The 72,089-nt window shown below is 33.3% G+C and overlaps 4 protein-coding genes and 2 long non-coding RNA genes across 11 annotated transcripts in view; 5 read left to right on the forward strand and 1 right to left on the reverse strand.

The window, feature by feature from the left end:
• The first annotated feature begins 4,234 nt into the window (after positions 1-4,234).
• On the forward strand, positions 4,235-8,805 carry LOC108476737 (protein SET DOMAIN GROUP 40). 2 transcript variants are annotated; one of them, XM_017779031.2, is made up of 5 exons: positions 4,235-4,708; positions 4,812-4,943; positions 5,061-5,201; positions 5,524-5,772; positions 8,055-8,805. In XM_017779031.2, exons 1-5 carry the CDS (start codon positions 4,394-4,396, stop codon positions 8,685-8,687), a joined length of 1,470 nt encoding a protein of 489 aa, XP_017634520.2. In that variant the 5' UTR covers positions 4,235-4,393; the 3' UTR covers positions 8,688-8,805. The 2 variants fall into 2 exon arrangements, with proteins under 2 accessions (XP_017634520.2, XP_017634521.2); XM_017779032.2 differs by having other exon boundaries at positions 4,516-4,708; positions 4,808-4,943.
• Positions 8,806-10,590: 1,785 nt separating this feature from the next.
• LOC128285622 (uncharacterized) lies at positions 10,591-11,469 on the forward strand. Its single transcript, XR_008276134.1, has 2 exons — positions 10,591-10,796; positions 10,867-11,469. It is a non-coding gene; the product is annotated as an uncharacterized LOC128285622 (long non-coding RNA).
• A 5,704-nt stretch (positions 11,470-17,173) lies between these two features.
• Positions 17,174-18,063, forward strand: LOC128285606 (uncharacterized). Its single transcript, XR_008276104.1, has 2 exons — positions 17,174-17,643; positions 17,791-18,063. It is a non-coding gene; the product is annotated as an uncharacterized LOC128285606 (long non-coding RNA).
• Positions 18,064-18,498: 435 nt separating this feature from the next.
• On the reverse strand, positions 18,499-30,142 carry LOC108479190 (SUPPRESSOR OF ABI3-5-like). Of its 4 annotated transcripts, none has more exons than XM_053023395.1 (16): positions 29,768-30,142; positions 29,432-29,533; positions 29,218-29,258; positions 28,204-28,948; positions 28,042-28,113; positions 27,857-27,949; positions 27,697-27,776; positions 26,712-26,862; positions 26,199-26,286; positions 26,025-26,116; positions 25,874-25,942; positions 24,805-24,984; positions 22,286-22,478; positions 20,314-21,261; positions 19,935-20,119; positions 18,499-18,825 (listed from the first exon to the last, which is right to left on the reverse strand). In XM_053023395.1, the coding sequence occupies exons 2-16, from the start codon at positions 29,483-29,485 to the stop codon at positions 18,646-18,648; spliced, it is 3,171 nt and encodes a 1,056-aa protein (XP_052879355.1). In that variant the 5' UTR covers positions 29,486-29,533; positions 29,768-30,142; the 3' UTR covers positions 18,499-18,645. The 4 variants fall into 4 exon arrangements, with proteins under 4 accessions (XP_052879355.1, XP_052879354.1, XP_017637136.1 ...); XM_053023394.1 differs by having other exon boundaries at positions 19,935-20,134; XM_017781647.2 differs by having other exon boundaries at positions 26,712-26,865.
• An 11,572-nt stretch (positions 30,143-41,714) lies between these two features.
• On the forward strand, positions 41,715-49,889 carry LOC108479486 (uncharacterized). The gene is made up of 8 exons (XM_017782125.2): positions 41,715-42,976; positions 43,079-43,163; positions 43,405-43,501; positions 43,772-43,835; positions 43,915-43,971; positions 46,673-46,710; positions 46,799-46,880; positions 49,566-49,889. The coding sequence occupies exons 1-8, from the start codon at positions 41,927-41,929 to the stop codon at positions 49,653-49,655; spliced, it is 1,563 nt and encodes a 520-aa protein (XP_017637614.1). The 5' UTR covers positions 41,715-41,926; the 3' UTR covers positions 49,656-49,889.
• Positions 49,890-71,576: 21,687 nt separating this feature from the next.
• The window catches only part of LOC108477231 (syntaxin-61-like), a 2,510-nt gene continuing 1,997 nt past the window's right edge, over positions 71,577-72,089 (forward strand). The window contains exon 1 of one of the 2 annotated variants that reach the window (XM_053022713.1): positions 71,577-72,078. The gene's annotated coding sequence lies outside the window, so the exon portion shown is untranslated. The remainder of the gene's footprint in view (positions 72,079-72,089) is intronic. The other variant, XM_053022712.1, reaches the window with a different exon arrangement.

Below are 72,089 nucleotides of genomic sequence, written 5' to 3' on the forward strand. Positions count from 1 at the left end.
GGCACCAGCAACAAGGTAGTAGCCAGGGCTTAGGTGACTACCTCTCAACCTCCCAAACAACAACCAAATAAGCATGTTGCAATTAAACTAAGAGAGAGAACACTCATGCAAGGCTTGGGAATGTACAAAAAAAAAAGGTTTGCAAATCTTTAATGTAAGGAACTTGAAATGTTATATTGTCTATTCTAATGTGTTTAATTTGTTAACAAGCTAATTTATTCATTTTACAAGTTAGAAAACAAGGATAAATATCAGTTTCAAGGCCTCTCACCAAGCAAAAAAGTTATAAAAAGAGCTCAGCATACTTCAACAACTTCTGCCCATCCTACAAAAATAATTAATACCTCACACTAAGAACCAACTAGTGTGCCTCTTCAGCAACCACCTCAAACTAGGCACCAACAATTAAGGCTCCTATAACTAATATGCCTCTTACAATGACCAATGAAGCCTCAACCCAGCTACTAACCATTAAGCCTCCTACTCAAATAAGTCTCCTATAGCAACCAATAAAGAAAACCCAACATCATCTCAGCTAATAGTTAAATTAAGCAAAGTCCTAAATCTAACTCCAAGAAAGACAATCCTAAAACCAACCATCTAGAGATTGTAATTATATGAACAAATTATATGGTTGTCATAGATGTTTTAGTTGAATTGATTTTTGTTGTGCATCAAAATTGTTTTGGCCTCTATTTAGAAAGCTTTTTTGTGATTATGTTTTGTGAATTGTTTAAGAAGCATTTTAAGAAACATGTGATAATGTAACACCCAATGTCAGACAACTGGCTCTTCATGAATTCAACTTTTAAAGTAAGTGATGGTAATTTAATATTTAATTAACAAATCCATAGGGTTTTACTGTTAAAAACATAATATATGAAATGACCTTCTGATAAAAGAATATGTCCAACTAATTTCATGAATCTAATTAAAATTTTAAACTAGCTTTGATAAGTTCCTAATCAAGTACAAGATAGAAATTTAAACCACACGATGCCCCGATTTCTACACATGTTACAAAATAAAGGATGTCATGCTCATACAAGGCTTTTGAGGTTCTGGCTTAGTTCCTTAATTCCTCACAAACAACAGTTTGGAATCACCTGAAATGAGGAAAAGAAACATGGTAAGTTTAAGAGGAACTTAGTGCGTTCTAAAATAAGTTACTTCAATTTTTAGGATTCGCCACAGATCTTTCTTAGCTAAAACTTGTGAGACCATGTTCCACAACTTATTTTTGAGTATGAAGCACATAGTGGCACAGTACATTATGCATTAGAATTTCCCCCGGTGCAAGATCGTGAAGCATATAGTTTCTTCATACAGACTTGTTGCGTAAAATCTTAATATAAATCCACCAAACGGAGAGAGAGTCATTTCAAATTAACTTGGTAGACAATCTTGCGGATTTATACACACGAACTCATAAAAGAATATTTGTGAATACAACGGCTTATTCATAAAAATTCAGAGAAGAAAATTCTCAAATATGGCAAACTCAAACATGTGTACTTGTATAGAAAAATTCATGAATATAGTAGTCCATTCATGCGAATTCATAGAAGAAACTTCATAGATAAAGCAGATTTAAACATGCGGATTCATAGAAAAACTTCACAATCATAGCGGATTCGTACAAGCGGATTTTGTCAAGAACTTCGTATGGAAAAATCTTACATATAACTTTAACACATAAAACTTATTGATTAAATCCGGTAGACTTTCATTTCTTTCATAACTTTCATATGTCATGGCCATGGACTTGCTTACACATTTGAGGCTTAAAGCCTTAGACTCCGCAAAGTCTTATACGTACATAGAACCCACATTGGGTTATCATATTCATTTGCACATATATCTCCGTACAATTCAATCGAAACTCCACAAAGCCAGATAACATATGGCACAGAGTGCACAACATGATATTTCTTCATCTTTCATCCATCAAAACAACCATCCATACTCTACTTACCATTCATAATTAAGACAAGTATATAACAAGCATTCAATTGATCATTTTATTGATGACACAACATATCATACTAAACATAACATCTAGTGGACTATGGTAATGATAACTTCATCAATAATTATTTTTCCCAGTGAAAGTTTATCAAACAATGAAGTGGAAAGTTTAATCAAACATGCAACTGTATAACAATACTTTATTTAAACCATCCACGATAATTCAAATCATCATCAGCAGAACATGAAGTCAACCACAACATGATAACATAGTACTGATATATATAAAACAACCATAGAGAGTTTGAGTTTAGAAACTCACCAACAAAGTACATGGGTTAACATAGCTTACACCCACTTAGTCTTCCCTTTATCATTTGGGCCTTCTCTTTCTTGGTTGTTTAAATATAACAGTCATATAAAGATCAAAATAAAGATATACATATGTAAGAAACCTTAATCCATATGTATGCAGAAAAGTTATATATGATATTTACGACTTAAACATCACATTTCAAAACAAATTATACTGAAATCCCCTAACTTTCCTTCCTTTTTCTTAAATCGAAAGGTACATAAGAGTTAGAAAGATTACCATATTACTAAGTTCATGCAACTCATTTATTAGTTTTCCTATCTCACAGAATGAACCAGACAAGAAGAATATAGAAAAAAGAGAAAAAAAATTAATATCGAAATGAATACTCCTTCCTATATATAATCTTTCCACCACCGCTTCACTTAATCTCAAACCAATCAGTATTATTATTACCATTAAACATAATGTTTCCTACTAACAAAAGCCCTTAGTTATAATATGACGAAACTAAATTTAATATCTAACTATTTACTCAAACAGCCCACAAGGTTCATATAATTACACTACAACCCGCTTAAACAGAAAATTTTCTAATTAAATACTCAGAATTTCCATATATCGAACCTTTAATATTTTCGAATGTGACAAATAAGATGGAAACTTATTTGCGATTATGTTTTGTGAACTATTTTCGTCTCAATTTAGGAAGTTGCATAGAAATTTTTTGTGTTTGCATCAACTTATAACATTCTATGTAATATGGAGCAAGTTAATGAGCATATTTCTTAGTGCTTCATTTTCATGTACTACTTGATTGTCACATTTGCACAAACTAGGGAATGGAACATAAAACCTTATGTTCATTTAAAGTTTTGTTTGACACTTGTGTAATATTAAATTTATGATCATTCAATTTTTGGAACTTTGTAAGAAATTTGAACATCTCAATAGAATTCAAAACATGACTACCAAATATCAAAAGTTCTCAGCTAATTTATTACAATTCATAAAATCCTCCAATCATAACATTCCATGTAATTTCATTACAAATCATGACAATCAAAAAGATAGATTACAACATCCAAATAAATTGACACTAACCTTAAGAATTAAAGTACAAATTTTATTACAAAGAAAATAATCCATAACATAAAGAAAGGCACCTTATAAAACAATAATTATTTCCTAATCTTTGGCGCAATAAGTTTATATGCTCTTAACTTGTCTTTTGTCAACCTTCTTCAACAAAATTTGGAGTTCATCCACGTTTAAATTCTTCTTCAGCTTAATATTTTTAATATGAATTTAATAATTTTATTCAATATTATTTGAAGTTTAACTCGCAAATTATCAATTACAACATTTCGATGCTCTCTATCCTTTTCTAGCCATTAAAAAATTCACAACAATTCCCCTACATAAAATAGAAATCAAACACGAAAAACTATTTTACAATACTATCATATCAACCCAACTAACATTTCTTCTAAAATTCATGTCAAGTTTAACAATTTCAAACAAATTAACAATTATAATGATTCTGAGATTTGCAATAAAATTATAAATAAAATATTCAACTCAATTAGAAACTCGTATAGTCAATTTAAAAATCAAATAAACACTAAAGACCTCTTTCTACTTTGAACAACCAAAAATTTTCTTTCTTTTCCTTAAGGCATTTTGAAGCTACAAATTGGTGCCCTCAATTGATAGTAACAATAAACATTGCTTAAACCAATATGAGATTTTGAGCTACTAAATGTCGATATTCGTGTTTTGTTGTAGGAAATTGCAGATTTTAGGAAATTTGTAATAGAAGTTCGAGGAAGAAAGGCTTTTTTTTTTTTTAAGCAAGAAGAAAGGTTATTACATTTTTTAGTCAAATTAAGTAAAAATTAAAATTTAATTACATGACAAATCTTTTTAGTTTTTTTTTTTTTTTTTGGGGGGTGGGGGCGCGAATTAACCCAAAGAGAGGGTGTAGTTCAATTAAGCCGTTCCTTTACATTATTTTCGTTGGTGCAAGGCCTGAATCGATCTCAGACGGAGGCCAAATCTAGCGTTTAGACAAGTGTAGGACCGGGCAAGTTAAATCAAATCCAATACATGGTTGGGAATGGTAAGATGAATCCCTCATCGGAGGCAGAGGAAAGAGGTATGAAAAGCTTGCTAAAATGGGCGGCAAAGTATGGGATTGAGGTTTCAGAGTCATGTTCCAGCCTGGGGTTGGGCCATTGTCTGGGAGTCTCTTGGTTCCCCGGCGCCGGAGGAAGAGGTGTGGCTGCTCTCCGACCGATTAGCAAAGGAGAGTTGCTTCTTAAAGTTCCAAAATCTGCCTTAATCACAACTGACTCTCTTCTTTCAAGAGATGAAACTTTGTCTCTTGCACTCAAAGCCCATCCTTCTCACTCTTCTATCCAGGTTTGCTTTTGTGTTTCAGTATTCGATATATGTTTTAATCTGCGTTTCAACCAAACACAACGACTGGACTAAAGCAATTTTCCTATTTTCATTTGCAAGGCAGGTATTCACTGTTTGTTTGTTATATGAAATCAATAAAGGAAAGGCTTCACCATGGCACCCTTATTTTCTGCACTTGCCTCGTAGTTATTCCATACTCGCCGCTTTCGGTGAACTTGAAACGCAAGCCTTGCAAGTTCTGTCTCTTATTTTACCTCTTTTGCTTTTGCTTTTGGTTTCTCACATTTGCTTCACTTGTTTTTCTTTTTCTCTTTTTTTTTCTTTCTAACCTTGCTATTTATCTCGTTCTTAGGTGGATTATGCCATCTGGGCTGCTCAGAAAGCTGTCACAAAAGCTAAATACGAGTGGGAACAAGCATTCACTCTCATGAAGGAACTTAAGCTTAAGCCTCCACTTCTCACTTTCAGGGCTTGGATTTGGGCTACTGGGACTGTAAGTTCACAGTGTTTATGCTTCTCTGGGTTTTTCTTTTTCGGTTTTTATTTGTGTTGGACAACTTCAACTTAGACTGTTATACACATTTCACACGCATGCGTATGGATAAATATCTGGATATACAAGCATACATGGGTTCCTAATTTATCTTCTCGTGTCTATACATAACATATTCCTACATATAATACATGCAATTTGTGTTGTCTCATGCTATCTACTTTTTACAATCTCAAATTTCTCCCAGATTTGTTTCTCTTTGGCTTTTTTTCTTTCTCATATCTTTATGTACTTGAATCATAAACATTTGTTCATGTTGAAGATCTCCTCTAGGACATTACATATACCTTGGGATGAAGCTGGCTGCTTATGTCCTGTGGGAGACTTGTTTAATTATGCTGCACCTACTGAAGATCCAGACAGCTTTGAAAATGTAGAGAATTGGCAAAATGAACATGCAAAAGATGATTTAGATATTCATCACTCGCAGAGATTAACTGATGGTGGATACGAGGAAGATGTTGCTGCATATTGCTTCTATGCTAAAAAAAACTATAACGTGGGGGAGCAGGTACCAGAAATTCTTTCATTTTGCTCATAGCAATTAAAATATATCTTGTTCAATAAATTGCTTTATGTTTTACATATCGTTACTTTTTTTTCCTTGCATGAAATTCTGAGCACCTTTTTATAGTTTATTTTTAGTAAATCAATGTCCCAATGCCTTACAAAATGTGACAGGTAGAATGAGCATACACTGATATGAGAAATTTACTTTGTTTTGTCTGCAAATCATATGCTGCTTGCTAAAATTGTCACTAGCGTGTCCCAATTGTCAAAAAAGCTTTTATCTGCTGTCCTCAATCCTTAGCTTCCCTAGTAGGCTGCAATTCACACTTATAATAATTTGCCATAAAGCACTTTCTTATTTGTTCGAGGATGGTGGGAAAACTCTTTGACATTTCTCAATAGATTATATCTTTTACACTTGCTGTAGCCAAAGCTAATCATCTCCACTTTCTGTGCCGCTCTTATTACTGCAAAATGTGGTTGTCTGTTGAATATAATCATTTGTAGAATTTAAAATTAAACCATGCCTTCTGTTTGAATCTCACACCAAGTACGATGTCAGTCTTTGAAAATTGTCAAAGACTTTAAATAGCTTAATTTGTTTAATTACTTGTCTAATAAGCTGCAAATGCAAGTCATTCACCATGGGTAATCTTCTTATTCTTTGTATTAGTCCTCTGCTTCAATGATTTACCAAGTCTAACTTAAATCGTTTAGGGATGTAAACTCGAGGTCTGTTTTTGAAGATCCGTATTCTTTTTTCTTGTATTAGGCTTCATGTTAAGTCTCTATTGCACCGTAAGTTTTGCGTTGATGTAATATATTTTTTACATGATAACCTTATTTTATATGCATAAAGGAAAAAGCTCCACAAAAGGGCCTCTGACTTATTAGTGAGAATCCAAAACCCTGAGGAGAAAGTACAAGCCTTGGTATCTGTAAACAAACTAGATTTCTTTTCCTTTTTTTTCTTCAGTTTCATTGATAGCAAAAGACCCTTAGACCTTTACTCTTAATCCACAAGTCATCCTAATTTAGTTGTCTAAGAAAATTGGTAATGGTAGTTTTTCTTAGGAATCAAGTACACTCTCCTATTTTATTCCAGTTCTGTTAAGTATGGTGTTTGTGTATTAATATTGGGTCCTGCAGTTGTTGTCACTTGATTTTTGGTCTGCTTCTTAACTAAGTATTTATAGAATGTTTTTGCTTTTGTCTTACACTACCAGAACAAAATGTTCAGAATCAGGAATCAAATCAGTGTTACTGGTCTATTTATTATGTCAATTTATCAGTTATTTGATGATTGTATCCTTTATCAAACGGATGGCTGTTGAATTTAATCTGCTTAAATTTTGAATATACTTTATCCACTAGACAGCTATTATACTTCTAGATTGATTAGGAGGTGATTTACACTCTGATGTCCTCAGGATTAAGCATGTCCTCAAACCAAGCTATTGCAGAGATTTTACGTGGGTTTGATTTTCAGAGTTTTGAGGCTTCCTTAAAATTATCTTTTTGATGGTTTGTGGTAACAGTAGTTTAACCTTCATATAGGACACCTTCGTTCGAATTGATTTTCATTTTAAAATGTACTGACATTTAAGCAAATAAAATTTTGTTTCTTAATATATGCCTTTTCTATTAGCAATGCTTGTGATTTGACAAAAGACTAAGGTTTTGCAGTAAAGAATGCTAGTATTTAGAAGTCTTAATAATTATTTAAAAATGAGTATATAACAATGTCTTCAGTGCCCTGTTTTGGGGAAAATAAACTAGTTTTGCCATCCTACTCTCTCTTTGGGTAAAGCTTCAACAATTCTTTCTGTCACCTAACTAGCTTCCATTAATGGCATAACTTATTGGATTGGTTGGGATTTTGCCATCCTTGTCTAGGCAGAATTTGTTGGTTTTCTGGGTTTTGCCATGCCTCTTAGGTGCCCAGTTTAGCATTCAATCCAATTGAAGCTTTAAGCTTGCTGAGCTCCTCGGTTGTGGTGACCTGCGCTTACGGCGCTTGCAATAGTGCAGTATCTTGCTTCAACAATGAAATACTTTCAAGTGAAACGTTTCATATTGTTTGTTATGGTGCATCCCTTAAGCTGTAACATACTGACATGAGAATATAAGGTTGCTAGATGTCAAAACTAATTGTTTTTTTAACTAAAATAATAAAATATAATCTAATAAAAGCCAGAATTTCGTTATCATCTTGATTATGTGTACCCTTTGAACAGTGCTTGAAGTTTTTATAGGTTGATATGCTAATTATCTTTTATGTAGGTTCTCTTGAGTTATGGAACTTACACAAATTTAGAGCTTCTTGAATACTATGGGTTTCTTTTAGAGGATAATCCAAATGAGAAGGTGTTCATTCCACTAGACCTTGACATGCATAGCTTAAGTTGTTGGCCGAAAGAGTCGCTATATATCCATCAAAATGGGAGGCCGTCTTTTGCTTTGATGTGTGCTTTGCGCTTGTGGGCAACTCCACTGCAACAGCGGAAATCTATTGGACACCTAGCTTATTCGGGATGTCCGATCTCAAAAGGCAATGAAATATATGTGATGAAATGGATAGGTAAGAAATGTGATGCTTTATTGAAGGAAATGCCGACATCAGTCGAAGAAGACAAGTCGTTGGTTCATTTGATGGACAAAATGGAGGAGTATGAGAACCTGGGGGAGTGGGTAAAGAAAGCGAGTGCAGTATTTGGAGGCGAGTTTGGCGATAATAATATATTGAAAGCAGCATATGGTGTGGAAGGAGATGATGAGTTAACTTCATTGGTGAGGACTAAAATGTTGATAGATAGGTGGAAATTAGCAGTCCAATGGAGGCTTATGTATAAAACAGTTGTTGCTCGTTGCATTTCCTACTGTACTGACATAATCAATTCTTTATCTACTCAATGATTTAGTTGTGCATAACAGTTAGTAACACATAGTGAGCTTAGATTTGATCTTACTAATATGATAAATTTACTGTAAAGGATAGTTTTCGCTGAACTGAAAGAAGTTTACAAACCTCAAACACAGTTTCCATTTTCTCTCGTTCCTTCTCCTTACTATTTGATTTTCTTGGTTTCCAACCATCATTTTATATCAATTTCTTTCGCATTGAAGAATCTTGATAAAGTACTAGAGCCTACTTGTCTCACAACTGAGGCGTTTTTGAAGGGATTACAAGCTTGACAGATTTTCGAGTGAAGTTCCTTGGTCACTATGGAGGATTCTAAGAATAAGATTCATTTCTTGTTTCTAAGGTTTGAAAGAACTTTACTAACAAGAAAGTGAACATTCAACTAGATGAAAGTAACTTTCCATTGTGGAAGCATCAGGTTCTACCTTACAATTCGAAGCTATGGAGTTGAAGCATATTCCGAAGGTATGCAGTCTGTCGTCTATACCTACCTAATTTGTTGTAAATGAGCAAGGTCAAAGGGTTAAATTTTTTGAAAGAATTTTGTTAAATGAGCAAGGTGACAGAGTTAAAATTTTTTAAAGAATTTTGTATGATCAACAAGATAGTGCTCTAGCTTTTTGGCTATCATCCGTTTATACAGTCTTTTTTAATAATCTTAAAGAAATTAAACTATCATGATTAAATAAGTTAATTTTGACTTTTAACTCAATTATTTAATTTATTTATTCAATTAAATAATAATCTAAAGAAATTAAATTAATTCTAAATTATTTCGTCTCTCGAGACATTGTATTTACGAGATATAGTAATTCATATAATCTATTTCTCATTTATTATTTTGTACATTCATTTAAAAAATTTACAATCCACTAAAACTACCATGAATGAATGGTTCATTATATCATTATGAAAGCCACTTTAATTAAGCCTTTGTCAATGACTTTGTCATATGTGTTACCCTTATAAGATATTTGTGCTCTCTTTGGTTAAATCCATTAACCTAATTCGATCTATTTTTATCTTATGATCATCATTGCATCTTGCAAAATAAAAATTATCATTACTTGTAATAGTGATGATAAAATGTCCTAGGCAAATGATTCATGGTCATATTCCATTTTCATAACCCTTGTAATGTCAATGAAAAGCTACCTTTTTACTCTTTTTATTGAGCTATGATTTAATTATTGTGAGTGAAGCCAGGTATACATCATGTACTAAATTTACCAAGTTTAGATTTCCTACTTCAAACAATTTACTCAATTTAACTTAATGAATTAAGAGAAATTTAGATTTTTTACTACCCCTCTCGCCACAAGTGTTCCCCAAAGAGATAAACAACGGGTCATGAAATATGCTCTATTTCTATGGACAATGATCAAACCCTTAACCTCATGGTTAAAGGATGAGGTGAGCAATCATCACGACACACCTCATGATTAATTTAAATACCTTCTAATATTATGACTTATGTATTACAATTCGATCATGCAATACAATTTAATATTGGTTAAACCTTAGGTAATTAGTAAGAAAATTTTTGCTTATTCTTTTTGCTTTACATGCAAAAATTATTGAGGAAAAAATTCAAAAAATATTAAATAAACATGTGGTCATTTTTATTTATTCAATTAGTTCAAAAAAAATTACGATTATGACAAAATCACTACGCTGAAGCACAAATCTTAACACATTTATGACTCCCTTAATCGGCTACTTACCATTGAGCCCTCTTTTCCTCCATCACTAAGAGACCCAGGGGGGCCATCGCCCTCCCAAATATAAAAATAGACCTCTCCAAAATTTTTATAGTATTAAAAAATTATTTTGATAAAAATAAAGAGATATTATTATTGGATAAGTCAAATTTAAGGAATAAAAATTGAAATATGAAAAGAGACAATTGAAATATGAAAAGAGACATTCTCACTGTTGGCACTCAAAATACTTTCCTCATCTCTTCTTCTTGTAGCTGTCCCCACTTGCAAGTTGTGGAGATTACGTTCCCACCTTGGCCCTCCCAATGTTAACATCGTGGCTCCGCCGGTACTCTTTTCTCTTGACTCACGCAAGGCACCAGTCTGCCTAAAGTCTCTATGGTATGGGGTCTATAATAATATTGCTTTAGTTGACCTCTACACAACCAACTCAACTGCATTTTTGTTGTAGACGTAGTCTTCCATTTGTGGCCAGAAGCACTATGAAATTGGCATCGATGAGCTAAGACTCTCGTGTACTAGCGAGGTCTCATGGGAGGTAGGGGCTCTAAGATTCTTTGATTTTCAATATGGCTAAGGATATAAGCATATGAAGCAGCAAGAGTCTAAGTCTCAAATCTGTTGTAAGGTGCTCTCTCCACTTGTCCTTTATGTTGTTGGCGTTGACTATTATCTCTACCAGTCATTTGATGCAGGGGGAATTGTTAGAAGCGGAGAAACGTTACCCCCACCACCCCCCCCCCCCCCAAAGTTTATGTTAGAGTGAAGGTTTCTCCTTTGATGTTCATGTAGAGAGGGCAACCCTTGCGCGGGCTATTAAATCTATAGGGGGAGGAGGGTTGGAAAAAGCTCTAGATGGCTATACATTTACCCCTTGAAGCCTTTTTTTGTAAAGGGTGAAAAGTCTGTCTGGTTGATCATTTATCAATGTATACTTGAGGTGTTCATGATCTACACCTACAATGAACGCCTAAATGGCCCATTCATCTGCTAGACCTTTAACCCTCATTGTTGTTGCGCTAAATCTACGAATAAATCCCTTAGATGTTTACCATCTTTGTGCTTGATGAAAAGTAGATATGTTGGGCCTTGTTTTAATGTCTTGTTTGTGAATAATCTGGCCATAAACAGGATCTCCAACTCATGAACGGTATGAATTGGTCCCTTCGGTAAGGATAAATACCATGCCCTTATGTAATCCCTTAAAAGTCATAGAAAAGGCTCGGCATTTTAAGGTCAGCTGTTGGGCCTCTCTGTCGGTGAGAAAATGATTGAATGGTTTCTTCCTATTAACCCTCTTACTAAGGGGCTCGGGTTGGAGGTTTTGGTTGGTTTGTAAATCTTAAATTTTTTTTGTTAATAGTATCAATCTCCTGTTGTTATCAGTAAAGCCATTAAAGTAAGGTGGGTTGTTTTTCTAAAACCTTCATTCTTTTTCTTGCATTTCACAACTTGTGTTGGGATTTTGCAAGGTTTGTTTTCTTAGGGTAGAGTAAGGGTTGTTTTGATGAGGTGGTGGATAGTTAGTATCTCGGTGGTGGGTGTTGGGCATAGCGCGCGTAGTATGGGTAGCGTGGGTCATAAGGATTATATGAACATAATAAGTATGGTCTTGTGATTGCCAGGGAAAGCATGTTGAGAAAAAAAAAAAGGGCTTTTTTACTAAATTGACTCAAAAAAATTTTATATTTATAAAAATGATTCAGGTTCAAAAACAATCACCAAAATTACCTGAAATAAATAGTAGAATAGGGTTTTGGCTTGTCAATGACCGGCACCAATTCGTATTTTGGACCCCTGATTGTCTAATAATTGTGTCAGACTTTAAAAATTTTTTTTTTGGGCTGTCAATGGCCGACACCAGGGTATTTTTTTGGCTATTTTACTAAATTGACCCAAAAAATTTTGATATTTACAAAAATTACCCAGGTTTAAAAACAATCACCAGAATGACCTGAAATGAACAGTAGAATGGGGTTTTGGCCTGTAAGTGGCCAGCACCAACTCGTATTTTGGACCCATGATTACCTGATAACTATGTCAGGCTTTAAAAAATTGATTTTTTTGGTTCTGGCCTGTCAATGGCCAGCACCAAGATATTTTTTTGTTAAAATCATATCATACTGGTATACAAAAATACCAGTATTTAAAAAAAATTGGTTCTACCCTGTCAATGGCCGGCACCAGAGTACGTGTTTTTAAAAAAAAAATTGGTACTGGCCTGTCAATGGCCGGCACCAAAGTACAAGTTTTAAAAAAAATTGGTTCTGGCCTATCAATTGCTGGAACCAGAGTACGAGTTTTTAAAAAAAAAAATTTGTGTTGGCCTATCAATGGCCGGCACCAAGTAAAAAAAAATCAATTTTTTTGGTGCCGGCATGCACTAGAGTACCAGTATTTTAAAAAAAAATTAGAGCTGGCTTATCAATTGTCAGCACCAAACTGTGCTTAGGTGATTCTCAAGCCATTCTCAAGCCTATGCTTAGGTGATGCAGGCAAGCCTCCAGATTAATCTTGTCAAAATTTTCTTTTTTCATTTCTTTTCATTTTCATTTCATTTTAATTTTATTTCATTCCAATTTCATTTCATTTTAATTTCATTTCCATTCCTATTTCCATTTCATTTCATTTAAATTATACTTTTTCAATTAAATTTATTTTTTCTCAATTCATTTATATTATTTTTAATTTTAATTTTAATTTTTTCCTCATTTCATTTAAATTTTCTATTTTTCAATGCAAATTTAATTTTTTTAAATACTGATGCCGGCCATTGACAGACTAGCACCAAAAAAAAAATTTAAAACTCATACTCTTTTGTCGGCCATTGACAGGCCAATACCAAAAAATTTGATTTTTTTTTTTTTGCACTTGGTGCCGGCCATTGACAGGCCAACACCAAAAAAATTTGATTTTTTTCAGATTTGGTGCCGCCATTAACAGCCGTAACCAAATTTTTTTAAACTCATCGGTATTTCAGATACCCAGATGATACGATTTTAAAAAAAATACCCTGATACCGGCTATTGACAGGCCAAAACAGAAAAAAATAATTTTTTAAAGCCGACACAATTATTAGACAATCATGGATCCAAAATACGAGTTAGTGCCGGCCATTGACACGCCAAAATCCCCATTCTACTGTTTATTTCAGGTCATTTTGGTAATTGTTTTTGAACTTGTGTCATTTTTGTAAATATCAAAAAAAAATTGGTCAATTTAGTAAAAAAACTTTTTTTAAATCGTATCATACTGGTATACAAAAATATTAATATTTTAAAAAAATTGTGCTGGCCTGTTAATGGTCAGCACCAAGTACAAAAAAAAAATCAATTTTTTTTGTGCTAGCCTGTCAATGACCGACACTAAAGTACCAATATTTAATTTTGTTTTTTAGAGTTGGTTTGTCAATGGCCAGCATCAGACTGTGCTTAGGTGATTCTCATGTTATTCTCAAGCTTATGCTTAGGTGATGCAGGCTAGCTTGCAGATTAGTCTTGTCAAGGTTTTTTTTTTTTCATTTATTTTCATTTTCATTTTATTTCATTCTAATTTCATTTCCATTTCATTTCATTTCATTTAAATTATATTTTTTCAATTTAAATTTATTTTTTCTCAATTCATTTATATTATTTTTAAATTTAAATTTAATTTTTTCCTCATTTCATTTAAATTTTCTATTTTTCAATGCAAATTTAATTTTTTTAAATACCGGTACTCTAGTGCCAGCCATTAACAGCCAAATAATAATTTTTTTTTTAAAACTCAGACTGGGTGTCGGCCATTGATGAAAGCTAGCAAAAAAAAATTTTGATTTTTTTTTTGTACTTGGTGCCGGCCATTTACAGGCCAGCACAATTTTTTTTAAAAAATACTGATATTTTTGTATACCAGTATGATACGATTTAAAAAAAAATTTACTAAATTAACCCAAAAAATTTTGATATTTACAAAAATGACCCAAATTCAAAAATAATCACCAAAATGACCTGAAATGAATAGTAGAATAGGGGTTTTGGCCGGTCAATGACCGGCACCAACTCGTATTTTGGACCCATGATTGCTTGATAATTGTGTCAGGCTTTAAAAAATTAATTTTTTTGGTTCTGGCCTGTCAATGGCCGGCACAGCGTATTTTTTTTAAAATCGTATCATACTAGTGTACAAAAATATCAGTATTTAAAAAAAATTAGTTCTGACCTGTCAATGGCTGGCACCAGAGTATGAGTTTTAAAAAAAAAAAGGTGCTGGCTTGTCAATAGCTGGCACCAAAGTACATGTTTTAAAAAAAAAAATGGTACTGGCCTGTCAATGGCCGGCACCAAAGTACAAGTTTTAAAAAAAATTTTGATGTTGGCCTATCAATTGTCGGCACCAGAGTACGAGTTTTAAAAAAAATTTGTGCTGGCCTGTCAATGGCCGGCACCAAGTAAAAAAAATCAAATTTTTTGGTGCCAACCAGCACCAGAGGACCAGTATTTAAAAAAAAAATTTAGAGCTGATTTATCAATGGTCGGCACCAGACTTTGCTTAGGTGATTCTCATGCCATTCTCAGGCCTATGCTTAGGTAACACAGGCTAGGCCTGCATATTAGTCTTGTCAAGATTTTTTTTTTCATTTCATTTTAATTTTATTTCATTCCAATTTCATTTCATTCTAATTTCATTTCCATTCCTATTTCCATTTCATTTCATTTAAATTATATTTTTTTCAATTAAATTTATTTTTTTCTCAATTCATTTATATTATTTTTAAATTTAAATTTAATTTTTTCCTCATTTCATTTAAATTTTCTATTTTTCAACGCAAATTTAATTTTTTAAATACTGGTGCCGGCCATTAACAGGCCAGCACCAAAAAAATTTATTTTTTTTTTGTACTTGGTGCCGGCCATTGGCACGCCAGCACCAAATTTTTTTAAAAAAAAACTCATACTCTGGTGGTGCCAGCCATTAACAGGTCAGAACCAATATTTTTTTTAAAACTACTGGTATTTTTGTATACCAGTATAACACGATTTTTAAAAAAATACCCTGGTACCGGCCATTGACAAGCCAAAACCAAAAAAATTAATTTTTGAAAGCTCGACACAATTATTAAGCAATCATGGGTCCAAAATACGAGTTGGTGCTGGCCATTGACAGGCCAAAACCCCCATTCTACTATTTATTTCAGGTCATTTTGGTGATTGTTTTTTAACCTGGGTCATTTTTGTAAATATCAAAATTTTTTGGTTCAATTTAGTAAAAAACCTTTTTTTTTAAATCGTATCATACTGGTATACAAAATATCAGTATTTTAAAAAAATTTTGTGCTGGCCTGTCAATCACTGACACCGAGTACAAAAAAAAAATCAATTTTTTTTGGTGCTAGCCTGTTAATGGTCGATACCAGAGTACGAGTTTTAAAAAAAAATTGTTGCTGGCCTATCAATGGCCAATACCAGAGTACCAGTATTTAAAAAAATTAAATTTGCATTGAAAAATAGAAAATTTAAATGAATTGAGGAAAAAATTAAAATTAAATTTAAAAATAATATAAATGAATTGAGAAAAAATAAATTTAAATTGAAAAAAAAATATAATTTAAATGAAATGAAATGGAAATGGGAATGGAAATGAAATTAGAATGAAATAAAATTAAAATGAAATGAAAATGAAAAAAATGAAAAAAGAAAAAGAAACCTTGACAAGACTAATCTGCAAGCTGGCCTGCATCACCTAAATATAGGCCTGAGAATGGCATGGGAATCACCTAAGCACAGTTTGGTGCTGATCATTGACAAGCAAACTTCAAAAAAAAAAATTAAATATTGGTACTCTGGTATCTGCCATTGTCAGGCCTGCACCAAATTTTTTTTAAAAAAACTCGTACTTTGGTGCTAGCCATTGACAGGTTAGCACCAAAAAAAAAAAATTAAAACTCGTACTTTGGTGCTAGCCATTGACAGGCCAGCACCAAAAAAATTTGATTTTTTTTTATACTTAGTGCCAGCCATTGACAGGCCAGAAAAAAAAAATTAAAACTCGTACTCTGGTGCCGACCATTGATAGGTTAGCACAAATTTTTTTTTTAAAAAAACACGTACTCTGGTGCTGACAATTGACAGGCTAGCACCAAAAAAAAATTTTTAAAAACTCATACTCTGGTACTGACAATTGACAGGCCAAAACCAATATTTTTTTTAAATACTTGTATTTTTGTATATCAGTATAATACGATTTAAAAAAAATATCCTGGTACCGGCCATTGACAGGCCAGAACCAAAAAAATCTATTTTTTAAAGTCTGACACAATTATCAGGCAATCATGGGTCCAAAATACGAGTTGATGTCGGCTATTAACAGGCCAAAACCTCTTTTACTGTTCATTTCAGGGCATTCTGGTAATTTTTTTAACCTAGGTCATTTTTATAAATATCAATATTTTTTAGTTCAATTTAGTAAAATAGCTAGGAAAAAAATATTATGATTGATCCTAAGTTGTTTGTTGATAAGAAAGAAGATAGGGACGGTAGAATTCGAAAAAGAATTAGCTAACACGATATAAAAATATTTTAAGAATATGAAATTGATAGACAAGAAAGAAAGAGCTAATTGGTTAAGGATCTAAATCAGGTGTGAAGCCTTAATTCCAAATTTGGATAGTAGCACAAAGAAATATTGGCAGAAATTACTAGATAAATGTGTTCAAAGATAAGGAAGAATTCGACTAAGATAGTAAATGCAAAGCACCAAATCTGGACATGATTGAATTAGAATTAGACAAATGATAGAATAATCAGCAAAATGGGTAGAATAGAGATGAAAAGTTGATCCTCTTGGAACAAGATGTTCCACTAAAATCAATCAAGTCTAAAAGATTGGAAAACAATCCTTCAAAGCTGGTCCTTGACAAATCTAGAGTTGAAGAACTTTCACCAAACATTCCAAAAGAGAAATAGTGTTCAAATTTCTTCTAAAATGCAAAAGGAAAAACTCTAGAGTGTTTTCAAAGTATATTTAAACTAGCTCAAAGAGAAAGTGGCCAGCCCTATTTATAAATTCTCTCAGCCACAAAGTACAAGTTGCTTTAAACTCTTAAGGATAAATGTAACATTTATCCACAAAAGTTTAAACTAAAGACGTGGCTTGGAGGTTGGGGGCAATTCACCCAGAGGATCGAGAACTGCAAGAAAGAGAGAGAGAGATGGATTTGACGATGGATTCATGTCCCCCTTATTACGAGGTATGGGAGAATATATAGTAGAGACCCTTGTAGGCCACACACGTCATCTTTGAATTTGTAGGCTTGTCATTTGACATAGATTGTTTATTAGTTGGATTACGTGAGTTGAAGTGACAGATTAATGATGCATAACTATAATTTTATCAGGGTGATTAGATTTGGAACGGCCATGACCTCAACGAGCTGTCATATTTGGTGGTACTTATCATTTGACAGGGCTTTATCTATGCATTGAAGCTTCAGTTGAGCGAAACAACCCAATTAGATGAAGCATGCGTAGCCAATGTAATTATAGATGACGACTGTACAGCCTATAACCTAAGTGTATTTATAATTCATTAGAGAAGGTTCTGAAAAATAACTATTGAAAAAGAAAATCTATATCTCGTCCGTCATTAATAGCAAATAATATTTGAAGTACTCTATTATTCCGCCCCCCCTTTTTTTTTTATATGAATCACAAGTGTTAATAAGAGTTTCCAACAAAAGCGAAAATTGCCGTACCGCACATGATGTAGAAGCATTTAAGAATCAGAAAAATTAGAGAACATCTTTCATTTGGATGTTATACTTAATTATTTAATATTTATTTTTAAATTTATAGGATAATAATTGTATTTTGAAGGAAATTATAATGTTATTTGTTACAGTTCAATCTTGATAATGTTAAAAGTCTCAATCACTGTGAAAATTACAATATCATTGGCTATATATTGAATCACAAGTCCATACGTATCAAATATTTATGCATCAATAGCCCGTCAAGTTGAATCAGTAAACACTACCTGCAAGCCATTTAGCCACTCAAATAATAATGAAGTAAAAGATATCCTAGGCAGGCTCCAAAAAACTCGATTCACACCGAAATTAAAATGGCCATAAATATTAACTTTCCAAAATGGTGTGGACTGGAAGTTTCAAACCACGCCAACATTCTCTAAATGATACATATATATAAACAGAAACAATAATGATTTCCACATCTTTTCTACCTAGGGGCTGCTAAGACATTTCACGAAACCTAGCAAGTGCTTTCTTATGAATCACAGTTTTGTAACTATCCCCGGCTTGCACCTCAAGGCTAGGGTCCAACTTCTTCGTCTGACTTCCGAGTCCTGCTCTACCATCCATCGCCTGCGTTTGTACTGGTTCTTTCATTCCACTTCCATCCTTCCCCAATCCCTATATATTTTTTCATTTCATTTCCACAAAAACAACAAAAGAAAATAAAGCAATCCCCCATTGTTAGAACTTTCTGCTTCAAGCATGCAAAATGCAACCTACAATTGAGGATAAGTCAAAGACACAGAAGAAAGCACTCAATTTATATGAAGAACGAGCAGTGATGCTAAATTTTTTTTCAAGTATTTATTAGAGGTCAAATACCATACAACGCCTCTGTACTATACAGCCTTTTGCAAAATTAGTCACTCTACTATAATTTAATCAAATATTTTAAAATTGACCAAAAAAAAAAAGAAAAGAATGTATAATATTTGTTCAATTGTATAAAAAATGCCTATGCCATATCACCGCATGTAAAAAAAACATGTCACATTATTTGATGGAATTATTGATCAAAAATATTGGCTTCAGCACTTGAAATGCACATTTTGAAAAATAAAGGGACCAGAAATTATCAAATTATAGTAGACACTATATCCGCAAACAAAAAGAGCATAGTACAGGGGCTTTTCATATAATTTAACCTTTATGAGGCAGTCACAGTGCAACTATTACTAAAACATCTGGCATTCTTTTTGTACGCTTATCATCTTTAGACATTCTAGTTGCTTGGCCTTAGGAACAAGTCTTGGAATAGATCAAATGCAAAGAGTTTGAGTATGTGTTGCTAGGACTTGTGAACAAGTGTTAGAAAAAAATGAGTGCAAAGAGTTTGAGCCTGTGTTGCTTGGACTAGGGAACAAGTGTTAGAATAGAATGAATGCATAGGATTTGAGTACGAGTTGCTTGGACTTGGGAACAAGTGCTATATAGGGGTCCCATGTCTTCGAAGAAAATTTTTCATATAGTTAGAGGGTCAAAAGGACATAGGTATCAATCTAATGTCTTGGAAAGGGGTACTTTTGGGGGGGGGGGGGGGGGAATGAATAATTAAGAGTCATGGTAATGAGTTTGACGACACCATGTAAATGGGGCATGAGAGTGTTGGAAATATACAGTTCTTTTTTTTTTTGAGAGAGAGGACATAGGCATCTCATCTTCAAGCGGAAACATCAATTAAATGCCACTTGGCAAACAAAAATCAACAGCTAAGGAGAGAATGGTACCAATCCTTCATGCCAACCCATATTGCGGAGCATTTGGTTGCCCACATTTTTCTCATCAATTGCTTTCTCTGCTGTGATCACCTCAAAGCTTTGAACATCATCTGACACAACCCCCCGTCCACCACCAACACCAGGTGGGAAAGGCATTGGATCTGAGGAGAATTTTTTGAATGCCATATCTCGATCTTGAAACAGAATTCCTCACAGATTAATAGAAAATTTTATAAATAAAACAAAACCATTAATTTGCACAACCAAGGCCTTTAAACAAGCAATATTTAGAAGAAATATTAGGACTATTTTGCAGACAAGTGTCAGTACGAAACACTAACAGGACAACAATGAACAAATAACATTTGATACTGATAAACGAGCTTACTCGAATTCCTGAGCTCAGGGTCAGGCAGATCATCTCCTGTGGAAGATGATGAACCATACAAGTTCCTCCTCTCGGCCGCACGGTCTCTGTAAGCAGTTTGAGATTGCTCCTTGCTGGTAGTAGAAGTCACTGGTGTTTCAGAAAATCTTCTCTTACCACTTGCAGATACAGTTGAAGGTGTATAAGAACCCAATGCAGAAGCATCAGTCCTAAAGGGAGTCATAACTGTGGGCATATCTGAATTGGTTGATGAAACTTCAGCACCTCCGACAGCTGAAGTGGAAATTCCAGCAGATGTTCCGGAGTATGGAGTATCAGACTTTACCACGCCTCTTGCCGAGCCTCTTATTACTCCCATTAAAGTCCCCCCTGAGCTGTTGCTTACAGGCCTTGCCTTGACTGGAGACTCCAAACCCCCAGTCAATGCAGCTTGGGCAGTTGTATTGACTCCAGAACTTGATATACTACTCTCCTTCAGGCCCATCACATCAAATTTAACTTTGGTCTTTGCATGTTGTCCAGATTGCAGAGGTCTATCCTCAGATAAAGTAGACAAGTGATTTTCATCAAGAGTTAAACGCGTGGCCTGCCCTTCATGACTCCTCTGTTTCCACATTGTCAACACATTATTCATTTTCTTCTTATTAGCCAGGATACTGCTTTTCGAAGCAAGTTTTATCTCTTTTGCTTTCTCCTTTTCTTTCTTCTCCGCAGCTAGTGCTGCTGTTGCAGCTGCTTGAACTGCATCAGGTAAAGAGGCTGCCTTCTCAACTGAAGTGACAGTAGCAGCCGGCGCAGATATTACTACCTTCCTACCATCAGTTCCTTTGGAAGGCTCAGACTGCTTACCAGGTGTTTTGTTGTCATTCTGATCACCGCAAGGTATGTACTGCTGAGACTGGCTATCATATGAATACCAGATCCCACTGTTACCATCATAGTAAAGACCTGCATGTTGAAATAACAAAGGAAATTAAGTCTAAACTTGCAGCTCTAGAGCATTATTATATTTTGAATCCCAAAAAATAAAAAACCAAAAATTAGCTGTTTGCATTGAAACAATTATTTCACCTTTTTCCACCATACAAGAATAAAAGTTATTCTGTTACCACTAGATAATATTAATGTGACACATCAATAGCTTGGTTACATAAATGTGCTTTAGAAGCTGAATTAGTTCCAAGTGTCTTCAGTAACTATTAGGTTATTGTCTAATTATAATTAGTAATTTCTGTTATTGTTCACATCACTTTGAACTGCCATGAAGTATCATCCTTTATGGTTTAATCAATCTATGGCATGGCTTTTTGTAATCTCAAAAACTGCGTGTCATCCAACTTTCTCCTTAAATCTCACCCGAAATGAATTCCAAACCCTTAAAAAACTGCTCACTGAAATATGCACCCTCCACCACATCGTCTAGCCACTCTGCTGTGGATGTATGCCAATTAAGTCAAACCATAATTCACTCCAAAATCTTATCCCACTTTCCACCAAATATAAAATTTGCCAACTTAAACAATGAGCCACAAAGCAAAATTAATCTGTGCTACATAACTACTACAAAATCCCTACAGCTCACTTTTGATCAATATTTGTTATGCATAAACATATAACTGGATGTCTGTCTCTGAGAGAGACATCACGAAAATATATCATTTTACCAACACAAGAATCTCAAGTTTTATTTTGAATCTACCATACCCCACCATTGACAACTTGAGCCAGGGATCATGCGCCATGACAATTTCCTGAGCAAAATAGCAGTTGCAAGCAATAGATCCCCAGTTACCACAACTCCTAATGATATAATAGTTCCATTCTACTATTAGGAAATTTATATTTCTTTAGGAATAAATTATGCCAAAATCACAATATAACTAAAAAATTCCAAAAATCCATATCCTAATTTTGACTTCTAACCAGCCAAAAAAAACTGTCATAGAAAGTTAAAAGAAAATGCAAAATAAACCTGTATTTCCATCATAGTAAAACCCAGAAGCAGCATCAAAGTAGTAACCAGAAGCTTCATCCCACACAAAACCAGAATGCAACCCCGAACCATCCTGTTGAACTGGAACTGAACCAACAACTTGCTCCTGCCAGCTAGTAGACTGTTTGTCATCTGGATTATATTCCTTTGGTGTCCATCCAACAGCATCGTACTGAAAGGATAAACAACAAAATTAAGCCCCAGAAACATTTGGAACTAAGATGACAAGTAGGATGCAGGAAATAAACTTTGTATACTGTGTAATTACATAATTTATAAAAGCTTAAAAAAGAGAGCCTGCAAGGATTCATCACAAGGCACATTACATATCTATATAAGCTAAAACAAAGGAAAGAACTATGCACATCATTGAACAAAGTAGGAAAATCAGAGGGTTGGCTTTCCAGCTCAAAGAGCTTATAGTAGGTTTTGTTCTAGCAATTCCCCGTCATTAGCCACACAACACTAGACTCGATATATCTCCTATATTTCTAAATAGAAGAGGGAAAAAGTTGATACAAACATGAAAAGAGATAACTCAAACTTTGCTCGGTTTTCCTGCAATAGAGAAGATGAAACACTACAAAAGCAATCTTATTCTCATCAAAGTAAGGGTTCTAAATCCATGTAACTACATCAGGATTGCTTCTTTTAAGTTTCAAGACTACACCAAATAGTACTAATATGCCACAAATGAAAAGATTATCCAGCAAAGAACCTAACCCAGCAAACTGAGGTTCAGTAATAACCTTTTTTTTCTCTCCAAAAAAAGAAAAGGCTTTGAGTTTTGAAGATATTGGCACACAATAGACTCTCTTGCTTTAAATGACACCTTATAATGACACATTTTACTAGTAATAGCTTCATCCATTTTCTCCTTTGTTTTGTTCTTCTCACTCTTTTATGGCTTTTATCAGACATAGAGCCTTCTCTCTCATCTTCAATTCCACATACTCTTTGAGCTTCTTTCTTTCCTTTTTCTTTTTGGGTTCTTATCACCTACTTTTTTGTTTGTAGAAATCTTCCTAGTTCCGTCAGGTCAACACACCAAGCTACTTCACAGCATCTCAAACATCATGATCAAAGTATCCTAATCTCTTTTTTTTAGTTTCCTACATGTTACCTCTCTTCAAGATCAGTAGATATACAACTACATTGTGTCGAATAACGGTGCCATCGACAAACCAAGTACTATAGCTTTTGTCTGATACTGTAAATGGCACCCTTTGCCCAAGAAGAGCCAGGGGCATTCAAGATAGTGCATGTGGTCTTGTCTCAATGGTCAAAGTTAACAAATCTATGTCTCAGCAGCTTAGTGCCATAAATTCCTCTGTATAGACACACTCAAGTTTCAACTATAAATGCAAATAGAATATCAAAGGCCAACCTGACAATTCAAACAAGTATTTAGGATGCAATAAAGATACCTCTAAAGTTCATACATGGTACAGATTTTACCATCCTATGTGCCACCAAGACAAGTGATACTAGAAATACAAGATAAACATTTGAGTCATCCGTCTGCAAGTGAGCTAACGAAGAACAATATATGGGTTGCAGGGTACAAAACCAAAGAAAAAAAGGGATAAAGTTGGGTAAATTAGATAAGTAGACTCAATTATGTGACAGCAGCTGGCAGCAGGCAATTTGCAAAAGAAAAGCATGGTAAAACAAAGAGGACAACCCAAGAATATCATAGAAAGTAAAAGAATATATATTTACAACCATTTCAAATTTTCTACAGAACAGATTTGACAGGCAAGTAGAAAAAGTAAAAATGGTAAAACAAAGAGTACATCTCAAGAATATCTTAAGTAGAAAAAAAAAAGTATTCACTGCCATGCATTCAAATCTTTTTCAAAACACATGTGACAAGCTCAAGCTAGAATAGGAAGACTTGTTAAGATAGACTTGAACTGAATTCCGATAAACTAAAACTGCATTGAATATTAACTCAACTATCCACAAGGTAGTTCATGATAGACCACAACTAAAATCCATTTTTAAAGACAATAAGCCCCAGCCTACTCTTACAACTAAATCTCCTACATTGTCAATGTTAAAAGTTTTTATTTGTTAGTACTTAATAAAACTTGTTTTTTTAATCCTTCTAGCTTTTCATCAACAATATACAGAAGGGAGACCATGGTAATTTGGGGAAAGCAAAACAAATTCAAATAAATAGAAAATCATTTGCTAGCCACTGCACTCTTTCTCATTTGATTAAGAAAATTAATGGTTTTTTGTGCTCCAAGCTTATTTTGCAGAAATTTGCTGCAATAACCAAAATTTTCAGAAAGGCTCACTCATGCAATACATCCTAAAATAGGAGAAGAAAAACATAAGGCAACATAAGAGATGACCAAACATTAAAACATATCTTGTAAACACACAAATGCCCGTACATTAACTTGCATTTTAGTTTCCAAAACGTGCATCTAATATTATTTCTAAACAGTAAAAACATCATCATTGAAACCAAACAGACCATGAAATACCTGTTGAGAAAACGCTGCTGCCTCAATCGCAGCAGCTGCAAGGCTACTTGACTGTGAAGCTCCTGATGTCCCTGATCCTGGCCCAAGGATGCTCTTTGCATATGCTACTCTTAAGATTTGCCCGTTCTTCTCAAGCGTTGTTCCATTTGTAGCTTCTAGAGCTTTTGTGGCATCAGCAACCTACATGACATCAAAATACTTGGTCATGCATTATATGTTAAAAATAATTTTGCAAACCAAGAAAGCTACAATTTTTTTTCCTCCTCCTGGCAATTAATTATAGCAAAATATCATGAGGAAATAACAAAGGCAGAAAAATATAAGCGTTAATATAGCTGCCACACGGCCTGCAAAAGAGAACACAGTTATAAGCATTTTATAGTACCAGCAGACCCATGATGCACGGTCAGTAACGTGTCAGATAATGCTGTTATACTTTATCTAAAGGCCTTTAGTTAGAGGTAGTGTTAATGAAACAAGATCAGTTGAAGCAACCTATAACAGAGGATATTTTCACTTCAGTGCCTAAAGTTGTTCTGTTCACTTGCACAAGAAACATGGAGAGTTTGGGACATTCTTAATAGGTGAGATGGAAGAAGTAAAATAGAATTTGAAAAAATACCAATATTTCTTTATTTAATAGAATAGTCTCTGATTCTCTTATTTTTATGATATTTATAGGGAAATAGAAGTACGAAAACCCATTATCCAAAAGAAATGTAAAAAAACCCAAAATGTAAACAACTAGTGGTAGAAAGAAAAGAGCTCTTTGAATACATGCAACAACGTTTGTACCCACGTGCCCAATAGAGATGATAAATATTAAATGTTAGCAATGAATTTTATATTTATTTGCACTAGAGAGGTGCACCACAGCAAAACAATAATTTGGGGATATCAACCTAAAACTTTCATTTTGACACCTGCTCAATGTGACATCACAAACCAGAAATTTATCAGAATCAATGGCCTATACTGATACAAATTATTAAAGTCAGATTTATTTAGAAGTCATTCATATTTACAGCTTTTATAGGAAAGTAATACCATAAAGAAAAGCAAGATATACCGAATGGAAATGAACAAAAGCAAACCCCCTTGACACATGGGTGAACTTGTCTCTAACAAGGCGAAGATCCTGCAGATTAATTCCATAAGGTTCAGCAGTTGCTATAAAAGAGAATTTTCTGTCAAAAGATAATTATAATAAAAACATAAACCTTAATTGGTGCATGTTTAGAGAACTCATAACGGAGCATTTCCTCATCAGCATTTTCATCCAACCCACGAACAACCAGTACATGAGTAGGACCTAATTACATGTTAACTTAGTAAGTTGTGGCAATTACACAAACAATGATACAAGCCTACTCAAAATAACAACAGATACCGACCTGAATCAGTTCCTTTCTTTCCTAAGGATGTTGAATGTGATAAAGATATGTCAGCTGCTGGAGCATCATCTGTACGTGGCTCATTACACTACACAAAAAGGCAAGAGAAAGGACACGTCAATGACACAATTGGAAAAATATTCAGACATAATCATAGCAAAAGAGCATATTTACACTAAAGCAATGCACCACCCTGTAAAAGAAATAAATCAACAATAATTGGGTTTAGCAGTTAAACTTGGGTACATAATTATATCTAGGTTTCAACAGCCAATATGAAGCGCTTCACAACTTCTGACATCTGCTATGCATTTGCATCACTAGCCTAGTTTCTAGGCTCTAGCATAACATTCTGGTATGCCTTCATCCAAAACAACATAAAGCTAGACAACTATAATTACCTCTTCTTGACCTAGTGTTGCAAAATAGCAGAAATGTAATCTACTGGTCATGGACACCTCCTTAAACGGTATTTTAACAATACCAGAAAGACTGGGAATGAAAAAACCTTACTTGAAAGCATGAAGTTCGCCGTGCAAAGTTGACACATCCACATATGGTGCACATCCAATCAGAAGGCACAGTGATGCCCCTATGAACTGAATGGCCTGACTTCAAAGCATTATCATTACCAAAAGGTCCACCAGTGCCCCCAGTTGGCTTACTACTGCAACGGAACAGATTTCAATGTATTTCTTATGCAAACACATGGTCAGAAAACCAAACATATAATAGATAGCTTTTTTTCCTTCATCATCACAAATCCACAATAAAGAACAGAAAAAGAGGGAAAGAATGTTCCATTAAATATAGGATTTAATACTGATTTCAACCATATCAATTCATCAAGGTATAAAAGCTTTAGTTAAAATACATATATCACTCAATAAGCACAGAGTAACACATGTGATCCAGATAGAAACAGGTGCATATAACACATCTAAGGTTTACTAAGGGGAAAAAATATTAGCAATTTCATATTTCCATTGCATGGGGCCTCATAACATATGAATCCATATTTCAGAGCAAACTTTCATGCTCAATCATCTAAGGTTCACTAAGGGGGGAAAATATGAGCAATTTCATATTTCCATTACATGAGGCCTCATAACATATGAATCCATAGTTCAGAGCACACTTTTATGTTCAACAAGCACTCTGTTTCAGTTTCCAGTTTAAGATTTACTGTGGAGCAGAAGCATTCCTGCAAATAAATACTAGACTCTTAGTCCTGAGAGGACCTGGAGTTCCCTGTTTACTCCTTTGCAGATACCAATAGTCACTACTTTGGAGCAACTGGTTTGCCATCAAACCGAAATCAATCAATATTTATTTCATTATAACCCTTATAAACCTGTTTTCCACTATCAAACCAACATAGGAATAGAAGGAAGACAGTAAAAGATTTTCCCTAAAACCTACCATCAAAAAGTAACATAAGAAATAAAAATGGTGCCAGATGAACAATTTCAATCGTGATTCTAGAATGAGAATTTACCTGTACTCAAAAAAAAGCTTCCGACCATCAACAACAAGACCATCATCACCAATCCTCTCCATCATAGTGCTTGCTGCCCCCTGTTTCAGAAGAAATTTCCCTCATATTACATTCAACCAAACTTAATGTAAGGCATTGACTTGTCAAACGGGATGAGTACCACAGAGGGAAAATCGATAAAAGCAAATCCACGAGAAATTCCAGAATGTCGCTCTTTGATCACTCGGACATGGCGAAGAGGCCCCCATTCAGCCTGATGGCCACATAAAAATTGAGAAATGTAACCTGAGTTATATCTACCAAAAATAAGAACATTCAACACAAAAACAAAGAGCAAAATGTTACAAGAATCTGGTATAGATCTTCTTCAGTTGTTTTTTGCGAGAGACCCTTTACAACAACAGTAGCAGATGGTGCCTGTGAGAAAGCAAAAAAAATTTACCCAATTTCACAACTTAAAACAAATGCAGGAGCAGAAGCACAAGGAACATGGAAAATGAAACAGACCACAGAATAATGTTCCCGCTGATATTTCTCTTCACGATCCCTTCGCTTCTCAGTTTTATCATTCCGACCATCATCATAGCTGTCCTCACGATGACTTCGTCCATGGCTTCGACTTCGAGGTGATCTTGATCTAGGACGATCATCGCGTCCATGGGATCGTGATCGAGATCTCTCATGCCTTCTATGTGGACTCTGATCTCTCTCTCTACTCAGGCGATCTCGATCGCGCCTCCTCCAATTGCCATCTCTTCGACTACCTCTTTCATAATCAGAATCATAACTATGTCGGCCATATTCATAATCCCTCTCACGGCTGTTGTCCCTGCTCTGATGGGAAACACGTGGCCTATAGTCATAATCATCATATGAGTTGTCATCTCGTTCTCGTCCCCCAAACCTAGAGGGCCTGTCAAATTCATGATCACGAAAGCTGTCAACACCCCGATAGCCATCCCGAAACTTATCAAAATCTTGAAATGAAGTGATCTCATGATCACGAAAAGTATCCATGTCACTATAAGAATCAGCATAAGGCTTCTGATGACGCCTAGAATCCCGATTGTGGGGATATTCTTCCTCATAAGTTGTCCTTCTTGATTGAGACCAGATACCAGCAGAAGCAGCAGGAGGAGGGGGTTGGTTATCCCTCTCCAGAAAATCTCTGTGGTAGTTACTTCTTGGATACACATTATCCCTCGAGTATCTTTCATCTAGATATCTCCTCTCATCATATGAACCACCGACCCTGGTACAGTAAGAAAAAGAGTGGAAGAGGAAAGATAAAATTTGATATAATGAAGCCAAATGTTGGTGTAAATAAGTAATTAAATAGCAAGATGAAATCACAAATTTGGTCATGAGAGCGTTAAAGCAAAAGGGCAACACAAAATAGGGCAAATTCACCAAATAACTTGTAAACCATGTACCTGTGTTAGGGAAGCACTAAAAGAGGTAAAAAATTCATAGTAAAATTTTACCGTGGAGACGATGAAAGGGCAGTGGACAAGCACTCACCGGTAATTGTGGTCAAGAGCAGCAGGAAAACCCTCAAGAGCCTGTGGATTGAAGAGAGAAGCTATGTCAATGAAAGAAAGAAATATGAATTAGGCAAATGGAGAGTCCATATCCTGAGTGCCGCAGGGCTTTGTTTCATATGTGTATAAGGGGATGAGAGAATGATCCCAAACCCATATAGGTGATTTGATATAAAGGAGGAAACCGCAATTACGCTGTTATTATCCCATCCATGTCCTTGTTGAACAGGGTAGCGACCAGGGTCCATTTTCTTTCTCTTTCTTTCTTTCGCTGAAGAGATTTTTCGTATAAATTCCTGTGATATAAACGCACAAACATAAAAAACACAAAGAAACAGAGAGGGTTACGCCATTATACGAATCAATCGAAGCAGCAGAAATCCCCCCGTACGATTTCGGCCTGGAAACCCCCTTTTTCCATCTTCCTTTTTCCACATTGATGAATGATGAGAGCAGTCAAACAAATCAAAACAACAAAATTCCTCATTTACAAAGTCAAAATCCCACAATCTGCATTTCATTTTGATTACCTGCCTGAGGCTGAGACTGAGGTTCAGCTGAAACTTGAATCAAATCTTCATCCGCAGTCAGAATCTCCGGTTTACGCCTTCCTCCTATTTCCTTTCAATCTACCAACAAAAACCTAATTCTTTTTGAGAGACTTTACTATTGAGTATTATTATTGTTATTATTTGTTTTGTTATTTTCAATCCTACTATTGTACCAATTTATATTTACTCCATAGGGATTTCAGGAGCTGCCTCGGCTCGTTCCTTGTTGGCTAAAATATAAAAGACTCGGTCCGCTGGCTGCCACTGAAACCAAACAATTCCTCAAAACCCTAGATGCTCCTTGCAAATTACCTAAAAGCCCTCGTCCTCCTTCAAATGTTATGCTCTTGATTCATTTATGTTAATATTTTTTTTTTTCACTTGTTTTGATACAAGCATAATTTATTGTAAATGTACATTTCATTAAGGGTAATACCAGGATAACAATGTAAATTAGTCAATACTAGTATAAAAAAGACATAATGATATTAGTTGTGTCATCTAAAAATTTTTTTTTTCTTTCTTTCTCCATTTGTAATTTCTTTCCCCGATATTTTAATCCACAACAAAGGTATTATAGCCTTTTTCCTAACAACGATGATCATCGTTAACAAAGTGAATGTGTTGTGGATCTCAACTGGTCAATTTTGGCAACAACTTCAATTTGCAACAATTTGAAATAAAAATTGATGAGAAGTTTGATAAGTTTCGATTAAAAATGAAACTTTAAATCAATCACATTTTTTAAGAATTTCTGGACATCCAAAACAAGGAACAAGTTGGATCCACATTTGGGAAATGGCCTACGGTGAGCAATGTAGGGGTTTTAGAATAAGCAATGGAGCTGGTTCATTTAATGACCAATTGAAGCATAATAATGTGCCTTATGGTGACTCCTATGAGTTGGGTAAATAACATGGATTTATCGGAGAATCAGATCTTTTTTAAGATTGTAGTTCTTCTGCAAAAGTAAGTAATATCAATCCATCCCAAATTGATAAGTAAAATTAGAACTCTATTAAATAAGCAAACTTCATCCAAAGATTAGAGGAAACCCATGGCAAACTTGGAAGTTTTCGCAAAAGATTTTAAAGAACCTACAATGGCAAAGTTGGAAGTTTTAATGAAGATATTAAAAAACCCATGTTAAAGTCAATAGAACTTCAAAGCATTTTTTTGTAGGAGATTTTAAAGAGTGTTGGAGATGAATTTATGCTCGTCGATCTAGTTACCAAAGGTTGGTAGCTTTTAGGCTAACCTTTTTGGTTTAATCGCTTGGCGCATATGGAATAATAGGAACCTTTTTATCTTTCAAGGTATAACTTAGAATCCCACTAATATTATTAAGTCTTCTATGGGTTGGGCAAAGCAATATTCACTAGCTCATAACGACAATTCGACAGGACATTTTGAAACTACTCATGACTCTCCTATGACAGGTAACTGGGTTCACCTATATACTGATAAATCTCTTAAGGTGAATGCAGGGGTTGCTGCTACTGGGGGTGATGTACAAGAAATGAGGGGAATGGATCATTGGATTTAACTAGTACTTGGGTACTTACTCTGTGTTTTACGCTGAATTCTAGGGTATTCTAATTGGCTTAACCATTATCCAAGAGAAGGGACATCATAAGGTTGTGATCCACTCAGACAATCTAGAGGTAGTCAAAGCCATTCAATATGGTCACTTGGCAGATTCTTCTTCAGCTTTATTGTGAAGGATACATACAAAATTAAAAAAAAATACAACATTGGAGGATAAAGCATATTCCAAGGGTGAGAGATCAAGTCACATATCGTACTGCAAAGATGGCCACGATAAAATGCATAGATTTGTAGGTGTTTGAAGTTATTCCCAAATATTTACCAACTGATCTTGTAATTGATGGACTTGTTATTGAGAATAAGTTATGAGAAGTGATAGGTGATCACCATATGGGTTTTACTAAAGGGTATAATGGAAAGGGACTATCTGCTCGATGATAACAAACAAACACAATTGTTATCATTTAATAGTATAAAGCATTTGCACTTGCAATTGGTACCTAGTGGCACGTACTAGAAAGGCCATCAAGGGATGCATATATATATATATATTTGTTTCATATTACTATGAGTTGTAATGGTGATAATCTCTATTTCTATATATATATATATATATATATATATATATTACTTTAGTTGGCCTTGAGCCAGTTTATATATATTTTGAATGATTGTATGCATGCTTATGTTTGCCATGATTAAACTGGCTTTTGAATGGTTTTGTAACGATCCAATTTTCAATAGTGTCGAAAAATGTAATTAGAAAATGAATTGATAACTTAAATTGCAATTAATTAAAGGTTCAAAACAACAATTAGACCCTATTATAATGAAACTCAGTAGACCGTTTAAGCATGTAGCCATTAAACTAATTAAGCTAAATATTATATGTTAATTTAAGATTAACTACTCAATTAACTACCTAATTACAATATATATGTGATTTTCGGTGGGGAGAAAGAGAAAACGCATCTTCCCCGACCGAAACCAAAAGAAAAAAGAAGGGTTTAATGCCATTTTCATGAAATTTAAGTTTCTAGCTTCAAAATTCAAGTAATTTTTTAGTTATTTTCTTGTAATATTTATAGATTTGATGTCATGAGAGCTTGATTTAGCTAGCCCATGTACCAGTTTGTAAATCTGTTAAAGTTTTGAAAGTTTTAATGGTTGAGAATTGAAAGTTTTAGATGTTAAATTTATAGAAATTAAGCTTAGATTAAAAAGATGACTAAACTGTAAAGCTTAATTGATAATTTCCTACATCAGGGACCAACTAAATAAATTGTAAAATTGACTGTAGAAATAAGAAATAGGAGGTCCCTAATGGGTAATAGTTAAATCATAATTCAATATGAAGTTTAAATTGAAAGTTAGGTTAGTCTAAGTTTTAGGGACTAAATTGAATAAATTATAAATCTTGCATAAATTGATAATTGATTGTGAATTGGTTGAGTGCTGATAGTTTTATGTGTTTATGTTAATTCATAGTTAATGTTGACCCAGATTATTCAAAAGGAAAAGGAGAATCCAAAGCCGTCGACGAGTAGCTCAAAATTTATGGTTTGTAATTCTATAGTTCAAGAATCCTTTAATTCTTGCATATTTGTATCATTCTGCATTATATAGAGTTGGAGGTGATTATTGATGATTGTTTGAGCTAAAATGATGTGATTTAGATAGAATATCGAAGTAGAGACTAAATTAATTAGAATAGAGAATTTCATGGCTTGCTTAATATATGCAATTGGTATGAGATTGAGTTGGAACATGTTAAACTATGTGTTGAATTGATAAATTGTCGATGAAATTAACATGGTAAAGCATAAATTGGGATGTATGATGAAATCAAAAATTGGTTATCCTATTAGTTGTTCGGACTGTGTTGGATATAATTGGCATGCCTTAGAGTTAAAGTATTGAGTAAAATTATCGTTACAGAGCAATCCGGGGTGACAAATTGATTGAGTTGAGAAAACCATTGTTGCTGGACAATCCAATATGGTACAGTGTATCGATATATTGTCATTGTTGTCGGTTGTAACACCCCTAGCCCGTGTCCGATCGCCGGTATAGGCTATGAGGTATTACCAAGCTAAATTTTTAATTTCAATCACATAATCTACCAACACAAGTATAAATCGAACTGAATACATACAGATTTATAATTCATAAGTACCATTTTCATACGGCCAAGATATTTATAATTTCAAAACATATTTTTGTCAACAGTCCAACCTATACATGCCATATCGAGTCCAAAATATAACTATACCAAAAAGATCGATAGTATGAAGAACTGCTGACGATCCCCGAGTCAATAGCCAAAATCAACAATCTATAAAACAAAGAAATAAGAAATAGGGTAAGCTTTCGAGGCTTAGTAAGTTTTAAGCAATTCATACTATTAAGGCTTATCATTAAAATTGAACATTGAGTATCACAAAACTTGTATTCTAATTGTAATTCACTTGACCAAATATGTAATGGCGTAAATTCAATGTTATCGGAACAGTGGTTTCGTAACCACAAATCCGATTTAAATAGAAATTTATTTCAATATTTTTGCTTGAAAATTTATATGATAGGAAAATCGTATGAAAATATTGATAAGAAAATTTTATCAATTTAGTGATTAGTTAGAAAAAGAAATTATTGAAGAAATTGGGTAAAATAAGGTATCGGGACCTCTATCTCGTAAAACCGAGTCAAAAATAATTTTATAAATATTTATGAAATGTTATTAATGTGGTATTAAAATTTCGTTAGGAAATTTTAATGTTTGGGTAGTCAATTAAATGAAAAGGACTGAATTGTAATAGGTGTAAAAGTTGCTAGAGTGATTAAATAGCTTATTAGTCTAATGAGAAAGGATATAAAAGGGAATTAGACCCAAAAGTTATTTGGGCTGGACGGAAAGGGTATGAAATCAGCAGAAAAATTGATAAATTAAGGGTAAAATTGGAATATTGCAAAATTAACTAAATAAAACTAGGACTAAATAGGAAATATCTAGATTTCTCTTCATTTCTCTTCAATTCCAGCAGATAAAAACGCCATAGGAGGGTTCTATAAGCTGGTATTTCATAATTTTTGCACCAAGTGAGTTAATCTTTGCCTTTTTCTTGTAATTTTTGTGTTTCTAAGACTTTTACAACTAGATCCTACTATTAAATTCATTAGTTTTTGATTTCATGGATGAAATTTAAAGTCACCATGGTTGAGTGCTGTAAGTTTATGATGAAATAGAATGAAATTAAAGCTTTAATTTGTTTATGAGATGATTTTATTAGGCAATTTCAATGGAAATTGATTTTTGGGACCTAATTGTGAAAATATTTGGAATTAAAGTCTATTGCTGAAATTCTGATTCCTAAAGGTTGTAAACTAGTTTAAGGTGATAGAATAAAATGTTAATTGAGAAAAATCAGCTCAATTGAGAGGCTAATTGAGTAGGGACGAAATTATCATTTATTAAAAGCTTAGGGAAAATGGTAATAAACAACTTGCACTAAAACAGTTTGGACAGCAGCAGTAGACTAACTTTGAAAAATCACCAAAATTGTAGGAATCGAATTAGAAGATGAAAAAATATGGAATTAAGGCTTATTGAGTCTAGTTTCTCATAGAAGAAATATTGTAAGCAATTGATTTGTAAATTTTGAGATATAATGAATTTTGTGAGACAAGGTCGAATGAATTCGGGTTCCCTGTTCGACTTTGAAAAATTATAAAAAATTAATAAAAATAATTAGGGACTTAAATTTATATGTCTAGAATTCTTAATGAGTCTATTTTAATAAAACAAACAAGAACATCATTTGAATTCTGTATAAAGAGATAATTTATTTTCAAAGGAAGAAGGGTCGAACTGTTAGACAACAGAATAGGGTGACTTTGAAGAATAAACTGTACTGATTGGCTAAACCAAAATTCTGAAAATTTTATGGTAAAAATATATATGAGTCTAGTTTCAGGAAAAATTAACAGATCTTAATTTGGAGTTCCGTAGCTCAAGTTATAAATAATTTAGTGACTATGACTCAAGTAGACAGCTTTGAATGAACTATAAATAATAGTTGAATTATAGAGAATGTTGCATATGAACATGAAATGTATTAAATTGATAATTAAATTTATTTATTTAGATCCGAAGATTCAAATACGAAGCTAGATCGAGGAAAGGAAAAATTTCGGATTAATAGATTTTTACTGTTTACAAACAAGTATCAAGGTAAGTTCGTAACTTGAATTATATTCGAAATGCTTGAGATTGTATGTTATTGATGTGAATATGATTTGAGTGTTCATTGTATGAAAATTAATGAAACATTGAGATATTTGATAAAATGGGAAGAAATCCGTTTGAATGAAAGGAAAATTCGATGGATCTCTAAAAAGGAATTGACGGTAAAAGGATCTAGCCTGACGGGTGATCCTATCTGATATAGCCCTCCAAGAATATGTGTAAAATGGATTTAGCCCGGACGGGTAATCCGAATTAGGGTCTGAATTTAGCTCGACTGGTAATTGGATCCAAGCTCATTAGAGTAATTGTCGCTGCGGGGATTTAGCCTCGACCGGTAATCCCGACAATACTCTATGAGTTTATATTATGGGATTTAGCTCGACCGGTAATCCCCGCAAGGTTGAGGTTCATGGAGTGTGCTCTCTCAAATGGAAATGTGCGCACATGAATATGAATTGACAGACCGAATTGTACACTAAAAGTGTACCTCTGAAAATCCATCGAAATTCGATAAATTCAACGGGATAAATATGAAAAATAATAAGGAATGAAAATCATGGTATTGATGAGTACATCAATCATGGTATATATATATATATTATTGATACATGGAAATTATTGTACTAACTTGAATGTTGAGTTTGTGCATGTTAGGGTAATAATGCATTGAATGGATATATGAATGTTTATTAAATTGTATTGAAAATATTAGGTAAGTATAATTCTTGTTACATGAGCTTACTAAGCACAAAGTGCTTACCCGCTTCCTTTTTCCCTGCTTTTGTAGTGTTAAGAGCTCGGAGGTTGGATTTGGTGGAGACACATCACATCGTCAACCTCGTGATTTCGGTATATAAAGAAACTTTATTTTGAAAATCAATGGCATGTATAAGCTAACAAAGTAAATGTTAACGTGAAATGAATGTAAAGTTAGCCATTAGTATGGTTAACAAACCTGGTTATAGATATGTGATGACGTTATCTTATATAAATGCATGAATCTATCATGAAAATATGTTGAATTGAAAAAAAAATAATAATAATTCGTAAACTCCGGTAATGCCTCGTACCCTATTCCGGAAATGAATACGGGTAGGGGTATTACAAAATATACACCAGTACATTAGTTACAAAACCCCTTGGCCGAATATGTATGTATGTATACATAAGACTTCTTGCACATATTTCATTATTTACATAAATTATACTAATACCTTTAATCACATTCTTTCATATGGTGAGTTACATTAACCAATTATATTATTGTCTTATCCTCAAATACCGAATTCATTCACACACACATATATATATATTTCGTGCCTTGATGCTATTAAATCACTTAAAAAAAATCAATTCAAATTCAAATACAAGCACATAACACGAACCTTAACATGTAAAACATATAATACTTACGCAACGATGTTTACCACTGATATTCGAAGTCGAAATCTTATTTAACTTACTGGCATCGGTTCTGTCAAATCTTAGAGCTCGGAATACATTACTAGCGTAAGCCTGCGGGTCTTTAACCCGGATATTTTTCCAGCACATAGCCTGCAGACCTCAAGTCCGGATATATTTCTAGCATATAGCCTGCGGATCTCATGTCCAGATATTTTTCCAGCATATAGCATGCGGACCTCATGTCCGGATATTTTCAATCTCATACACATTTGATCATAACACATGATAGTCACCTTATCACTTAATAGTCGTATATTACATTCGAATCTAAACTCAATACGCACATCATCATTCACATTTCAGCTCAATGGTTATATCTCATATCACTCATTATATTCATCATTTAATCTTAAATTCAAAGTGGCCATCAAACTATAAGTCATATACATGCATTATCTATTATACATCTTAATTCAAATGCAAGCCAAAGATCACAATTTACCTACTATACTCTTATAGTGGCATTGTCAATTATATACTAAAGGAAACTACTTAAAACTTACCTCGGATATATTTGAACAGTTGCAAAATGGCTACTCGGTTACTTTCTCTTTTCCCTTATTCGAAATTGCCTCCCTATGCTCTTGAGCTTTAATTCAACAAATTTTAAACTAATCATTAATTGACTATTCAAATATTATTTTCAGAATATACTACATTTATGTTCGACTTTCACACATACAAATTATAGTAAGCTTATAAGAAATCAATAAGCAATTCATTAGCAAATTTTTATCAATGTTTACAATATAATCACAATTTCACTATAAGCTGACTTCCTGAGCAACAGTCCCTAAATTATTTATAACTAGAGCTACGAAACTCCAAATCAATTGCTGTAAATTTTCCTTGAAAATAGACTCATTTATATTTTATCCATAAAATTTTCATAATTTTTAGTTTAGCCAATCAATACCAGATTTTTCCTAAAGTTTCCCTTGTTTCACTGTTTGACTAATCTGACCACTCTTCACTACGAAATAAATTTCTCATTGTACAGAATTCAAAACATGTCCTTGTTTATTTCATTTGAAACTAGACTCATTAAGGAGTCTAAGCATATAAATTTTATCATTTGACTATTTTTATACGTTTTATAGTGATTTTATAAAAACAGAATAGGGGATCTAGAAGTCATTTTGACTCTGTCCCACATTACTTCAATTATCTCATTATCGGTAATTCTTTTGCTTTTATAGTTTATTTTATAAGAAACTAGACTTATCAATCTTTAATTACATAATTTATTCAGCTTCTAACTCAACTCCCATAATTTATAGTGATTTTCCAAAGTCACTTTACTGCTGCTGTCCCAAAGAGATTATTACCAATTCACTCTTTCACACATTCTTTATTTTGTATACATATTATTTAAACATGTATATCACCAAATCAATTTCATCATATATATTTCTATAATTTCACTTCAGCATAATATCAATACAACACATCGTGCTCATTTAAACACAACATTAACCGAATATCCATCTACCAAGCATTTTAACAAATTTTTCTTCAACTATCCACACATTCGCAATGACATAGGTAATCCGAAAACCTTAATTTACTAGTAATTATTCACAACACATATAGGCATCCACTCCAATCCATCACTTTAAACACAAGCATAACTCAACTATTATAAATGCTCACATTCGGCATTTTCACCAATGCACAAGCCGATTTTTTTCTATCATTCAAAATTATCTATATGAACATTAAATTAGTTCCAACATCACCTATTCCTAATTATTCCTTAATTCATAAAGGCAACAAACATCCCCTTAAACCTCTTCCATAACCGAATACTTATTTTACTACCAAACTCAAAATTTTGACATGGGCAAGTAAGGGACTTAGTAACTAGCTTAATATATGCAAAAGAATCAAAAACAAACAAGGATTTCATACCTTAATCAAGACTAGAAAGGAGTAGCCGAATGCTTGTTTCCCCCTCCCTTCTCTTCTTAGAATTATCGGCCAAAGATATCAAAAGATGAACATTTTATTTCTTTTCTTTGTTTTATTCATTTAATTAATTTAACACATTTTTTTATTACATAAATTAAGCCATTACCATATTATAATATTATTACATAACACATATTGCTTATCATCATTACCATGGCCGGCCACTACTATCGAAGTGGGGAAATTGACATGCAAGTCCACCTTTTTGATTACATGCATTAATAGACCATTTTAAAATTAACCTATCACATTTCAAAAATGTCACACATAAGTCCTATTTAATAAATTTCACATACAAATGACAAAATTAAAGCATGAAACTTTCACACATGCATGTACACATACAATAAGCATAGAATATAACAATCAATTATTTTTGTGACTCGGTTTTGTGGTCCCGAAACCACTTTCCGACTAGGGTCAAATTAGGGCTGTCACATCGGGCAACCCGGGGTGATAAATCCGTGTATCCGTACTGAGTCCGTGTCTGGTTAATAGGGTTAATAATATAATAGTTGATTAAGTGATAAGGAAATGCCGGGGTGACTGGTCCGTATATCCGTATCGAGTCTATGTTTGGTTAATAGGGTTAATAATATAATAATTGATTAAATGGTAAAGAAATGCAATGTGATGGTAATATGAAATGTGATATTATTCGATTTGAGTTGAAAACTAGCCCTTGAGGGCCAAATATATATAAATGAGCTATCAAACTTGAAAATGGTTAAAGTGTTCAAGTGAAAAAGGACTTATGAATTTAATTGTGATGCTAATAAATGAATACTTGACACTGTTCAAAAATGGATATGTAAATGAACTAAATGCTATTAAATTGAATGTTATGTGAGAAGATAGTGTGTATGCATAAATAATTGTTGCGTTAAAATGAATATAAGCATAGATATATAAAAGTGATAGTATTTTCATAATTTGACACGAGTTATACTATGATTTAAATATATGTATTTGTATGAATTTGTTTATATTGATTTGCATTGTAGAATTATCACTAAGCGATTTGTTCAGTGTATAATTTTGTTTTCTCCGTGTGCCGGTAGTTTAGACTTCTAGTAGATTGCGAGGAGGTTTTCTCAGCATCTAGAATTCGAACTTGACTTAGCAATGCTTGTGAAATTTTCATATTCTAGTTGACATGTACCTAATAGGTTAAGTTTTGTTGGAATAGAATGGTGCTTATAAGTAAATGTTGCATCTTGATGTTTTAGAAATGATATGTGTTTGTGTTTGATGTGTGTATATATATAAACGTAACTTATATTTGCTTTAGTTGATTAAGATATGTTGCATGAAATGGTAACATGGTTAAACTGAGATGTGTGAATATTTATATGCTTGCATCGTTCAGGTAATTGAAGGAATTTGGTGAAAAAGATATGAATAGTTATATGTGAGCATAGAGGTACAACTCAATATTAGGTGTTTTAGAAATGGATGTGTGGCTGAAGGATGTTGAGATTGATTTATGTTTGTTAGTACTTAAAAATTTACAAATTTGAAAGAAACAGAATTGCAGAAACAATATGTAACGTCGCAAGGAATGACCTATAATGTCACATTAAAACTAAGAACCCCGTTGTCTCGACAAGGCTAAAATAGTAAGTGACGTCATGACGTCGAGTGGCCTGACATCATGACGCGACAAACTATGTGGCTATGTCTCGACATGAAAATGTGACGTCACGACGTTACCCTATAAATTGAATACTTTACAATTTAGTCCAGTTCGACCTCAGGTTAGCTTTAAAGCTTTCGTAAGCTCGTGTAAGACTGAGAATGAATATTTATTGTATTGTTTGCTTATAATTATTATGTTTATATGCTTGATGGGGTGAATCATATAAAATTTAATCGTAGTTGCTTCGACAACAAATGTGACACCTTATAGTTCAGACCTAACAATCAGGTCAGGTATAGGGTGTTACAGGTTTTATATGCAATTTATGATGCTAGCATAACTCATGAATGCTTTGACAAGTTTTACTATATTTTGGTTATGTTTCATAAACAAAGATGTCGACTTTTGGCTACTTTTAGAACATGTTTTATAATGTCCTATTTGGAGATGTTTTGAGGGTTGTTTTCGACTTTTAAAACATGATTTTTAAGCTTAAAATGATTGGAAGTCAACATGGTATATTTTGGGGATAAAATAGAGGTGTTTCAAGGCCATAATACACCCTAGGTGTTCAGGGTCCAATACTAAAAAATGCACCCTTTTAGTCAAAATCTCCCATAAACAATATAAGGGGTAAGTATACCTTTGCCCCTCCTTATCACATCACTTGTACTATTTTAGCCACTAGATTGTTTTGTGAAAAAAAAGCCCTGCAAAACCCAATATTGGTCCTGGACACCTTCTAACACCCCAAAATTGATTTAAAATGATTTAAACAATATTTCAATTTTATTTTGTATGATTTTATAAAAATGTTTTTGTTAATTAAGCTTATTTTGATATGAGTAATTGATGGTTTATGGTATTAATCATTTAGTTAATTCGGCTAATTTAATTTACATATAAAATAGTCGAATAAGCCATTAAAAATGGTTGAATCAACTTAATTTCTTTATGAAATGAAATGGTAAAAAATAGATTTATCCTTATTAAATTGAATATTTTTTTGTGAAAAATATTAAATTGAATCTTTGGATGGAATAAATTGATTAAATTCGTTGGAAAAAAAACTAATTGGATAGATTGGGTTTAATCTATCAATATATATAGCAATAATATTTGGGAGGGCAAGGAAAGGTAAGGAAGCAAGGCCGCTCCCCTAGAAAAACGCCTAACCGGAAACAGGGCGGATTTCCGGATCCTACCAAGAAGTAGAAGCTAACAAGCAGTAAGGTAAGTGAATCTAGGAGCAGGCGCCGGAATTCCAACCATGGAAGTTAGTAACGCTCCAAAACGAAAGCGATACGACGGCGACAATCACATGGAGGCGGAGGTGGACCTTTCCCTCCTGGAAGCCGTCGAGAAATCCCAAAACACCGTCGAATTACTTGACCTCCGCACCCTCAAGAAGCTAGTCCTTTCCTTCGAGCGCCGCTTAAAGGAGAACATCGAGGCCCGGCTCAAGTACCCGGACCAACCGGAGCGGTTCGCCGACTCGGAAGTGGAGTTGCACGAGGAGCTAGAGAAGCTAAAGATTCTTTCTGGAGCCCCTGAGTTGTACCCTGAGCTGGTCAATCTCAACGCCATCCCTTCCATTCTCAACCTCTTGTCCCATGACAACACCGACATTGCCATTGACGTTGTGCATTTGTTAGAGGACTTGACGGACGAGGATGTTCTGGAGGACAACGACGAGCCTGCCAGGATTCTGGTGGATTCTCTTATTGAGAACAATGTGTTGGAGCTGTTGGTCCAGAATCTGCAACGCCTATCGGACAAGGACCCTGATGAGATGAGTGCTATTTACAACACCCTGGCCAGCATTGAAAACATGATAGAGGTGAAGCCTACAGTGGCCGAGTTGGTCTGCGAGAGGACCAAGTTGTTGAGATGGTTGTTGGGGAAGATCAAAGTGAGGGAATTCGATAGTAACAAGCAGTACACTTCGGAGATATTGGCCATATTGCTTCAGAACAGCACTGCCAATCAGAAGAGATTGGGACAAATGAACGGCGTGGATGTGGTTTTGCAGGCCGTGGCTATGTACAAATCAAAGGACCCCAAGACATCAGATGAAGAGGAAATGCTAGAGAATTTGTTTGATTGCTTGTGTTGTTTATTGATGCCATTGGAGAACAAGGAGAGGTTCGTTAAGGCCGAAGGAGTGGAGTTGATGATCATTATTATGAAGCAGAAGAAATCTGCCTATGCCTCTGCCATCAGGGCACTTGATTTTTCCATGACCAAGTATCCCCCTGCTTGCGAGCGATTTGTGGATGTTCTGGGATTGAAGACTGCCTTCGCTGCTTTCATGGGTAAGGCAAGTATATCTCTCTTTGTATGTCTTTATTTCTTGAGCACTTATCCATGTCTAATTGCATTCAGTACCTAACACTATGCCTTTTCCTCTTGCATCGTTTAGATACCTATAAGTAAGAAGAACAAGAAGGAAAGGTACCAAGAGGAGTTGGAAGAGCGCCTGGTATCACTAATTGCATCATTGTTTGGTGAGTGCCTTTAGACAAATATGACATTATTGCCCTTTTGCATGTTGCACTTTTCATTGTGATTAACCTGTTTATTGATAGTGTGCCTGTGAGACCACCAACCATGCATAAGCTTATCACTTCTGCAGATGATTACCAATTAATTACAAACTATTTTAGCAGCATAATGAAATTGCACTACACATTTCTCAACTACTGAACCTTATACATAAAATATTCATGCTTGTGGTCTTATTTCCAGGTGGAATTTTGAGAGGTTCCAGAAGGGAAAGGTTATTAAGTAAATTTGTTGAGAATGAATGTGAGAAGATAGACCGCCTTATGGAACTATATATAAGGTATTGGCTTATTTCACTTGTTTTGTTTCTTTTAACTTCACAAAGTTACAGGTTTAGAGTCTTGAGGTTCTTCTACCGTTGGCATTAATATGCAAAGCAAATTCTTGTCCATGTGAGGGTGGGGTATGGGGTATTTCTAGTAACTAAGAGAAGGGTTTCTCTTGCTGTTGACAAAATTTTCCATAGCTACGAGGATCACTTCCAAGAAGGGTTGGATAGAGATTTTGTTCTGCGACTAATATTCCTATATTATGAATTTAAATGATGCAGATATTCTGACAGAGTTACAGCAGAGACACAACGACTGGAGCAACTGGAACTTGATGATTTGGAGGTAATCAATGAACTGTACTTTTCTAGTCTGCATTCAACTCTGAGATGTCTTCCTCTATAACATGGCTTGCATTTTGCAGATGGATGAAGAGGAAAAATACAATAGGAAACTTGAATCTGGACTTTACACTCTTCAGGTCTCTCTCTCTTTCTGCTTTTTTTTTATTTCTTTAATCATTCTCTTTCTGCTTTTTGAGTGCCTGATGAAGGGAGGTTTTTATAGCTTGCCAGGCTTTTTTTTTTTGTGGATGTTTGCGGTGGAATTAGTTGAGTTTCTAAATAGTTTGCATTTATGATTAGTCTAATGCTTCAAAGACTATCTATATTTATCATGAATTTAGCTGTTAAACAGGCCTGGCACACATTTTTGACATAGTTGTCCTAGATCTTTTAGTTTTTCTCTGACTTGTTATTACTATTTATTTTTGTTGATGAGTAGTGTAATAGCTGTTTTGGGCTTAATTTTTCAATATCATGAACCTGGGTGTCTAAACTGCAGTTCTTTCTAAATCTTAATATATATTATATAATATTTAGCAGAAAAAGACCATTGTAACCTAATTGAAGCAAGTTATGTTTCTAAAATTGTATTACTTTGGCTTCCTAAATTCTTATCAACTTAAATCTTGATGATAATGGTGGGTTAACATTAAATGTTCTGACAAGCATGCTATTTGGCTCTCTTTGTTTTGGTTTGCATTTTGTTGTATCTTTTCATATATGACAGCTTGGGGGTGAAAGCTTATGATAATGGTAATATGAAATTCTTAAGATTCAGATGATTTGAAGATTGAAAATAAGAATTTTTAGGTTGTAGATAAAACAGGATAGGACGACAGTGGAGCATAGCTGTTGTGGAGATGTATGGGGTGAACAGAGAAGTGTTAGAGGGAAAGGAGGAGTCTTGGCTGAAAAACAAAAGAAGAAAAAAAGAGAGTGAGCAATAGTTTGATGGAGGAGGAGAAGAAGAGAAGAAAGAAACAAAAGCATATGGTATATTGGGATGCTGAGGAGGAGACCAAAGAAGAATGAACAATGGTCTGATGGATTTTCATTTTACTAAGTTTGATTAATTAAACTTCAATAGTTAAATGATTATTTTAAAAAAAAATATTTTCTGACTGTAGGTGACATATTAGCAAATTATCTTTGTTTGTGTTTGCCACACTATTAACCGAATGCCATATAGGAGTTAAGAATGCTATTGCTAACATTAGCATTTTCCATCCAATTAATTGAAACTTGAATAAGATAAATGATTATTTAAAAAAGCATATTTTGTGACTGTAGGTGACAATGACATATTAGGAAATTATATTTGTATGCATTTGCCACACCATTAACCGAATGCCATATAGGAGTTAACAATGCTATTGCTGGCATTAGCATTTCCATACAATTTGGGTTTTGATTGCACTAAAATGGTAGTATGAGAGGGTTTGATTGCATAAAATAGAACAGAAAAAGGGTCAAATAAAAATTACCACTAGCCTAGTCGTATTTTTGGTTTCCATTTTTGATTATTTATAGCTTAGTTTTTGTTTGAAGTCTTAGCATCCTTGATGGTTTCCTATTAGATTTAAGTGTAGTCAAAGTCTTTACTCTTCTTGTGCTAAGAACTGTAGGATTTGGAGTCATATGTATCAACAATCTTTCTGTGGAGATATAGAGTCGTTGTTTGAGATTCTCCATGATAATTGCTTCTTACTGCGTAACACATTCAAATTTAGGTATGAATTACTGCAAAAAGCCTAAGTATTAAGCTTAGGCATCGCTTCCTTATCTTGTTCATTCAAAATCAATAAATTATATGTCTATATTTGTGATAATAGCATGGACTCCAGTGTTTAATTAGTTATGGAATTTGTTAATTTGTTTATTGCTTGAAATGATTTTAATTAGTTGGTTGATATTCGACTTTGAATGTATCTTTACTCGAGCCTAGAGATTAGTTATGTTGTTTGAATTTATTGTTAATGTTTGTTTTGGTGGTTTAATTTAAAATTTTTAATACTTCAATTATGATTTAAGAATGGTAATGTTATTGTTTTAATTGAATTTGGAATGTTTAATTAATTTTTATATCATTATTGTTATTTATTTGTGTTTATAAATTTTTCTAGAATTTTATTTATTTTTTCTATTTTTTCTGATATTTTTAAAAAAATTGGGCTGTTGAATCAACGGTTCAACCAATTGAATCAGTTGGATTGGGAACCGGTGGTTTGACTGGTTCAACCACTGGTTTGGTTCTGAAAACATTTGATCTTAAGCTTATATTATGCATTTATTCATTGACATACATAAAATCTTTCATGTATGCAAATTGCGTCTTACTTTTCTCGGGCAAGCGCTTTTTTGCTTTCCATCTTAGGCAATGTAATTATTCTAGCACCTAGAGTGTGGGTTGTGCCTTTGACTACACTGGTTAGGTTATAATTTTCAGTTCATTCATGATTAAAACCAGGAAATATAAGTTCTTAGAAAGGTCCTATATTCTACGAGTGAGTAAATACAATGAGTTCATGGTTGGAGAATCAGCCTTAAAGAAAAAACCGGGTTGGGTACAAGGAGATTAACCATGTAATAGATGATTTATCTCTGTTGAAGACTACAGATGTTCCAATTGACAGATGAATCTTCTTATGTCTAGGTTTATTATATTTCTTTTGAATGGAAATTCAGCCCTTCATCAGTCAGACAAACCTAGCTGTAAACTTTAACTCTGAATTAATTAGATTTCTTAATAGACATCTTATTAACCAATGTAATTTCTGAAGTTATTAACCAATGTGTTTAAATATTCTCAGTTTTGACCTTCTATTGTTTTGATTGCAGTTGATTGCTGTTATTCTGGGTCATCTTTGGTGTTCTGAGTAAGTTTTTGCACCTTTTTCTTGGTCACGTCTATTTATTTTGTTTATTTAAAACGTTGTTAAATTTAGTTTATTGAATACTATGCAGACACCCTCAAATGAGGGCAAGAATTGAATTACTGCTCAAGCAGCAGAAACTTACTAAGAACGATATCAAGAATATACTTCAGGTAATTTTCCCCCTTTGGAACTGTATTCAAGTTGTACAATTTGTAGACAGAAATCAGTTACATACCAACTTGTTGATAAAGAAAATCATTTTAAGGCTTGCTTTATAAGAAAATACTGAGTGTTGATAGAAGGAAGGCATTGCACTTTTTCAATCTTTTGTGTTTCTTCGAATTTTCTAACAAATAGAGGAGAACTCTTGTATGACTGAGACTCGCTATATATGTATTGGTGATATGGTGATGGTGTAGGGTAAGAAGTGGTAGTTGTTTGAAGTTAAAAATCTGGTTCCATGCTGGGTAAGAACTGTTGTTTTTAGTGTTTAATTGGGTTAGAGAAGATACTGTGTTTGGTTGGTTCAGAAGGGAAAAGCTTTGGCTTTGAGGTGGGAAAACAAACAGAAATGAATAAATGGTGAGAACTATTGTTTTTAGCATTTAATGGGTTAGAGAAGATGCCTACCCCCAGGGTTTATAGAAATGCCTTAGGGCTGATTTTATAATTTTCATACAATTTTTAGAATACTAAAAAAAAGGAGAAGTACAAAGATCCAGGGATACACCTACCTAGATTTCCATGCCCTCATACCATGACCCTAAAGGCTTCATACAAAGTTAGGCATTGCTTCGTACAATCCTTGAGAGAGCACAGCTGCTATAAAATGGTTCTTCATAGATCAAGCTAAAACGGCTGAAGTTGAAGACAAGACAACTATTTATATCCTACTTCCTTAATGATCAAGCACATTAAGACTTTTTTATCTTTTCTATAAGGTGGTGCTTGGTTAGATCATTCCAACAATCATGATCTATACACGGTGAATCGGTGTGGCGTAATCTAGCGTGTATAAATATATACATATATAGATTAAAAACAAATCTTTTTGGTTTCTTTATATTTGATTTTAAGAGATAATTGTCATTTTCAAATTCAAATTTTAATATAATTTTTACATATTGGTCAACTTGTTAACAAATATAATTTCTAAATTTGTAATTTATACCTAATTATAAAATAAATAAAAGATTACTATATTTAACAAATTTTTATTTTTGAATTATATTGAAATCATTAACTTACTCAATTATTACAATATGCACAATTATGTTGGTATTTTTGAACAAAATAATGTAATACTTTTTGCAACAATCTAACATGGTGATTATTGATCAAACAAAGTGATGACAAATCATGAGTGCTTAGGAATAGCCAAGTACTAAGATCATCAAGTGATTAGACTACAATGGTGATATTAGAAATATACCAAATGTTTCCTATAAGGAATATTTTGTGTTAATGGTGCGTTTTGGACACCAGGAAGATGGAATGGACATATAGATGATGCCTATGCTTTTGCTTTTTTGAATGTCCCACAACTGATGAAAATACCATATTCTGTCCTTTGAAGCTTGCTATGACTATGATATAGTTTTCTACCTCGTTTGCATTGTTGGTTTCAAGTGTGTGGAGAACAAGATTCAGATCATGATGCCATGATCTCTTGCAATTGTCAAAATTACTCATTGTTATCACCTTTAAAATTGTTCAAGTAACTTACTGGCATGACATATAATCTTTTGTAAGATTACAAATACACAATTATTAGAAATATATATTACAGTTCTTATGAATGTTGATTGATGAAGACTTTGGGGACCATATCTAATTCTCAATGACCATAGTCAAGCTCTAACAGGCCGTCATATAACTATTCCCTTTCACAAACTTCTACATGCTGAAAAGTTTGGATCTAGAATTTCATGTAGATGGAAGTCTAGGTTTTACTTTATTTTGAATTGAACTTTCTATTTATGCTGGTCAGAATATTTATGAAAAGGAAGAACAGTTTGTCCTTGGATGAGAATATATGGACGTAGTTTTTTTTCTCTAAAGAACCATTTGAGTTTTTGAGAAATTAAAGATGAAAATCACATCTACATATTCTCTGGGATAGCAATCTTGTCCTTAGTGTTCTTGGACTTCAAAAAGTCCTTGTGAATGTGCCCTTTTTTGCTACTGTATTAACTTTTAGGAGGGGATATCCAGCCATTTTTCTTAACTGATTTACCCCTAATTGCTGTTGCATTAATCGCAACCTGACAAAAGATCAGTCAGCTGAAAGTTTGTGGCGTGGACCTTTTTTTTCTTCTTTTTTTTCAATTTTAGCTGCAAAAGTTACCTTTGAAGCATGGAAATCTTTTTTTTTTTTCTTTCTGCATGATTTTTCCGGCACGTACTGTCCTGCTTGTTATTTCTTTCCAGTTGCAGAGGCCCCTTTGTTTCTCTTTTGTTTTCTGGTTCCTATTTACTTGATTGCAAAGCATAAGTTTGCTGACCAAGTTTAATAAGAGGCATCAACATTCTTTGCAATCTCAATCCGCAGCTTTTCTTGTCTGTCAGTTGAAGCTGAAAACCTTAGTTCGAGTTGATAACATAATGACATAGAAGTGGAGATGGGTCAGGGACTTGGGTATATGACTGCGTCATTGAACAAAGTCTCTGATCATATCACCAAAGAATAAGTTTTAGAATCCACTGCAAAGGACTAGAAAACTGTTATTTCATTCCATATAAAATGAGGCTAGTCTCCTTATTGAGTTTTCCTTCCATACTTGATGTAGCTGCTAATGGCTTACAGTTTGACATGTTTAGGTCTTATTTTTGCTTTGGTATCTTATTTTACACAGGAATATCATGACAATATCGGTGACCTAGATGGAGCCGAAGAGAAGGAACGAGTACAAACAAGGATCCAGAAGATCATTTCATCCTTCTGATTGTCATCTGCTGATTTTGTACCATCATATCTTTTGAAGGATGCCATGTGCGTTTAGCATTGTGAATTTTTTGAGCTAAAATTAATGATAATGCTTATACAATTGGTTAGCTTTCTCCAGGATGCTCCTAGGAAAACACTAGATTGATTGTGGTCACCGGAAGTGTTCTAGGGAACTTTCTGATTGAGACAAAGGCAATATCCAAGCTCGTTATTGTGGGATGAGTTAAAACAACTGCTAAAAATAGGGCCGACGAAATTATTTTTTGGAGAAAATCGAAAATTGATTCAAATCCAAAAATTCCTAACACGTTGAAGCTGGTGATAGGTTGCTAATTTTATTTGCGGAGGATCCCTAATATCCACCTAAAAGCTTTCCTCAGATTTTGAAATTTTTATTATTTTAAATACCCAAACGACTCCTAAAAAGATTTTAGTAAAGAGTTGGAAGAAAAGCAGTTTGAAAATTTAAATTCGGATTTCAGTTATTCAAATTATAAGAATGAAATGTAAATTCAAAAAAAATCATATTATTTAAATTCTAAAATATTTAAAGTTATAGGCAAAAAGTGTATTACAAAAAGAATTTACATGTTATATATGAAAATATTTGTTTAGGTATACATGTTATATATTTATATATAAAAAAGTGTTATAATTTTTGCCATAATTTATTTATAAAAAATAAGTTTATAAAAAATAAGTTTTTAAAGTTATGACAAAAATTATAATATTTATAAGTAGTATTAATAAAAATATTTTTATAAAAGTTTTATTTTATAGATTTTATATTATTTTAAACTTAATTTATATATATTATAAAAAGGGTTTTAACTTTATATACGTCTTTTTCACCGTAAATCTAAATATTTTACAGTAAATGTTATTACACAAATACAAAAAGTTTTATTTTATTTTATTTGTATCATGGATATGATAACATTTGAGTGAATAGAGTCAAATAGAAACACCAAAAATGGCTAGTAAACTCTAATTTGATAAATACAATGTATCAAAATGTAGTTGAAATAACATCACACAATATAGCATAATGGAATTGAAATGATTCGTATTTTAAAGAATACATAGAAGAATGAGATGTTAATAGTATTAATTATATTTATTCAGATTCAGACGATGAATAATTCGGTCAAGGACAAACGAATGATGAAAATAAGTATATGTTAAATGTTAAAGAGCGAATAACTAAACAAATATGGAATGTTAGAGCAATTATATAAAATTGCATGTAATGCTTATTTTTCTTGTTATTTTTTAGCATGGAATTCTCATGTTATTGACTGCTTTATTGGATTAACATTTTACATATGATGATACTCATTTAGAATTCTTTTTATCGTACGATTTTTTTTATAGCAACTCATATTTTTTAAAAATATATAAATTATATAATTGTGTAATTACAATTTTACAACCAAATATGGCATTGCAACCAAATAATTGTTTTGTGTTGTCCAATCATACCCTTGATGTAAAATATATATGTAAAAAAGAGATAAATAGTCGGAAAGTATAAAAATGTTAAAATTGTGCCAATTGAATCTTAGCTCGATTGACATATGAATTGTTGTCAATGCAGGAGGACGTGGGTTCAAGTGCGCTGGAGCGCATTTTCTTCCTATTTATGAGTTGGGGAGGGGTTAAGAGCATATATGATTAGAACTTATAATGAAATAATTAAATCCATAATTTTTTAGAAATTTAAATTTATTATGAAATAAATATTCCATAAATCATGAACTTAATTTTTCAAAATTTAAACCTCACAAGTGGGTTTAGGGTACAACAAACGTTACATTTTTGGTTAAAATGCGCCAAAAATCTCTTTATTTTTCAAAAATTAGAAATTTAGTTCTTGTACTTTTATTTTATGGAATTTAATCTCTTTACTTTTTAGATTTCAAAAAAGCAGCTCCAACTATTAAATACTGTTAAATCTAAGGCTGTGTTTTTGGTAACCATGAAAACATTTTCCGAAAAATGTTTTCCTAATTTTACGCTGTTTGGTTACATGAAAATATTTTACATAAGTAAAACGTTTTCAGAAACCCGGTAAAATGGGATGCTTTTTATGTAAAATGTCTTACGGATTTTTTTTCCGTAAGACATTTTCCAAACTCTCACTTTCCCTTGCGCCGTTCATCTTCCTTCTTCTTCATCCATCCAGGTATTTTCTACTTTTACTTCTTCTGTTCTTTTTCTTTCATTTTTCCTTTCGCATAATCTCTTCTAATGGTAGCTTTTCGGTCTTAGGTGCTTTCTCTTTCACATACAACCGGTATCATCCTTGCGTCGTTCTTCATCTTCTCATCCAGGTAACTTTTCTCCTCTTCTTCTTCCATTCTTCATCTTTAATTGAAAGTGTAAAAACGTTATTTAAGGAAATATATAGAGGACAGGAGCATTTAAGGGTTTAGACAAATACACCAAAAACCTCACGCTTAGGCTTCTTGTTTTTCCCTTTTCTGCTAATACCCACTTACCCCATCTCTACAATCTGCTTTTTTTTTCATGTGACAGTTTAAAACATTGAATTGAAGGTTATTGACTGGATTTTCTATTTCTGGATTTTAAACAGTTTAAAATTATATATGCTTATCTCCATTTGTTTAAGTTAAATGAGGTTAGTTGATTATCACTTGGAAGTTGTCAAAAAAAAAAAAAAAACTCCTTAAATCATGAAACAAAGACATTTGTGGAAACATTAATGCCATAGTGATGAACTTAGATATGCTGATTAACGATCTTGACAAACTAGCAGAGGGAAAGGGAGCTCAATTCAGAGGAGCTTACTCTTAAAGAAAATACCCAAAGAAGCTTCCACTAAAAAATCCTAATAAGGTGTGGAGGGTACAACCCCTCCACATGCTTAAGACTTCATGGAGTATAGAATTTTAAAGGATATAAAAAAATACAGGTTGCATATATCCTATTCTAGGTGCTTGAAATTCTAAAATTCCAATTTGGAAATCTTCAAATTTTCAAAACGTTATATGATTAATTTAGGAAAGGCAGTAAATTCATTTTTATGGAATCTACAAATCAAGTTCAAATGATTCTATGGCCGTTCCAAAGCTAACAACATAGTACAAAATCTAACGAGGGACCTCAACTAATAGTCTTTACAAGATAGATATCCTTTAGTGATATATAGACTAATTCCATTTTGATCTGCAGGAAAAAAAACAGTTGATAAATAGCTTAAAATTTAGACTATTACACAAGAAACACAAGGCAGTATGCAGTTTATTTCTGAGTTTATTTGTGTTTAGGCGATGCCTTTGCAAGTTATATGACTAAAATGTTTGTTAAAAGTAGCAGTGGTTTTCTTTATTTTTCATCTCTATTTTTCTTTTGTCATTTTGTCTGAATTGATAATTATTGAGGACGAACTTTACTTACTACTTTTAATCATTTGTAACTGTTTAAGCTTCAAATTTTGAATAATAAAGAGGTATTTTTAAGGTATCTTATGATGGCCATTGCATTCAAAGCTACAAAGATTGGAAGCTTTAAAGTGAGAACTTGGAATAGCATGGAAACAATCACCTAGAGTGACTTGTGGGAATTAGATTTTTGTCGGTTTGAGGTTTGTTCAATGATAGGTGTAATTTGGGATTTTAAGGTTCTGTTTGTTGCGATCTGTCTATGTTTATGTTTTTAGGATGGGTCATTTTGTACCTGCTGATTATTTTGTTTTTATGCAGCTTTCATAGTTGTTGTACTAGCAAAAAAAAAAAAAAAACAATAAGTCAAATAATATATATTTTATTTTTTAAGTTCATGGTTATTGGCATTGTCTGAATATGCTTACTAGATTTATCATTTTAAAATATGATTTATGATTAAAAAAAAAAGTCATGTAAAAGTGTGTAGTTTTTTGCCTTAAGCAATCGGTAGTTCAATTGTCTTTTGGTCTACTATTGTTATCATCACAAAATTAACTTGTAATGGTCTCAATTGAAAATTATTGTCAATCTCATTTTGTTAATAGCAGAAACAAAAAATGAAACCATATATATATAACTATCAAGTAAGTATTTTTAATTACATGACTATCAAGTAAGTATTTTTAATTAAAAAATATCATAACAATAAATTTAACAAAAAGAATTTATAAGTGTTAATAGTTGGACCTGAATTTTGAAATCTGTAAAGTAGAGAGACTAAATTCCATGAAATAAAAGTACAAGGACTAGATTCCTAAATTTCGAAAAGTATAAGGACTTCTGGCAAATTTTAACTTTAATTTTTTAATATTTTTACTACACCTTTTAAGACATTCATTACATTCTAAATCCGCTTCTAGAGTCTAAAAAACTTCACAAAAAGTGTATATGATAATTTTTCATAAAAAAAAAAATTAAAAAAGCTAGTGATTTTTGCATGTGGAATTAGCCTTAACATATTGTTTTAGAAAATCTTGGTTAAGCTTTTTTATTATTATTATATATAATTCACACTTTTGATAAAAATAAATTATTCTTACACACATTACAATTTAAATCTAGGATGCAAGTAATGGAGTAAACACTCATGCCAAAATGTCAAACATTGAGGCCCTAACTTTTCTTAAATGGGATTGATTCAATTAGCAGGTCAATTTCTCCAAAGTAAAAATTATATATATTTTATAAAAGTAGATGTTCGAGATCAACTCGATTAATCCATAAGTAAAAAATAACGGAAGAAATTGAGAAATTGAATGCACAAATTTAATGTGGAAAAATTCATCCAAATAGGATAAAAAATCACTGGCAAAGATAAATTCACTATAATGGCAAAAAAACGAAAAGTGCAAAAGATAGAAATAAATACTAAACCCTGAAAACAAAGAACCCTCAAAACGTAAACACAAAATTCTCTAAATATGTTATGAATTCTAATTTCTAATGGGTGTATTTTCTAAGGTTGTAAAAGAACCTATTTATAGGCTAAATTCATAGGTCAAATAATAAAAAAAATCTAGACTAATTAGAGTTTGATTGAAACAAATAAATATAGTTTAACTGGAAGATTATTTCTCAAATTTGATTGAAATAGGAGTCATACTCAACAAATCTCCACATTGACTCATATTTCCACAACGCCATCTTTGCCAAAACCCACCACGAGCCTATCTTGAACTATGCAGGGGATTAACTTAGTCAAATCTGTGCTTAGAAACTGGAAGACTTTAGCCTTCGACTTGTACACTTCCAAATCAGAACTAACCTGGGTCTAATTTTCGCAAACACAGAGCCCTAACTTTTCAAAACCTGCATCCAAAAGAGAACCTCTCTTCAACGAAATGATCATACCTCTTTCCCTCCTCTGATCAAGTTGCCTCTACTCTAAATGAGTTGAGTTCGACTCTGTAACGGACGAAGGGCGTTCGATTTCACCGGTCATTGTAGAACCTTCCAGAATATAAAGACTGCCGATCCTTTTACCTTTTAACAAAATAAGAGCTCCACGAGATACTTTAATTCCGCTCGACTCGATGTTGATTCTGTATCCTTTCGAGTCTAAAATACTTAATGAGATAAGATTCTTTCGTAAATTAGGTACATACCTGACATCTGAGAGTGTTCTAATAGTCCCATCGTGCATCCTAATTTTAACAGTACTAATACCATTTACCTTACTGGATGAATAGTTTCTCATGTGCACAACTTAACCTTCAATCGAACTGTTTATGGAGAACCATTCTCTATTGGAACACATGTGGAAAGAACATCCCGAATCTAGGATACACTCGGACATAAGCTTGGAGTTATCGATCGTTGACACTAACAAGAAATCATCACCACTTTCATTGGCCAAATTAGCACTAGCTACATCTTCTTCGTTATTCTCAGCATCTCTTTTATTTCGTAGTTTATAACAATCTAGTTTGACGTGCGTAACTTTTTACAATAGCGACACCTTTTGTCTTGCTTTTTTGATGCTACCAAAACGGAAGCTTGCCTATCTGCTTTTCTATCCGAACCAAACTCATTTTTTAGTTTGTCTCTACTCAACAAATAACCCTTCACATCTTTGAATGAGAGTTTGTTTCTACCATAAATCAAGGTTTCCCTAAAAGACTTGTATGAAAGGGGTAAAGAGCAGAATAATAGCATAGCCTAATCTTCATCGTCAATCTAAACTTCAACATTCTTTAAATAATTTAAGAGGGTAATGAATTGACTGATATGATCTCTAAGAAGTTCACATTAGTTCATGCGAAACGTAAATAGACGTTGTTTCAACACTAAATGGTTCGTTAAAGACTTAGTCGCATAAATACTTTCTAATCTTTTCCACAAGGCGGATAAGGTTTTCTCCATCAATACCTCCTACAATACCGTATTCGTGAGGCACAACTGGATTGCAGATAAGGCCTTTTCATCAAGCTCTTCCCATTCTGTTTGATTTAGATTCTTAGGCTTTTTCCCGATAATAATCTTTTTTAGGCCAGTTTGAACTAGAATTGCCATCATTCGAGCTTTCCACAGATTGAAATTTGTGACACTATCAAACTTCTCAATTTTAAACCTTGTTGCTGCCATCTTTGAACAAGTTGATCTACAAAAATTGAACTAGCTTTAATACCACTTGTTGGGGATCGACCCGATTAAGCAACAAGTAAAAAATAATGGAAGAAATTGAGAAATTGAATACACAGATTTAACGTGGAAAAATCCTTCCAAAGAGGATAAAAAATCACGGACAAAGATAATTTTACTATAATGGCAAAAGAACAAAGAGTACAAAAAATGGAGATAAAAACTAAACCTCGAAAACCAGAAAATAAAGAACCCTCAAAATGTAAACACAAAATTCTCTAAATGTGTTATGATTTCTAATTTCTAATGGGTGTATTTTCTAAGGTTGTAAAAGAGCCTATTTATATGCTAAATTCATAGGTCAAATAATAAATAAATAATCTAGACTAATCAATGTTTGATTGAAACAAATATACAAAGTTTAACTGGAAGATTATTTCTCAAATTTTATTGAAACATGAGTCATACTCAACAGTAGATATGACAATAAATTGACAAGAATACTATACATCTGAAGGAATACGGATAAAAGTTTCTGAAACCTAAAGTTGTAATTCAAAATGTCAATTTCGATTTCGAAGATAGAAACACATTAACAAAGGATAGATAAATGAAAATTAAGAATTGCCAATTTTGAAACAACAATGGAAATTTATGGGTCAAACTTAAAATTATTTATGGATTGTGTTGTACTCATGGTATCAACATTATGCATGTTAGTTTAAATTTAACAAAGTCCAAAATAGTAGAATCTTAACTCGATAAAAAAGTAAATAATGTATTCTCATTGACATTGTATGGATTATGATATGGTCATGAGTCATTTCTCTATCGACAAATGATTTTGTCATTATTAATATAAATAATAATGATTTTTTTATGGAAAATATAATGGTGATTATGAGATGAAAAATGATCAAATTGGGTATGGATTTAATCTAAAGGGATCATGGATATCTTATAGGGTAACACATGAAATGGATTAAAGTTTAACATAACTAACTTTCATAACGATATATAATAAGGAGTTTAGTCACGGTGCTTTTAGTGAATTGAATCCATAACTAAATAACTTTCTAATTAATAGGTGATGAGTCAAAATTTAATTACAAGTTATTTTACCCTTAATTACCTGTGTTCAATCCGTCCTTCCATTATCTCATTATAGCTTTGAATGGATTGCATGTAAGAACTTTGAATGATTTGATAAAATGATGAATGGTAAATAGATTACATGAATTAGTATATGCAAATAAAAATACATTTGCTAGAGAAGGCAAGATATAACTTATGATTAATTTATTTTCTTTTGAATTATTATTTAATTGAAAGAATAAATTTAACATTGAGTTCAATGTGAAAATTAAATTATTTATTCATTATGGTCTAATTTTGTAACACCGTCCATCTGACGCGATTCACCAAGTCTGAGTTTCGGGTATTACTTCACATAAAACTTAACAAATTTTTCAAAATAGAAGACAAAAATTCATCACTGAAAACATTTCTAATTAATTTGATTAAAGAATCCGTACTTAGAGAATAAAAACAGTATTTGCAAATAACATATCGTATTGGTCTTGCTAAAATTTTTTTATAACACAAAAGTTACAAAACACAGATTCAAATGGCGTAGTCCTACTAAATGCTAGTTCTTCTTATACGCCCACTGTATGCGTAGTATCCCCTTATACTGCTTCTCTGGCACAATTCTGATATCGTCTCCTCAAGTTCTTACACTTACACAACAATTCCTAAAACATAAACATAACGCTAGTAAGTTCAAAGGAACTTAGTGAGTTATGAACACAACTTGCCTTTTTAAATTTCATGAAAATCTTCATCTTGAAAAAATGGACTTTCATGTATCTATCTTTGGCGAATACCTTTTCATTTTCAGTTGTATACTTTCATACTTATAGGCCTCTCATCATTCATACCATATCTTCATTCATTCAACTATTTGGCTAGCTCTAGGTCTCAACATTTGGGCACCACACTTTTCATTTCGCTTCAAACAACTTTCAACAATTATTCTCGAACAGTTAATCGCAAGCACTATTCTTGGCGGATATCACTTACTGATCATACTATTGGTGTAACAGCTTGTTTTCAATGAAAATCGGAATAGTGATTTTGGGACCACAAATCCGAGGTCATAAAATTTATTTTAATATTATTTTGTGATCTACATCATGATAATATTATAGTATAAAAATTTCGTTAAGAAATTTTACCGTTTGCATGTTCAATTTGATAAAAAGGACTAAATAACGTAAAGTGCGAAAGTTGTGTTCTATTAGCTAAAGGTATTAAATAGCTATAGAACTTTAATGTGGAAGCCCTTATTTGGTAATTATACCATTAAAGAGATAGTGGAATATGATGGCTTGACATTTTGTGTAATAAATAATGTGTATAAAGGTTAAAATTGTAAATTGGTTAAAAGTGACAAAATAAATTAAATAAAAGAAACAAAGTGTCATCTTTTTCACTTCCTTCACCAGTCAAATTTGAAGACTTAGGAAGCCATTGGAGAGCTTCAACATTCAGCCATCTCTCTCTTGTGCATGTAGGTGTGTTTTGTCCCGTTTTTAATGATTTTTATGTTTTCAGGATCGTTGTAGCTTAACCTAGCTATCCCGGGGACTAATTCGCCAAACTATTAAAGTACATGAGTTTTTCCATTGATGAATATGTTAAGATTTTGAATTTTAATGGTAGAAAAAGAATGGTTGTTGTTAGATAAACAACTTTTGTTAATTGATTTTTGTTAAAATTGTCAATTATGGGCTAAATTGAAAAATATGAAATATAATTGTATAATTTGTGAATTAATGAAATGTAGGGGCTGCTATGAATATATATGATATTCGAATAGGCTTGGGTAGGGAGGAAATTACATGAATATCATTTTCTGAGCCTAGGGACTAAATTGTAAAGAAATCAAAAGTACAGGGGCAAAATGATTATTTTGCCAAAATATGATTTTTTGACTAAATTGATTAGAATGAAATTTGAATTAGTTAAATTTGGTTATATAGATCAAGAAAAGCAATGTGCGGATTTAGATCAGGAAAAGAAAGTACAAGATTAGTTGATTGTTTTTCTCCATACGAGTTTGAGGTAAGTTCGTATGTTTAATATGCATTAAATTATATGTGTCTTAAATGTTTTATTATTATAATTGTGATGATATGAATTCACAGAATTATTCGACAAAAATTCGGCAAAGTATGGATCCCGGTTGAACCTTAGGAATAGATAGGATACAAATGACATGTCATTAGGGGTTACCATGTTTTGGGTGCTGGTCTTGTACGTCGGTGGCTGAGTTTCTGGCATGTGTTGCGGTTACTCTACAGCTTGTGTGAGCAGCACCGTGTAGCTATGTCTTGACTGACAACTTATGTGAGCAGACCCAGATATGGCTCGAGAGTGATCATCGATATGAGATATGAGATAGTAGTGGTTTTGACCATGTATTGGCACATAATGTGTGAGCTACCAGTGTATCCGATAGTATTCCAAATGGTTCAACGGGCATAGTTCAGTTATGAGGCTATATGAGTTCGATACGAGTGTACATGAATATACATGAAGTGCGTGAAAATGGTATATATTTATGATATATGAATACATGGTAAACTTGGTTGATGATTATGTGTTAGGCTTTTTGGCCAAATTGAGTTGTGATATGCTTTGTTTTACTCACTTAAATTGTGGTTCAACGGATATAATAAAAAGGAAAAGATCGACAAATTCTTTGATTAGAATTGCTATTGGAAAGCTATGAGTTTTAGGATGATTGGAATATGTTTAGTCATATGCTTGAAATATAAATGTACATAAGCAATGTGACTTATGTTATGATGTTTTCAAATGATTTGCTAGTTTATGTGATATTTAAAATTAAAAGCCTAATGTTGTTTAGGCTAAGGCCAAGACATGTTGGATTGACTTAAATGGATTATACTTATAAATTGAAGTGGCAAGCTTTATTTCTTTGAATTATGAACTTACTAAGCATTTCATGCTTACTTTGTGTTAACTTCTTTGTATCTAGATATCGGAAGCTCTTTCAGGTTGGAAGGTGTCGGAGATATCATCACACTATCTATCGGCTATTTTGGTACTCATGGTTTTATAATTTTGGTTATAATGACATGTATAGATCATTTTGTCTAACAATAGCCTATATGTTCTGTTATGTTTTAGCCAAATGATTTGGCTTTTATTTTGGGTATATTTTGTTGTATATATATATGTAATTAGCCTTATCATATTTGATGTATGTTTATCATATGAGTATGTTAGTTTATAAATTGGTATTTTGAGTACCAAATGGTTGAGCTTGATAGGTGGCATGTATGTTAAGTGTTGATAAAGTGATGCATATATGTATTTGATCATTTAGGTATGTTTGGGATACAAAATATGTATGTTTATAAATGGTCAATTAGGGTGCCATGGGAATCATGGTTGTATGTGTTGATATTAGGGGTGAGTGTTCGATCAAATTGAATCGAATCGAATGAAAAAATTTCAAGTTAATCGAGTTGACGAATCATATTTTATTATCCTAATTTGATTTGAAATTTTCTCGAATCGAGTCAAGTGAGATGGAATTCTAATTGAACCGAATCAAATATATTTGTTCGAGTTAAATTTTAAAAAATTATTTTGGGTCCTTGTACCCACTGTCACCCATCGTAATAAAATTTGTCCACCTTAACCAAAATTTTTATTAACTTTCATCACCTTATAATTTATTTATTAATCTTTTATATACGGGTTAACTTCTTTGCTTACTTAGTTATTTCAATTATCTTGATTCTTGTCACTATGTATTTTGGAATTAAAAATATATTAAATGTAAAATGTGATTTTTAATAAAAGTTATTTTAAAGATAAAATGTGAAATTGATACTAATATAAAATTTTAACATGAATATCTAATGGCATAATTAATAATTCAATTTTAATATGTGAAAAATAAAATAGAATAAAATAAATAAAAATAAAGAACACATAAATTTTACGTGGAAACCCTTTCGGAAAAAACCACGGCAGAGGAGAAGAAAATTCACTATGTCGAAAAATTTTTACTCAAATACAAGAGGAATAGACTATGTCTATTTATAGGCTTGCAAAGCCATATTCTAGTAGGATTGAAACACCTTATCCTAATCAATATAAAATAGATGGAGTTTAATAAGGTTTAAAACCTTATTCTAAAATAAAATAAAAGAAGTCTAGTTCTATATGGATTTTACTTTTATTTTATTTTCCATCGTATTTTATTTAAATAAGAATTTGGGTCACTTAATTCTAACAATCTCCACCTTGACACAAATTCTCAATGAACAAGTTCTTCATCGCGAACTTTCAATAAACAAGTTCTTCACCTCTTCCAAAAACCCCTTAAGGGTTTAACTTCAACAATGAACACCAACCAAGTCTAAGCAATGCTCAAACTTGGTTATAGGAAGTGACTTAGTCATCATATCTGCAGGATTTTCATGAGTGCTAATTTTGCTCACAACAATATCACCACGAGTAATAATATCACGAACAAAATGATACCGAATATCAATGTGTTTTGTTCGCTCATGAAACATTTGATCTTTTGTAAGAAAGATGGCACTCTGACTGTCACAAAATACTGTGCTGATTTGAAGGTCTTCATTGAGTTCACTAAATAGTCCCTTCAACCAAATAGCTTCTTTACAAGCCTCAGTAATCGCCATGTACTCAGCTTCAGTGGTAGACAAAGCGACTGTAGTTTGCAAAGTGGCTTTCCAACTAATTGCACAACCTCCGATTGTAAAGACGTAACCTATGAGAGATCTTCTTCTATCAAGGTCTCCAGCAAAATCAGCATCAACATACCCTATAACTCCATCTTTAGTTCTTCCAAACTGTAAGCAAACATTAGTAGTGCCTCGTAAGTATCTTAAAATCCACTGAACTGCTTTCCAGTGTTCTTTACCAGGATTCGCCATGTATCTGCTAACTGCACTGACTGCATATGATAAATCTGGACGTGAACAAACCATAGCATACATGAGAGATCCTACTGCACTAGAGTATGGAACATGTGACATGTACTCAATCTCATTATCTGATTGAGGAGATAAGGCCGATGAAAGTCTGAAATGGGCTGCTAAAGGAGTACTAACAGGCTTAGCACTCTGCATATTGAACTCGCAAAGAACTTTCTCAATGTACCCTTCCGACTTAGGTACAATTTACTTGCTTTTCTATCTCGAGAATCTCCATACCAAGTATCTTCTTTGCTGGTCCTAAATCTTTCATCTCAAATTCTTCACTTAGTTGGGCTTTAACCTTTCTTATCTCTCTTTATCTTTTCTTTGCTATCAACATGTCATCAACATAAAGAAGTAGATACACAAAAGAACCATCACTGCTTTTTCTTAAAGTAGACACAACTGTCAAAACTACTTCTTTTGAAATCATGAGAAGTCATAAAGGAATCAAACCTCTTGTACCACTTGTCTTGGTGATCTGTTTCAAACCGTAAAGGGACTTTTTCAAAGAAGCAAACATAGTCCTCTTTTTCGAGACTATAAAACCCTCTGGTTGTTGCATGTAAATATCTTCCTCAAGTTCTCCATGCAAAATGCGCTTTTACATCTAACCGCTCAAGCTCCAAATCATGCATGGCAACAATACCAAGCAAAGCTCGAATCGAACTATGCTTAACAACCGGAGAGAACACATCAGTGAAGTCCACTCCGAATTTGATCAGTAACCCTTTGCAACAAGCCTTGCTTTATATCCGGTTCTTCAACTCCCAGAGTCCTTCTTTCTTTTTAAACACCCATTTACAACGAACGCCTTTTTACCTTTAGGAAGTTTTACAAGATCCCATGTTCTATTTTTGTGGAGTGATTCCATCTCCTCTTGCATAGCAAACATCCACTTTTCGAGTCTTCACAGCTAATCGCCTCGAATAATTAAATGGCTCTTGATTCGCATCTATATCTTCACCACATTTAAAGCATAAGCAACTAGATCAACCTCGGCATACTTCTTTGGAGGTTTAATTTCTCTTCTTGTCCTGTTTTTGGCGATAGAGTATTGCGGTGAAGAAGCAACTCTATTCTCAATTTTGTAATTGGCTTGAGGAGTTGATTCGTATTAATCGATGCTCCACCGCTTTTGGTTTTCTTTATTGGAAGAGTCTTTAAGAGATAAGTTAGGTAGCATAGCGCTTTCATCAAAAACAACATCTCTGCTAATCACAACTTTTCTATTTTCAGGACACCATAACTTATAGCCTTTTACACCACTTTATAACCAAGAAAACGCATTTAATGGATCTCGGTTCCAATTTTCCATTATCAACATGAGCATACGCAGACACCCAAAAATCTTTAAATCGAATAATTAGCGGGATTACCGACCATACCTCTTGTGGAGTCTTTTTCTCAATGGCAACGGATGGAGATCGGTTGATCAAAAACATGCAATGAGGTCGCTTCGCCCAAAATGACTTGGTAAGTTGGCATTTGACAACATACATCGAACCTTCTCCATGATCGTTCGTTCATTCGCTCGCAACGCCGCTTTTGTTGTGGAGTATGACGAATCGTCAAGTGTCTCATGATCCTTCCGACTTGCACAATCTATTAAACTCATCGAATGTAACTCTAAGCCATTGTGCATGCGGAGGTATTTTATCTGCTTTTCCGTCTGCTTTTCAATCATAATTTTCCAAGACTTAAATGTGGAAAACACATCGCTTTTCGCTTCGTGAAGAACGCCCAAACTTTTCTCGGAAAAATCATCAATAAAGGTTAGCATATAATTAGCTCCACCTCTCGAAGGCACTCTGGGCGGCCCCCACGATCGTAATGGATATACTCCAACGCTTCCTTCGTGTTATGGATTCCTCTAGTGAATCGAACTCTCTTTTGCTTCCCAAAAACACAAGGTGCTCACGAAATTCAGGTTTGCAAATTCCTTGCCCATTAAGAAGTCCTCTTTGCTTAATTCGCCATGCCATTCTCACTCATATGCCCTAGGCGATATGCCAAAGTTTAGTAATATCATCATCGACAAGGAAGAGGAAGCGACAATTGCATCACCATAATGATAGAACCACAGAAAACATATAACTTGGCAATCTTTCTTTGCCCTTTCATCACAACAAGGGACCTTTTGGAAATCTTTAAAACCTCACTTTCACCGTGTATCTGCACCTTTTGAATCAAGAGTACTCAACGAAATTAAATTTCTTTTCAATTCGGAACATGCCGCACGTCACTAAGTGTTCGACAACTCCATCAAACATCTTAACTTTAATTGTTCCAACACTGCGATTTTACATGAAGCATTATTTCCCATCAAAACAACACCTTGAGACTTCGTTTCATAAGTTGTAAACCAATCCCGATTGGGACTCATGTGGAAGGTGCAACTGAATCAAGTATCCACTCTCGCTTACTTTAGAATCATTGATGAAGCAACTAGAAGTTCACCATCGCTGTAGTCTTCTACAACATCGCTTCACCGAATTTTCCGTCTGTTTTCCTTTTGATTCGCAGCCTCCCTTTTAATCTTATTTTGTAGCTTATAGCACTTTCAGATTTAATGTGCCCTTTCTTCTTGCGAAGTTGCAAGTTTTACCTCTGTTTGAAGATTTCGATCTACCCTTAGATTTACCACGAGGATTCCGTTCTGTGTTCTACCACGATCATCATCAACATTCCGGTCTTGTCTCCCACGAACAATGAGACCTCTCCCGAGAGTTGGGTTTAACCACAAGATGCTTCATCTTATCATACGAGGTTAAAGAATCATAAACCTCATCAACTGTGAGAGACTCGCGGCTATATAAAATGGTGTCTCTAAAGGTTGAATAAGACGGGGCAACGAACAAAGTAGAATCAACCCTAGATCTTCCTTATCATCTTGAACCTCCATGGCCTCCAAGTTTGAGAGAATTTCTTTAAACACTTTGTTAAGTGTTCGTGTCTGACGCACCTTCCTCCAAACGATGAGCATAAAGACGCCGCTTCATATGCAACTTGCTTGTTAGAGTTTTCGACATACATATTTGTTCTAGCCTCTTCCATAATGCAATGGCGGTTTTCTCTTTCATCACATCCCGCAAAATTTCGTTGGACAAATGCGATGTAATTGTGTTAATGCCTTTCGATCCTTACGCTTCTTCTCTTCATCTGTTAATGTCGAAGGCATCTTATCTATCCTAGCAGGCATCCTCTAGATCCATCTGCAAGAACGCTTGCATCTTAATTTGCCACAACGCAAATCGGTGTTGCGATCCAACAAAGGAATTTCATACTTCAAAGACGCCATTACCGTGATCGAGATGAATAACCCTAAGCTCGATACCAATTTGTGAAAAATAAAATAGAATAAAATAAATAAAAATAAAGAACACATAAATTTTACGTGAAACCCTTTCGGAAAAACCACGGGCGAGGAGAAGAAAATTCACTATGTCGAAAAATTTTACTCAAATACAAGAGGAATAGACTATGTCTATTTATAGGCTTGCAAAGCCATATTCTAGTAGGATTGAAACACCTTATCCTAATCAATATAAAATAGATGGAGTTTAATAAGGTTTAAAACCTTATTCTAAAATAAAATAAAAGAAGTCTAGTTCTATATGGATTTTACTTTTATTTTATTTTCCATCGTATTTTATTTAAATAAGAATTTGGGTCACTTAATTCTAACATAATATAAATATTCAATATGACTAAACAATTCAATAATATAAATAATATAAAATGTGAAATTTAATTTAATAATATAAATAGTAGTTATAAATAAATTTATTACTATTTATGTTTAGTGATTTTTTGGATAATTTTGATTTTTTATTTGAGAGAAAAGGGTGAGAAGTAAAAGTTTAGGGGGAAAATTAAAAGTTATGGGAAGTAAAAATTTTAGGGGGAAAATTGGGAGAGAGTAAAAATTTTGGGAAAAAATAAAAAGTTTTGAAGGTTTTTAGGAGTAAAATTTTGAGAAAAAGTAAATGGGAAAGTAAAATTTTGGTAGAAAATGGATTTTGGGTAAATTAGGGGGTTGGGATGGAAGGGGAGTAAAAGTTTTGGAGGGAAAGTGGGAAAGAGTAAAAGTTTTGAGGGAAAAGTAAAAAGGTTTGGGAGTTTGGGGTAATAATGTAAAATATTATAGTTTGATATTCAAATTATTCAAGTTATTCGAATTTGAAAACTCAACTCGACTCGAACTCGAAATTCGAAAAAAAATTTGAGTTGACTCAAATAACTCGATTAACTCGAATAATTCGATTTGTTTAACTCGAAATTCAAATTTTTTTCGATTTTTTCGAGTAGAATCGAGTTTTGCTCACCCCTAGTTGATATTACATGATTTAAACTTGATGTGGGTTGGTTTTTAATGCCTATTTATGTCATGGTCATATGCAAATTGTTGTGTTTAGGTTGGTACCAATTTGGGTGAGAAATATGGCTTGAAAAACGACCTATTTTTGTCCACACGGGTAGAGACACCTATTTTTGTCCACACGGGCAGAGACACGAGTGTGTGTCTTAGCCGCGTGTGACACACGACCAGGTGACATAACTGTGTGTCCCCTGTAATTTCTATAGAAAACAAGTCAGTAGCTTCACACGGCCTAGCACACGGCCTGGCATACAGGCGTGTGCTTTGGCCGTGTGACCCAAGTCAGTGAGTTACATGGGTACGGATACGGGCTGGGACACGGTCGTGTATCCCCATTCTGAATGCCTACACAGCTTGAGACACGGGTATGTGTCCCATGCACCTTTGAAAATTTTTAACGTTTTTCGAAAAATTTCTTGAGTACTCGGTTTAGTCCCAAACTATTTTTAATGTCTATTTTGGGTCTCGAGGGCTCGTATTAGGGACTATATGAATGTTTATGAATGGTTTTTGTTTTGAATGAGAAATGAACATGAAATTCTTGATTGTTTGATCTGTAAGTTCGGTAATGCTTTGTAACCCTGTTTCAGCGTCGAATACGGGTTAGGGGTGTTACATTTGGTGGATACCTTTATTAATCATACTTTTGGCGGATACCCTTACTGATCTTGATAAGTCGAATCATAATCCAAACTAAACCCTAATTCAGCCCAACACATAACCACACAGATGAGAGTTTCTTCAGATCATTCAGAAGAATTATACACATCTTTGTAACGAACACTAGATATCCAATATATCAAACATCATAGATTCTAACGAAGTTTAGAACAAGACAAAATTTTAAATAGAATATGCCTATATACTAGGTTAGTAGATAACCACAACAGATACTCTCATTGAACATACTGAATTATACTTCGTTTAAGACTTATTTGTATTTATCATAAACTTCACATACTAAAGCTGCAGACATGACATATTCTTGTTACAGATTTACCATAGTATGACACTAGGGTCAGATAGAATACGCCACAAACATGACATACAGATTACGCCACAAAGACAATTGATAGAGCATACCACAAAAGTTAGCAGAATGCCACAAAGGCCATATCAGAATACTACAGAGGCTAACCAGAATGCCACAAAGACTATATCAAAATACAATAGTGGTTAATAGAATTCCACAAAGGCCATATCAAAATACCATAGAGGCTTATAGAATACCACAAATGCCATATCAAAATACGCCATAAAGGCTAGTAGAATGCCACCCAAACACCTCATAACTGTTGTGTTTGCGACATGGATTTACCTAGACTCACATCGCGTGAGGTTTTCCCATCATTGCCCTGGGACATGCAAAGTACCTCAATCGATAATTGCTGCTCATCCGTCCTTTCCATAATGTGCTATGGCCATAGACTTTCTTTAGAACTTACATATCAGTATTCATGTTTACTATCTCGACGGACTTCATCTTATACCACTACGGTGACCAAACTCACAACTCAACCTCTCCACACTCATAGACACCCCATTTCTCCAAACAATTTCCAATCATATATTATGCATTCAAATAGACTAACTCATCTTCTTAACCAAAGCATACTTCATTACATACTACACACATATCATCACAATCATATCTTACAATACACATTCCAAACATATACACTTAGTTGCTCCACAAAATCATATTCACCCATACACACAGTTCATTATGTTTTAGATCACAGGGACCAATATCAAAGATATATACTTGTTTTCAACATCCATTCATTTACATACTCATCATTTCTAAGACATCAATCACAGAAGATTTGTCTACAAAAACTTGTAGGAATGGGTATTAAGGACTCACCTGAGACTCACCTACTGCAGCTACCTGCTTCAAACTTAGAAATCCAATTCAAACCAACAACAATTGCTTACAGAACATGAATTCATCATTAAACCCATTTACAAACAAATTGCTTACATTTCAATTATAAAAAATCCCTATGCATGGCTTCTCATTCATAATTTACTACCCATATACTTCATAGCATCCTTATTCTTAACATGCAAAGTTACCAGACTTATCGAGAGATAGAACAACTCAATCTTATTCAAGAATCATTCGCTTCCAAATCATATAAGAAGAGCAACCAGAAATAACATTTAATACTTATGAAAACCTCTCACGAACCTTTCTCACACATGTATATAATCTAGTCCCATTTAGTGGAAGTTGACAAGTGTCCCAAAATTTCAAAATATGCCCTTAATAATAGCCTGCAGAATCCGAATAAAACATAAATGAAAGTCTTTTCCAAATGCCATTTGTCCAATCCGTTTAGTTGGTTTATAACCAGATTTAATTACTGAGTCTTGCCCTTCATAGTACTGGAACAAACTAGGCGTAATATACATTTGGCGGTGACATACACAACGCTTCCTCTTCCTATATGTCATCTTCTTTCTTTATTGAAGAACATATAAAAGATTGAATCTTGATATACTTCCCTGGGTGGATACTTAATTCGCCCAAAACATTAGTTCGACAAAAGCTACAATTTGACGAACTAACATCTAGAGTGCGCCAGAACAAACATCTTCTTATCTACGCACCTAAAATTCGAGTTATCCAAATTTTGGTGTGGCAAATTTCATTTGCATAATTATATAACTTTGTACAGAAATTTTAATACGATAAAGTCATTATAATTTTAACAGAATTAAAGTTAAGTTGTCTAAATTATTTAATTACAATTAATTACTTTAAAAGAATATTTAATTATTTAGTTAGTCAAATATTTAGGGTCTGAATTTTTACTTTGATCAAGAGAAATAAGCTCAAAAAATTAGACCAAACAAAGGCAACCTAATTAGCCCAATTAAGGCTAGGTGGTGCAGCATGGGGACTTATTTCCCCGTAGGGGTTGTTGGCCATGTGCTCTCTAGGAGCCTTAATCAGACTCAAACTCCATTTTAAGTAATTAACTTTGAATGAGGATTAACCTCTTGCATAATTTCCTTTATAATTAAGTAAGCCTACGTGAAATCCACAATAAAAATCAAGGGAAAACTCTACAGGGGTATTTTATATGAGTAAATTTTTTTGTTTTGAAATAAAGTCTATTTTTTTAAGTTTAGGTTATAAATCAAGAGCAATTATAATTACAATCGTCCAACAATTATAATTCGGATCTAAAAGTTGAAAATTTTGGTTTGAGATTATAGAGGATTGTTTTCTTCAATTAAGTATATTTCATATGCTATATCTTTTAATTGATTTTCTTGTTTCTTTAGTCTCTTTTTCTTCCTCAAACTCTTTGAGTTTCAAATTTTCATTGTTTTTGATATATCAAATTGGGAGAAAAATATCCTAAAATTTGCAATTTCATTGATTTATAGGAAATTGCAATGCAAAGCAATTTCAAATTTAAAACATTGCTAATAAATTATGAAAATTAAAATTTAAAACTTCACAATACTTTTCATTTTGTTATAAAATTCAAGCAAATTATTTAAAATTATTTTCAAGTTAAAGTCTTCATAAAGAATTTTAAATAGGAGGATACAACTTGAAAATAATATTCGATTTAGGGGAGTTCACAATGCAAACTATTCTAAGTTTTGGTTCAATAAAAAGAAAGAGATTGTCAACTTTCATTTTCAAAAGTTTTGATATAACAAAAAAAAAATTTCAAAAATTCCTCAATCAAAATTTGCAAAATTTACTTTGATCGCTTTTAAAGTTATTTTGAAAGTGTTACAAACTCAAAACAAAATTTCTAAGTGCCTTGTACATTTAGAAAATTTTTTGAGTACCCCTCATGTCCTTTAAAAAAATTTCTAAGCCAAAATACTATAGTTTTTTAACAATGTCTTGAGGCATAAAGGTTCGAATGCAAAACTTTACTTCAGGCAAACAAAGTCTCGAGAGTTACCATGAAAAGTCTTAAGACATTTAACCATGTCTTGAGACATTGATTTGGTTGTCTCGAGATATAAAGGTTCAAACTACAGTTTTGTTTCAACGGTTAAATGTCTCAAGACAACTCTTCTTAGTCTCATGACATCCTTCAATGTCTTCAAATGTGCTCCTTTTAGTGGTCATATTTTCTATGCATTGTGTCGAGACATAAACCTGCATATTGCATTAAATACATGAAATCAATGCCCTCAACAACTAAAAGCTCCCCCTAATGGCTCCAAATGCCTCCAAATCAATTAGAGAGTATAAATACAAGTTAAGAGCACTTGAAGACTGTATAAAGATACATCCAAGCATAGGAATCAAGATAATTCACTTCAATTTTTTTTTCTTATATACTTTTGCACATAGTCTCTTAGGTGTTGATTGTAATATCTTTTATCGTTCCCATTTCCATTCTTTAAGTAAGCTAACACTTCTAAGCATACACCTAGAGGTCTTTATGTTTGCATATTTTATATTTGTAATTAAAGATTATACTTAAGGTTTTTGAGTAGAAAACTTTGAGGGGATAGTAAAGGGTTTCTAGGTAAGCCACAAAAGTTAGATGGTTTTAGTTTAGACAAAAAAAACTAGGAGGAAATGTTCTATCTAATCCTTTAGAAAAATATATATTTGTAAAGGTTATACCTTGTCCTAATAAAAATATCAGTTTTGGGATTAAATTTGGAAATACTTAGTGATGGAAAGCTAAGACAATAGAGGTAGGCATTTGGAGTCGAATTACTATAAATCGAAGTGTCGAAAGTTTTCTTTACTAACTCTTCTATTTTAGAAAAGTTTGTTGAAATTTCAAAATACCAATTCACCCCCTATTATTTTTTAGCCTAATAGTGTCACCCATCAATTTAATCCCAACATAGTTAGAAAATTATCAAAAGCCCCTTTCTTTTATGAAGTAACATATTTATTTTGACGGTATTTATGTCTTTTTATATTTTGATAAATCTAGACAAAATTAGACATTAAGAAAATCATGAGATTTGAAAAAAAAAAGAAGAAGCTCTTCACCAATTCAAATTTACCTTTTCAACCAAAGTTACATTTAGGGTCCATTTGGTAACCTGTAAAAGCTTTTCCGTAAAAGCTTTTCAGGCTTTTTTGATGTTTGGTTGCTTGAAAATCATTTTCCAGGGAAAAATGTTTTACAAAACACGAGAGAAGGAGGGTTTTTTTTAAGGAGAATGTCTTACCATCTTGAAATTGGTAAGACATTTTCCAGAAATTGACTCTTCTTTTCCCCTTTCCCCTTCCCCTTCGCCTTCCCATTCCCCTTCCCCTTGGGTTGCAAATCAATTTGGTCAAGGAGAACCGAAGCTATTTTCAATGTTGAAGAAGCCATTTCAAAGTTGGCTTATCTTAGGCCACCAACTGAACGCTCCCCCCTTTTTCCCGATCCTTCCGAACTGTGGAAAACCATTGATCTTCACCACTTGGTTTTCCTCAGATTGGCGGCAGAGGTGAGAAACCA

Source organism: Gossypium arboreum, chromosome 12 (genome assembly GCF_025698485.1).
Source record: "Gossypium arboreum isolate Shixiya-1 chromosome 12, ASM2569848v2, whole genome shotgun sequence".
Lineage (NCBI taxonomy): Eukaryota > Viridiplantae > Streptophyta > Magnoliopsida > Malvales > Malvaceae > Gossypium > Gossypium arboreum.

Excerpts from the sequence above, each read along its gene's own strand:
- LOC108476737 (XM_017779031.2), top strand. The coding sequence starts at position 4,394 with ATGGTTGGGAATGGTAAGATGAATCCCTCATCGGAGGCAGAGGAAAGA. Across the intron at positions 4,944-5,060 it reads TTGAAACGCAAGCCTTGCAA|GTGGATTATGCCATCTGGGC; the intron begins GTTCTGTCTCTT and ends TCTCGTTCTTAG. Across the intron at positions 5,773-8,054 it reads ACTATAACGTGGGGGAGCAG|GTTCTCTTGAGTTATGGAAC; the intron begins GTACCAGAAATT and ends TCTTTTATGTAG.
- LOC108479190 (XM_017781645.2), bottom strand. The coding sequence starts at position 29,485 with ATGGACCCTGGTCGCTACCCTGTTCAACAAGGACATGGATGGGATAAT. Across the intron at positions 26,287-26,711 it reads GGCGAACTTCATGCTTTCAA|TGTAATGAGCCACGTACAGA; the intron begins GTAAGGTTTTTT and ends CTTTTTGTGTAG. Across the intron at positions 25,943-26,024 it reads CTAAACATGCACCAATTAAG|GATCTTCGCCTTGTTAGAGA; the intron begins GTTTATGTTTTT and ends ATTAATCTGCAG.
- LOC108479486 (XM_017782125.2), top strand. The coding sequence starts at position 41,927 with ATGGAAGTTAGTAACGCTCCAAAACGAAAGCGATACGACGGCGACAAT. Across the intron at positions 43,502-43,771 it reads CTTATGGAACTATATATAAG|ATATTCTGACAGAGTTACAG; the intron begins GTATTGGCTTAT and ends TAAATGATGCAG. Across the intron at positions 43,836-43,914 it reads TGGAACTTGATGATTTGGAG|ATGGATGAAGAGGAAAAATA; the intron begins GTAATCAATGAA and ends TGCATTTTGCAG.